At 35.8% G+C, this 72,089-nt stretch overlaps 4 protein-coding genes across 5 annotated transcripts; 2 read left to right on the top strand and 2 right to left on the bottom strand.

The window, feature by feature from the left end:
• The first annotated feature begins 32,216 nt into the window (after positions 1-32,216).
• LOC113294389 lies at positions 32,217-33,991 on the top strand. Its single transcript, XM_026542788.1, has 5 exons — positions 32,217-32,583; positions 32,761-32,938; positions 33,211-33,295; positions 33,572-33,673; positions 33,812-33,991. Exons 1-5 carry the CDS (start codon positions 32,217-32,219, stop codon positions 33,989-33,991), a joined length of 912 nt encoding a protein of 303 aa, XP_026398573.1.
• Positions 33,992-35,146: 1,155 nt separating this feature from the next.
• On the bottom strand, positions 35,147-38,611 carry LOC113300608. Of its 2 annotated transcripts, none has more exons than XM_026549811.1 (8): positions 38,491-38,611; positions 37,404-37,796; positions 37,064-37,238; positions 36,732-36,912; positions 36,569-36,649; positions 36,280-36,387; positions 35,879-36,148; positions 35,147-35,463 (listed from the first exon to the last, which is right to left on the bottom strand). In XM_026549811.1, the coding sequence occupies exons 2-8, from the start codon at positions 37,777-37,779 to the stop codon at positions 35,365-35,367; spliced, it is 1,290 nt and encodes a 429-aa protein (XP_026405596.1). In that variant the 5' UTR covers positions 37,780-37,796; positions 38,491-38,611; the 3' UTR covers positions 35,147-35,364. The 2 variants fall into 2 exon arrangements, with proteins under 2 accessions (XP_026405596.1, XP_026405597.1); XM_026549812.1 differs by having other exon boundaries at positions 37,404-37,791; positions 38,491-38,591.
• A 1,066-nt stretch (positions 38,612-39,677) lies between these two features.
• On the top strand, positions 39,678-41,766 carry LOC113294388. Its single transcript, XM_026542787.1, has 4 exons — positions 39,678-39,719; positions 40,337-40,486; positions 40,593-40,654; positions 40,879-41,766. Exons 2-4 carry the CDS (start codon positions 40,351-40,353, stop codon positions 41,764-41,766), a joined length of 1,086 nt encoding a protein of 361 aa, XP_026398572.1. The 5' UTR covers positions 39,678-39,719; positions 40,337-40,350.
• A 1,096-nt stretch (positions 41,767-42,862) lies between these two features.
• Positions 42,863-43,827, bottom strand: LOC113294387. Its single transcript, XM_026542785.1, has 2 exons — positions 43,570-43,827; positions 42,863-43,477 (listed from the first exon to the last, which is right to left on the bottom strand). The coding sequence occupies exons 1-2, from the start codon at positions 43,825-43,827 to the stop codon at positions 42,863-42,865; spliced, it is 873 nt and encodes a 290-aa protein (XP_026398570.1).
• Between the last annotated feature and the right edge of the window lie 28,262 nt (positions 43,828-72,089).

The following is a 72,089-nucleotide window of genomic DNA, read 5'->3' as shown; positions in this document are numbered from 1 at the left end:
CAGGCTCTAGGTGTTTGTTTTAACCCATATAATGCCTTTTTGAGCTTAAGAACATGATCTGGGAAATCAGGGTTTTCAAAACCCTTAGGTTGAGCGACATAAACTTTCTCCTTTAGAATATCGTTTAGGAATGCGGATTTTATATCCATTTGGAACATCTTAACCTTAAGAAAACAAGCATGAGCTAATAATAGTCGAATAGACTCAACGACAAGTCTGGCTTTATTTCTGACAATTGTGCCAAATTCATCAGACTTATTCTTGAATATCCATTTAGTACCAACAATATTAATATTGGAGGGACAAGGTACAAGTTCCCATACGTCTTGTCTTTGAAATTGATTTAACTCTTCATGCATTGCATTCACCCAAAAGGGATCGCTAAGAGCTTCATCAATATTTTTTGGTTCTACTTGTGAAAGATAACACCCAAAATTGCAAATATGTTGAAGTTGTCCTCTTGTCTTAGCTGTACAATCTCTTCCTCCAATACTACTGTTGGGATCATGATTCCTTTGAACCCAGAGGTGTCGTGGAGGGACACGTTTTTATTCGTCAGGAGTAGCCTGATCAGTGCTCTTTTCCTCGTCACTCGAAATATCAGGATCAATAACATTTGGCATAACTTCAATTAAATCTGGGATTTCTTTGAATTTCTCAATTGTCTCAGTTGGAGGAAATCCAGCAGGAGGATTATCATGATGAAAATTACTAATATCATCGATGATAACATTAGCAGACTCCATCATGACCTAGGTTCTGAGATTAAATACTCGAAAACCACGGCTATCAGAAGCATAGCCAAGGAAGATACCTTTATCACTTTTGGTATCAAATTTCCCTCTATGTTCTCGATCTTTTAGAATGTAGAATTTACTTCCGAACACTTTGAGATAGTTCAAGTTGGGTTTTCTTCCGTACCACAACTCATAAGGAGTGTTTAGGGTTTTAGACCGTAGGTAAACACGGTTGATCAAATAGCATGTTGTAAAGACAGCTTCTCCCCAAAATCTTAATGATAAGTTTTTGTTATGAAGCATTACCCTGGCCATTTCCTGAATGTTCCTATTTTTTCTTTCTGCAACTCTATTAGCTTGAGGAGTGATGGGTGGTGAGTATTGTTGAATAATCCTCAATCACATAATTCAAACACCTTAGTGTCCTTGAATTCAGTTCCACGGTCTCTTCTAATTTTATTTAGTTTGCGACCTTGTTCGTTCTGGATTCTTTTAACAATAATCTTGAATTCATTAAGGGTTTCATTCTTATGAGATAGAAATGCAACCCAAGTGAACCTGGTGTAATAATCTACCATAACTAAAGCATACTTCTTACCAGCAACCGTGGGTTGTTGAATTGGTCTGAAGATATCCATATGAATTAAATCAAGTGGAGCTTTAGTGAGAATATCTCGAGATGATTTATGGTGAACTTTCATTTGTTTACCCTTTTGACAGGGACCACATACACCATCAATCTTTGCATTGATTTTGGGAACGCCTCTAACAAGTTCTTTGTTAATGATCTTAGTTAGAAGACGATAACTGATGTGACCAAAACGCTCATGCCAAAGATGTGTAGATTCCACCATAGTCAAATTGCAGCGGTTGCTAAACTGATTATCAAGAAGATAATAGTTGTTTTTACCACGAGTTCCTTGAAAGATTACCTTCCCGGATTCGTCAAAAATGTCACATCCATTCGCATTGAAGACAACTCGATGGCCCTTGTCGCAAATTTTACTAATAGAAAGAAGATTAGCAGTCATAACTTTAACGTATACCATATCATGGATTTCTGGAACACCGGGTAGTTTGATCGTTCCCTTTTTGCTAATGTAGCAACAACTTCCATCTCCAAATGTCATCGGTCCTCCTTCATAGTCGTTTGAAGAAACAAACCATGTGAGATCACCTGTCATATATCTGCTACATCCACTGTCAAGAAACCATTGAAAGGGTGATGTTGATTTTAAAGCAAAAGCTCCCATACTATCAGTACTTTCCTGTTTAGGGTTTCGTATTAGTTTTGTACATCCTTTTATAGAAGCAACCAGTTGTTTAGTTTTCTTATGAAGATTACTAGCAACTTTCAGGCTCTTTTGGAAAGACATACAAGTATGTTGAAAGTGATTGGAGGAATCACAAAACAAACATGGGCCAACACCTTTAAGCTCGTCTGAGCAGTTCTGAGTCATATCAGTTTTCAAAACATCTGAATGCTGTTTATCATCTGACTTACGACTGTTCTTCATAGAAGAACAACTGGAGTTATTCAGATCCATTGAAGGAATTTTGATAGATTTCAAATCCTTAAGTATTGCGATTTCTGCAACAAGATCAGAGTTGATCCGGATTTGTTCATCCAACTTTTTCTGGAGAATAACCAGTTTATCAGAACTTATTTTACGATTGGTTTTTAATCCTGGTGAATCATTTCTAGAGACTTTATTGTCCATATAGTCAGATCGCTACAAACACAAATTTATCAGGTCTTTAAACGTGTTTGCCTGCTCTGATACCAATTGAAAAAGCGGGGGTATAACAACCACACCCAATATTTCGATTAGCAATCTGTATGGACTAACTCCAATATACTTTCAAGAAAATCAACTAGACTCAATCTTAATAAAGTATATCAAGGAGTTATATCTCTCTTTCTCGATTCAATTCTTACTCAAGCAAATAGAAGTCTGCGAGTCCAATTGAATACAAGAGAAATCACTTGAACGGTATCAAAGACAATGTTCAAGGATCAATCAATTTCAATCAACAACCAAAGGTCGAATTTCCCAATTGATTGATTCAAATGCACAACCTGTGATATTTCAATTGTATAACAAAATATAATGCGGAAAAGAAATAACACAGACAACAGAAGTTTTGTTAACGAGGAAACCGCAAATGCAGAAAAATCCCGGGACCTAGTCCAAATTGAACACACACTGTATTAAGCCGCTACAGACACTAGCCTACTACAAACTAACTTCGGTCTGGACTGTAGTTGAACCCAAATCAATCTCACACTGATCCAAGGTACAGTTGCGCTCCTTACTCTCTGATCCCAACAAGATACTATGCACTTGATTCCCTTAGCTGATCTCACCCTCAAATAAGAGTTGCTACGACCCAAATTCGAAGACTTTAATAAAGAAATAAATATGTATCACACAGAAAAGTCTACGGTAATAGATAAATATGTCTCCCACAAAAATACCTACAAGTTTTTGTTCCGTCTTTCGATAAATCAAGGTGAACAGGAACCAATTGATAACCCGGACTTATATTCCCGAAGAACAGCCTAGTATTATCAATCACCTCACTATAATCTTAATCGACGCGGCGAAAGAAGATATTGTGGAATCACAAACGATGAGACGAAGATGTTTTTGATTACTTTTATATCTTGCCTATCGGAGATATCAATCTCATGCCAATCGTTACGATTGTACTCAACACGATAGAAACAACAATATCAGATCACACAACTACAAGAAGGTAATATCGGTCTGGCTTCACAATCCCAATGAAGTCTTCAAGTTGTTAACCTACAGGGTCTCGGTAGAAACCTAAGGTTAAAGGAGAACCGACTCTAGATTATACAACTAGTATCACACAGGAGGTGTGGGGATTAGGTTTCCCAATTGCTAGAGTTCTCCCTTATATAGTCTTTCAAATCAGGGTTTGCAATCAATGTTAGCTTAGTAACAATGCATTCAATATGCACCGTAAGATGAAAACCTGATTAGATTTAAGCTAATATATTTCAATCGTTAGATCGAAAAATTAACTTGTTACACATAAATGAAATGCACGTTTTAGGTTTGTGTAACCGTACCAAACATGTACATTCGTTGGTTCAACACTAGTTAACCAAATGGTAAGTGATAGACGAATTTATGTGTCTATTTTGTTCTCAATTGTATATATTTTTAGTACCCATTTTTGTACTTATTATGGTATTTTATTTATTTGTAGGTGTTTTTGGAAAAATAAGGTTTTGCGGCGAAAGTGACTGAAAATGTGGCATTTGGACCTATGTAGACAGTGAACCGGAAGTACCCCGAAAGTATGCCGGAAGCGCCCCAGAAATGCACCGGAAACGTCCCAGAAATGTCCCGGAGGAACCCATAAAAATTACTATTTCCCCCCCCCAAAAAAAGGATGTTTCCACCCTAGTTGCTAAAGGGACACCCAACAGTGGTTAGGGGGACACCCTTTCTTCACGATTCAAAAAAAAACAAAAAATGGCGGGAAAATCTTATGCCATGCACACTTCACTGGCAGTTTAGGGTTAGATCTTGTGTGGGCTTTGAGCGAGATTCTATCGCTGGAAATGATTGGGATGGACCTAATATAGACTAACAAGCTTGGTATAATGAATTGGATCGAAAAAATTGGGCTGAACAATCCGTTAGAGAAGATCAAAGCTAAACAGGGACCAAAGCATCCTGGAAAGAATATATGTGGAAGATACTCGAGTAAAGAGGGAAGATATTGTACCTAGAAGGATATATATCGAATCCTAGAAGATAAAAATACCAAATATCTTCTATTAACGCATAATCAGAGTTCACAGGGAAACAAATCTTGGTTATTCCGGTGATAATAAAGAAAAGATATGTGGGATTAAACCAAGAATATTTTGGTTGTTGTCGAGTATAAATAGGCTGTTGAGGTGATAGAAAAAGGGGATGAAGAAGTTTGTGGAAGTTTAGAGACCACAGAGAAGCAGCAGAGAGGATGGAAGACGAAGAACATGAAGCTGCAGGAAAGCTTCCTGCTGCTGCTCGAAGAGGAAGAAGAAGACGAAGAACGGACCCTCCAGGGCCGTCGTTCTTCAAAAGTGCTAGCAGCAGCAGACTTGCGTCGTTATTCAACAACAATGCTAAAGTATCGTTCTTCAGCAGCAGTACGTATCGTTCTTCTCTGGACGCTTATAGAGGGTCGTAGTTTCACTGTTTTATATTTTTTTACTCTTTTAATCATACTTTGAGCATCAATAATGTATTTTGAGAACATGATTAATATGAGTAGCTAAACCCCAAACACTGGGATGATGGAGGAAGCCGTTCTTTACGCATATGATAATTATATTAATTCTTTTTTTGACTACTTGCACTTTTTATTAATCGATTTATGATTTTTCTTAATTGGTTGTGATATCGTATGATGATGTATGCTTGGTCGTAGTGCTTTTGATGCGTCATGCTAGTGATATACAATAAATATTCTAAAAATCTACCTTGGCAAGAATGAGAGTCCTTATGATTTGAGATATAATTGTTTCGAATAAATATATGAATTGTGTGAATGATTAATGGTGGAATCCTGTGTCCTAGTGTCTCTTGATCCTGTGACAAATATTGTGTATATATTTTTGTTTTAAAAATCTTTTCAAGTCCGAGCAACGAACTTTTACTACCATTTTCAAAATTACAACAATAAGCCATATGAGCACTTTCATATCAACCATATTCTTCTTTACCAGAACTAGTTCCAATGACTCAAATGAACTAGTTAGAGAGTTGTTCAATTGCTTAGATCTTATAGAAGTATACAAGACACAATCGAAGCAAAAACGATTTGATTCACTCGAATCGATTCATGCACTTTATAGCCACGGTTTGCAAACCTGCATTCCTTAGTTAATATAAGTATAAGTTCACGAATAATTGTTTTTAGAAAATAACCAACCTAAGTACGCGAACTAGGTATGTAGACTTAAGTACCCAAAATAAGTTTGTAAATAGTTTACAAACTCCAGCAGATTTTCTCGGGAAGAGAACCTCCGATAGTTTGCGGACTGGGTTCGCGGACTCTGTACCTGTTTCCTGAGCAGCAAAGTACGCATACGTATGTTCAAGGAATAAGAACTTATACATGTATGTGTTACCACACAATGCTTATATCCAACAATGGTTATATAATCTAAACTCTCATTTCAATCATTGAAACATTCTTAGAGGGCGTTATATAGTTGTTATTCACAAGCCATTTTTCGTCAAAGCCATTTTCAAGTGATTGAAACATAACATGACTTTCGTTACTAGGTAAAGATGAACTTGGCCAAAACGAAAGCTTACCAACACATATTCCGAGAAATAGATAAGCGAGATAAATTCGGCTCGAAATAACAAATGTGTATAATTAAAGTCTATATAGCAAAACGAATTTTGTTTCAAGATAGGAGATAAACTTTTGAGTGATAGATAAGTTCAAGTCTCCACATACCTTTTAGTCGGTAAAGTTACACCAGTTCCTTGAGTAGTTCTTCATCTTGTATGATGATCGATATAGAGTTCTTGAGCTCAACTACACTTTCTATCCTAGTCAGAGATTTAGTTATAGTAGACTAGAAATCAAGACTTATAGTTTTGATCACTAACATTGACAAACATGCTTGAGATAGCAACGCATGTGAGTTCGACCGAGAAGTGCTCTAATACTTAGCCATTGTCTTTGTCTTAGGGATCGCTGCTTTGGGTTTCAATAGGAAGCAATCTTGAGTTAACAAGCGTTTTATATTGTTTGATTCAGGCAGCCATATGGGTAAACATTATTCTGACTTGCTTTCTGTAATTGAGATATGATAGGGTTTGTGAAAGTAAACGTTCATTCTTATGCTCACCATTAGGCATAATGCATTGATATATTTTCTTGCTCAGAGTGTGAAGTAATTTTGAGTTAACAAATATGTGTTCTATGTTGTTTAATTCGGACAGCCATGTATGTAATTTTGCAAACTATAAATCCAATTGATCCCATTGCGCGGAATTTTTGAATCCAGTTTTTAACTGATATAATAATTGTTGGCCGTGTGAAAATGAAGGTCTGGTTTCTATGAAGTTGTCCACTATAGATGAGTTCTTAATCAGGTTTTGGTTTTGTATGCTTCTGAATGTGTAATGTGCATGAGTACTTGTAACGACAACATCAGGATTTAATATTTACATGACAGAGATATCATCTTCTGAAAAGACAACATGTGAATCATCTATTTGTGCTCTCCATTTGTGTGTGATAATGAAGTACTGTGACTTTCAATTGAATGTGCTGGAATCCTATTTTCATTCACTTGTATATTGTTGGGTTTATCATTGCAGTTTGCTTCTTTTATTTCCTGCAAGTAAGTAATATACTGATTTTTGAGTCTTTGACTTATTCTTTGTGGCTCCATCCAGGATGTAAAGTGTACAAGAACAAGATCATTATAACGATGTTATGAGTAGTGACAGTAAGGATGATGATGTTGAGATCATAGATTCTGTGAATGACTCTGCAACTGTTGGTTGTGCACCTGCATGAGCTTCATGTGGAAAGAAACATAAACTTAGATCCGATGTTTGGGAATATTTTAATCTCGTAGTAGGTGAAGATGGAACAAAGAAGGGATTGCGCAAGGTTTGTGATCAGGGATATAAATATGAAAGCCAGAAAGGTGGAACCTCTATGAAAAGGCATAAGTGCCCTAAGCGTCAGTCTCAAGACATTGGGAATATGATGTTATCTGCAAAGAATGGCCAGCTGTTTACTCGCGTGCGCAAAATTGATCCGATGAAATTTCGTGATTATTTTGCGGTATTAGTCACTGCAAGAAATCTTCCATTTGCTATGCTAGAGTGGCCAGAATTTAGGAGATTATGTGCTTATTTAAGTGAGGATGATAAACCACTATTAAGAAATACTTCGAAAGCCGATGTTGTTAAGAAAATATAAAGCACAAAAAGAAGTTATTCGAAACAGATTGAAACTTGCTCCAGGTATGATTCACAATTTCAAATCCTACTGACCCATCACACATATGTTTTGTTTTATACTTTTATGTCTGATTAATTGATTATGATATGTTGTGTTGATGTGTATGACTTACCCTTACAGGTAGGATGTGTCTAACATCAGACATGTGGACTTCTGTTATGACTGCAGGGTATATAAGCTTAATTGTGCACTTTCTTGATCAAAATTGAGAGTTAAAGAAGTATCTTCTGAATTTTTGTCCCCTTCCACCACCTCATACAGGTGAAGTACTTACTTGAGTCTTGAGATATTTTATTTTATGTGCATGTGATATTGTGATTGATAGATTTAGAATCTTCAATATAAATTCACTTTAACTTTTCCCCTTTCAACTACCCCATACAGGTGAAAACCTTTATGCTAAGCTATTTGCAATGACTGAAGATTGGGGAATTGAAGAAAAGGTATCCAACATCACCTTGGATAATGCCGCAGATAACAGAGCTTGTGCTAGAATTATGAAGAGTAGACTTGTTGCAAAGAAAATCATGTTTAACGAGGGAAAATACTTTCATGTGTGTTGTTGTGCTCACATCTTAGCTCTTATTGTAAAAGATGGACTTGAGATGATTGATCCAGCCGTGCTTAAGATAAGACAGTCAGTGAAGTCCCTTAAAAAGTCTCAAGTAAGAAAACAAAAGTTCTTGGACATTGTTGATACTTTAGGAATGTCTGGAAGAAAAAAGGTTATTCGTCAAGATGTGAAAAGAAGGTGGGTTTCCACATTTAGTTTGTTATAAAGTTAGAGAATTTTATTATTATTTATAATATACTCATTTAATGTTTGTTTTACACAGGTGGAATTCAACTTATCTTATGTTAGACCGTTGTCTTGTGTATAAAAGTGTTTTCGCTCATTTGAAGGAGGTGGATCCAGACGATGAAGATTGTCCAACTGATGAATAATGAGACCAAATTGAAGTAGTCACAAAGTTTCTAAAGACGTTTTATGGTCTCACAACTTTATTTTCTGGTTGTAAGTGTTAGAGCACTGCTCGGTCTAACTCGCAAGCGTTGCTATCTCAAGCTTGTTTGTCAAATTTAGGTGATCAAAACTATAAGTCTTCATTTCTAGTCTACTTATAACTATGTATCGGATTAGGATATAATGTGTAGTTGAGCTTTAGACTTCACGACATTCATCGATTGAAGACGAAGATCTACTAAGGAGAGCTTGGAGGAACTTCATCAACAAAAGCTATGTGGAGACTAAAACTTATCTATCACTCAGAAGTCTATTCTATCTCCTATTGAGACTAAGTCGTATAGCTATATAGACTTTTACATTATACACATTTGATATTTAGAGCTGAGTTTAAATCGCTTATATCTTTCTCGAAATATGTGTTGGAAGCTTTTTGCTTTAGCTACGTTCATCATTATTTTTGACGAGTTTAGTTGGAAACAATTTATTTGTTGGAAATTCGTTGGAAACTAAATAATAAGTCAAAAGATGATCATGTGAAAATTTCCTTGAAACATCTTACATGATTTGTGTGAGACAGTCATTTGATGTCGATTCACAATATTTCGTATTGATCATTCAATCACTTGAAAATTGCTTATAAGCTAATGGTTTGTGTGAGAAAGCCATTGTCGTCTGATAGGAATGTTTCAATGATTGAAATGGGAGTTTAGAACTAAAGCTCATGTCTGGAAAACATCACAGTATGCGTACTTAGTGTACAAACTATGTTGGTATGATTCAGGTCCGGAAACCAAGTTTGCATACCATTATGTGAACGGTTTTAACTGTTAAAGCCCGGGAACCAAGTTTGCATACCAGTATGCGAATGGTTCTACATGAGTTAGGACTGGGACGACTGTTTGCGAATTGTCGGACAAGACCAAAGTCCAGAACTTAAGTTTGCGTACCCGTTTGCAAACTAAGTTGGTTTAAGTTCTAAAATTGGTTAAGTATGATTTCATACTCATGAACAAGTATATTTATAAATTAAGGAATGCAATATTTGCAAACCGTGGCTAAATGTTCATGAAATGATTCTCTGGAATCAAATCCGATTTGGTTTTAGTTGTGTCTTGCATACTTCTATGAGAATATAAACAATTGAACAACTCTATGAGTAACACAATTAGATTCATTTGGTTATCATTTGATACAGAAGTGTTAGATGAATGTGGTTAATACAAAAGTGTTCATATGACTAACTTCGGTTAACTATTGTTGATGCAACTCAATATACACGTTTAGGTACGGTTACCCATATCTAAATGAAGGTATATTTCATTTGTGTGTAACAAGCTAAGACTATCTGGCGGTGGAGAGATATTTCTTTGGTTTTAAGCACATTTAGCTTGAATCTTAAATCAGGATTTCATCTAACGGTGAATATCGATTGATTTGTTTCAACGCTATCAAACCCTGATTTGAAGACTATATAAGAGAGAACTCCAGCAACAGGGAAACCTAATCCCCACACCTCATGTGTGATACTAGTTGCGTACTAGATTCGATTCTCCTTTAACCTAGTTTTTTCCTAGAACCATTATAGGTTAACGACTTGAAGACTTCATTGGGATTTTGAAGCCAGACCCAACTATTTTCTCTGTAGTTGCGTATTCTGATCTTACTTGTTCTATTGTATTGAGTACTATCTTCTCTAAGATTGGCTCGAGATTTATCTCCGATAGGTAAGATATCAAAATTAATCACAAAGCTCTTCGTCTCATTCTTTGTGATTCCACAATAACTTGTTCTACTACCATATAGTTAAGTTATTGTGAGGTGATTTATATTTCTAGGATATTCTTCGGGAATATAAGACCGGATTATCAATTGGTTCCCGTTCACCTTGATTTATCAAAAGACTGAACAAAAACTTCGTAGGTATTTCTGTGGGAGATATATTTATCTATCAGAATAGACTTTTCTGTGGGAGAAAGATTTGTTTATAAAGTCTTCGACTTTGGGTCGTAGAAACTTATAGTAGTGGGTGAGATCATCTAAGGGAATCAAGTGCGTAAAGTCCTGCTGGGATTCAGAGGCGTAAGGAACGCTACTGTACCTTAATCGGTGTGAGACTTGGTTAGGGTTCGACTACATTCCAGTCCGAAGTTAACTTGTAGTAGGATAGTGTCTGTAACGGCTTAATACAATGTGGTGTTCAAAACTGGACTAGGTCCCAAGGTTTTTCTGCATTTGTGGCTTCCTCGTTAACAAAACTTCTGGTGTCTTCGTTATTTCTTTTCCACATTATATTTATGCGTAGTTCATTCAATTAGTAAATCCAACCTTTTGTTGTTAATTGAAATTGATTGACACTTGAACATTGGTTTTTGATATCGTTCTAGTTATTTCTCATATCAATCGGGCTCACAGATTTCTATTTGTTCGATTGCAGATTGTGTTGAGAAATTGAGATACAACTCTTGGATATATTTCCGTGATTTAGTCTTACTTTCTAGTTGATTCTCTTGGAATTATATTGGAGTTAGTCCATACAGATTGCCGAACGAAATATTGGGTGTAGTTGTTAGACCCCTTCTTTTTCAGTAACTATCCTACTTCCAATCTATATTTTGAAGCAATTTGTCAAGTTCAGGTACTAAAGAAAGAAAGCACAAATGGAATTGAATATATTAGAAACATGGTAAAAGAGATATACATTTTTTTTGACAGTTATTGGAAGAACTTGAGTCGTATATTGGCTATGGCAGTTGTGTTAGATCATAGATTGTAAATGAAGTTATTAAAATTTACTTACTCCAAGTTGTATCCTGATGTGAGACAATTATATGGTGAAGTTTATCTTGTGTGTAATGATATGACAACACTTTATAATGAGTATTACACCTTGTCAAATTCAAGAGCTTCCGGTAGTGGAACTCAGAATTTGGGTATTCAAACTGGTGGAAATTCTGCCCATCAAGGAAGTGAGTTTATGCAGATAATTTTAAAGCTTACTTAACTCCAATTCATGTTCATGGTACTTTTTGTAGATTATGTCTGTATTTTTGTAGTTTTAAGTCTTAAATGGTCAGGCAGTGAGTCAGTGACTAATGAATCTTCCTCACAATTCAAATTTTGAATCTAAGTTCATATGTTTGTGCCTTTTTATATTTTTGTTCTCTTACATATATGTCTAGCAACAATACTTTTTGTGATCTAAGGTTATTGTGGCTTATGTTGGCATACATTAGTGAAGTATATGTCATCATGTATCATTGTCTAGTAACAATACATATTGCAGCTATGTTGGCATACTTTGGTGAAGTACATGTGGTCTTGTATTTTGTGTTTTAACCAAGTGTGTTTTGTGAAGTTGTATTGTATATTCTCATTGAAGATAACTAGTACCTTGCGGCATCATATATTCACTCACTTCTTGTTTGTTTCATGCAGGAATATGCTGCAACACAGGAAAATGGTGGTGATCTGCAATCTGACTTATCAGAGTTAGATAAAGATCTTAACGAGATGTACACATGTTATTTAAATCAACCATTAGACATCCTAAAGTATTGGAAAGGACAGAAACAACGATTTCCATTACTTTCAAGAATAGTGGGGGATATTTATTCAATTCATATTTCAACCGTCGCTTCAGAATCTTCATTTAACATTGGTGGAAGGGTAATTGATTGATTTCACAGTTCCTTATTACCTGAAAATGCTGAGGCGTTGATAACAACTCGTGATAGGGACTATGGAGTTGGTAAGTGCCTAAGTGGCGCTGCGTAAGTCGGTAATATTTCATTTAGTTGAATGTCTAAATCTCATATATAACATTGATTGTTTTTATCCATATAGAAAAAGGCGATTTGGATGAGGACAATGGTATTATTGAAGAAGATGTACTAGGATTTGAACTTGGTGTACTAAATATCAATGATGGGGCAATGGAGGATGGGGAAGTAAGTTCTTATGCGTCTAATTAGTATGCGTACTTCTTCAGTATAAAGCGGGATAATTATGCAAATTCAATGTTTTTGACTTGAATCTTTTCTTTGATTTATTTTTGCTTGAAATTACAGATTCATATTGAATTGTTGGACCAACTCAAAGATAAACATGGAAAATGAGAATGTTTTTTGGACAGACAGTTAATAGTGTCTACAAATTTTGTATAAAAAAGATATTTGAGATGTTTCTGGACAGTTATTACTTTTTTTGATTAACCACAATATACATTTTGTGCAGGAAGTGGTATTAATATCCTTATTATTGGACTTGGTGATACAAAGTACAAACAATGGTATTACTACGGTCTCGAAGGTTATTTTTACTTGTTGAAGATATCATGAACTGATGAAGTACTAAACTACTAATGACTAGTGTACTGTGTTCCTTTTATAATGCAAAATTAGTGTCAAATTATTGTTAAGTTTTCAAGTTTGATCCTATAATTAAGCTTTTAGATTTTCATAGTAAGGGTTCGTTGGTATCACTGTTGAATCTGTTAATTGAATTGAATCGAAATATCAAATGAATTAGATGAATGTTAGGTTGTAGGGAAGGAGCTTTAGATGGCTTGAATGTAGCCGCAAATAGACCAGAAATCAGAAGAAACTGTGTCAAAATCAGTTTCTGGCTAGTTGACTCACCAGAAACCAGCTAACCCGTGAGTCCGCAAGCTTTACCCGTTATGGGAGCGGGTTGAAGAAACGACGACCCGTGAGGAATAGAGGATCGCAAGCTTTGTCCCGTGTTAACCCGTAACAAGCCAGCCTCGGCACGCCCGTTTGTGAGCTCTAGTAGCTATTGCTAAATAATCATTAACATCTAAATATAATCATTAATACTAATTAAGTAAGGGCATAATTGCCATTATAAAAAAAAGGGTGCGGAGAAGCGGTGATGTTTTGTTTTACCTAGAGACCATATTTTAGCACCGTTAGGTATGCCTCAAAACTTGATTCAAGCGAAGAGAAGAGAAAACGTCAAATGGGCTTTTGATGGTAGAGTTTCACATACACTATGAGAAACATAGATTGTTGTATTGATCATGTTAGAGCATTGCTCGGTTGAACCCCATAAGTTTAGTTATCTCAAGATTGTTGTCAATGTTAGGTGATCAAAATAATATCTTGATTTCTAGTCTACTAAGTCAAGTCTCAGAATATGTTCGAATTTGTAGTTGAGTATTAGACGACATCACCCTTGAAGACTGAAGATTCACGAAGACATTAGGAGAACTTCTGCACCAGGTATGTGAAGACTTGACCATTCTATTTTTACTCATTATCTCACTAATCTATCTATTGAGACTATGGTGTATCACTTCTAGTAGATTTACAAAGAACAAGTTTCGACTCAAGATTTTCTTATGAAAATCTCGAAATATGATTTTAAGAAAAGATGTTCGACGGTCCTTAAAAATATTAGTTTAATGAATTAATTTATGGATCGATTGAAAATTGCCTATGCAAATGATTTTATCACCTGGAAATATTTCAAACATAATAAGAGTGATATATTGAACTTATTGATAATACTACTCAAGGTAGGTTGGCGAACCATTTCGCAAACCATAGATATCTGAGTTTCAGAAATACAGGAAGGTTAGCGAACCAGTTCGCAAACCGCAAGTTCAGTTGGGTACAGTTCACGAACCCCGTTGGTGAACTGAATTTTCAAAGTTGGTAGAATAGGCTAGCACTTGGAGAACTCGGTTCACGAACTGTTGTCAACTGTATTCGGTAGTCTTGTAAGGTTGGAGAACCCGGTTCACGAACCGTTGACCCCTGACCGTTGTACATACTGTCCCAGTTTATATTTTTAGTGTATACTCAAAGACTTATTTTCATAATATGTTTAGTATTGCTAGAACTCTCTTAAAAACTCTTAAGACTTCATTGATCACTTAAACTCTTATGTGTGTGCATCATGATTAAAATATGATGTGTTTGAATGAATATCAAATTTCTTTTAGTTCTTTGGCTAACTTGCCAAATAGTATGGTCATTATACACGGTACCGTAACCGCACCAAAGTGTATATTCTTCTATTGTATTTTTTCAAGAATAGAGTTTACTTGATTCTCAAGTTATCTTAGCTTGAATTCTAAGCAACCCCTGGTCTTGGAAAAACTATAAATAGAGTTTATCATTCAATTGGGATAATCAATCCCCTGACACTTTGTGTCCTAGTTGATTTTAGAGTCGTCCTATATTGACCTAAGTTTCCCCTGAGAAACATAATTAGGTCGACCAAAAGACTTCGCTTTGGGGATTCGTGAATCCAGGTCCGACTATCTTTACCTTGAGAGTTCGTGTATCCTGATCTTGCTTTTCTGTTATCAAATTTCTCGTAATCTCTTTCATGCAACATAGATAAAAATCGCAAAGTTGTCTTCGTCTCGGACTTTGTGAATCCTTAAGATAAGTATCTGAAAATTGATCTTTTGAAGATTGTTCTTGATAGGTGGTTAAGAATCTAGATTGCTCTTCGAGAGTCGTAAGTTCTGGATTTGTGAAGTTTGCTAGCTTTGTCTATTGCAAACAGATTTCCACACCTTGATCTTTAATCTAACGAAAATCAAATAGCTTATTTGTTAGAAGAAGATTGGTATCAGAAGTCTACACTTTGGCTGAAGCAGTTCTTAGGCTGTAAAGGTCGTCAGCTAAGGGAATCAAGTGCGTAAATCCTTGTGAGGTTCAAGAGATGTAAGGAGTGCGAATGTAACTAAATCGCTTGGAGGGTGGATTCGGTCTCAACTGCATTCCATTCCGAAGTCTGATAGTAGTATAGTGTTTGTAGAGGCCTAATACAGTGTGGTATTCAAATATGGACAAGGTTTCGGGGTTTTTCTGCTATTGCGGTTTCCTCGTCAATAAAATTTCTGATGTCTTGTGTTTTTCCTTTTCCGCATTATATTGTTTATCTTTATAATTGGATTTGCACAGATTTGTACATAATCAATCTAAGTAGATGCGTCCTCTTAATTATAATCGATTGCGAGACTTGTTTCTCTTAGAATTCATATATTGAAGGATAAATAAAAAGTTATCACTTGGAAGAATTATGATTGAATTATCTGGATACGACTAGATTGATCTTGGATATTGAATTTTGGGATCGTCTAAGTACTCTTCTTAACAATCAGGTTGACGGACCCTGTGTCTATATACATACCTATTACTTAGAGGTTAGAGATATAAACTCTGTATACATATTGTCTAGGATCATTTAGTTGGTCTACTTGCCATTGTATTAAGTTTTGTCTATACAGGTTGTCGAACGAAAAAGTTTGGTGTATTTGGTATCCCCTCCGTTTTCAATTGGTATCAGAGCAGGAAAATAATGTTAGACCTAATAAGTGTGTGTTTGGAGCGATCTGTATTATGGACAAGAGTACAATCTGTATTAATGTACCACCAGCTTTCGATGACACAAATTACTTACGGTGGAAAACTTCCATGCTTCCTTCTTACAAACTCGTGACTTTCGAACATGGGTTCTCGTTGTAAGAAGATATCATGCTCCAATGGTTGGAGAAGGAGCTGCTGCTGTTCCTGAAGGAATAAAGGCATGTGACGATGATGAAATCAAATACGCTAAACACAACTCTGATGGATTGAACGACATTATCCACGCTATAAGCTAAGATCTTCAATATCATGTTTCTACATGCACCAGATCAAAAGATGCTTGGGATATCTTAGAAACCATATTTGAAGGGAATTCCGAAGAAAAGGAAGCAAGGCTTCAAAACCCGACTTCTGACTGGGAAAACCTTCGTATGAATGATGATGATTCGTTTGAGGAATTTAATCACAAATTGTCGGAAATAGTGAACGTTTGTCATTCACTAGGAAAGTTTATTTCTGTGAAAATTCTTAGATCTTTACGAGCTCGATGCGAGCCTAAGAAACATTCCATTACTGAAGGAAACGATCTTACTACACTTTTCAGAAGCACGCTTGTTGGAAAGTTGAAGATATTTGACCATGAACATCAAGCAAAAGTTGATAAAGCTATTGCGTACAAAAACATTTAAGAATACTGATGCACTTGTTAAAAGTGAAAGTGTTGGCATCTCTGAGAAAGAGCTGGTTAACGATTTTTCATATGAAGATCTTGAAAATTCGGTTTTTCTCACTACAAGACAGTTTAGAGATCTTCTCAAAAATATGAATAAACGGTTCTCAAGAGAACGTCCGTCATCATCTGCCAAACCACACGATTGTATTCCCCCTAAAAAGGTTGATGACGAAAGTGATGATGAGGATATGCCACAGTGCTTTAAGTGTATAAGTTTCGGTTACTTTGCTAATGAGTGTCCAAATCAGCGGAAATACACTGGAAACAAGGGTTTTGCTGCAACTCTTGATCATTATGATTCAGAAGATAAAGAAAGTTCAAGCGTAGCACTCCTAGATGAAACGACTAATCATGATGAAAGTAGTGATACTTACATCAATCTTGATAAGCTGTTTGAAGATCCCTCACCTATAACTTTTGAGGATATAATGGATTTTTCTCTTTCCGAAAATATCATTAGTGATTCTTCAAAAACTTCTTTGGTATGTCTATCAGCTGAAACTGGATGTGTTCCTTAACCTCTTCTCAACTGATCTTGTCCTTCCTGTATTTCGGAAGGTCATGAGATTCAACCATGTTTCAAGTTCAACCAGAAAGTAAGGTACATCAATAAACTGCAACGAAGAGCTACTCGTTTGACAAATTTGCTTAATCATTATGAGTCAGTACCATCTGGTAGTAGACAAGGATCATCACCGTGAATCTGGTAGTAGACAAGGATCATCACCGTGAATAACAAAATCAATCTGATGAATAAACGACTCATGAATTGCTCAGTAATTTTGTACGGAGCGTTGGCAATGACTTCATCGACCCATTTCAAGCCCTTAACAAGAACCAACCTATGAAAGATTCCTTATATTAGATCACATTACTAGACATCTAGCATACAAATTCAAATAGTTCTCAAATTTATACTAAAGTAACTGAAATAGAAGCCAAAACATCATACCTTTCTTCCATAGACAAAACAAGAGGACCTTTATTTGCAATAATCTCTTCATCACTAAAAAAACCCACAGCCAAAACATCCCCCAAAGGTTTAGCTTGTCTCAACGCGTTTGCATGTCCATAATGCATAAGATCAAAACACACATCCATGTATACTCTCACAGGTTTCTTTCACATATTCTTTCTTATGAAACAATGCGAGTAATCCGATATTTTTATACTTATCTCGCAATTTAATGTTTACACCCTTACGTGTAATTCATTTAATTTCAGTGGGAACGATTCAATGGCCTATGTTGAATTCGTAATGGGGAAAGAAATTTCATGCTCGGTGGTTCATTGACGGTGTATTGATGTGCGAGACTTAAGAATTCACATACTAAATTTCTTATGTAATGCTCTAATTTCCTAAACTATATAATGTCCCAAAACTATGAATGGATATTTTTGTTTATGAAAGTATGAAACAGTCGGCCTATGTGTACATTTTTAATCTCCGTTTCATACCATACAGCTATGTAGTAAGTAATATGCACCAATTCTGGTTGTTCGTCGTGAATTAAAGCTTCAACCCAGAATCTGTATACGAGTGCATGAATATCCACCAATTCCGGGTTAATATTTTTCAAAGAAAATCGTTTTTTCAAGTTTTGATGATGAATTAACGTTAACTGATTTCTAGGTTCACCTGATTAAAAATCTATTAATCACCCGAATTAACACTAATTAATCAGGATAAATTAACCATTAAAAAAAAGTTGGCTAAGGGGTTTTCCATTTTACTTTTGTTTTTGAAGGTTCCATTTTACTTCAAAATGTCTTATTTTGTCTTCTAGAGATAGGTCTCAAACAATTTCTATAGACCCTAAACTAACCGGGATAAATATGAATAAAGCTCGATCAAAAAAATTAAATATCAGAGAGAATAATTAGAAAATAGAGTTATAAAATGTTTTGGATAGAGTTTTGATTCTTGAAATAATATAAAGCGGAAATGTTAAAGAGACGGAGAGATAAATACGGTTTATATCCTGCGTCTCACAGAACTGTGGGACCCACTACATAGAACCTGAGAGTCCCACAATTATGCGAGACGCGGGAGATAAATCGGTATTTATCTCTCGATCGGTATATCATCTCCCGATATAAAGAGACTTTGTTAAAATTCCTATTTTTGTGAGAATTGATGCACCATAGTCTCAATCGTGATATTCAACGGCTGATGTGTGCAAGCTTTTTTTTATTTTTTTGAACTGGGTAACCATTCATTAATCAAACAGTGGATGTTGCAACTCTAGGATAGGTGACGCCAATCCTATCATCACATACAATGTCTTGTAGGAAGGATGTGCACGTGAATTCCCAGTTGGTTGTAGTTGTTGCTTCCGTGCTTTGAGTTTGGTCTTTTACTGCCTAGTCCATCGGCCGCATGGTTTGCCTCCCTCCAAGTATGGGTAATTTTGTAGCTTGGAAAGTCGCGCAAGAGTGAGTTGATTTTTGTTAGCATATTCCTTATGTACCAAGGTTTTGGTTGTTGTGTTTGTATAAGAGATATTAGCGCATGTGGATCAACTTCGAACCAAATCCTCTACCATTGATGTTGAGTAGCTATACTTGTTTCCAACAGTAATCCCCAAGTTTCCGCCTGAATGGATGTGGTTATCCCGAGTGGTGCTGCCATAGCTTTCAGTCGACTACCTTCAGTGTCTCTGCATATGATTTTTGCTCCTGCCGGTCCTGGATTTCGTTTTGCTGCTCCGTCTGTGTTTATTTTGATCCAATTGGGTTCTGGTGCAGTCCATCCATAGTTGAAATAAAAGTCGTTCGTTGTTGGTGCCTTACAATTGTTGGGCCATTGGCCGTTATTGGGACCATGTATTTTTATGCTCGTTGATATTCTTCATACATTACCATTATGAGTTGGAAGGTTCACAATGGTGTTTTTCGTAGTCGCTTGTACATTGTTGCATTTATTGCCAACCATATGTGCTACGCCGCGAAACCAAATAACACCCTTGTAGGTTCAGGATGTAATTTGTTTAGTATGTCGTGAATGTGTGTGGGGCACATTTGGATGTTATTTGTTGGTTGAGGTTGATGTTGTCGTTGCATGTGTTGTGCCTGTCTTCCTAGTTGTAGTTGAATATGGTGATTTTTGATGTTTTCCGAGCTTCTTGCTAGATGAGCGATTATGAGAAGCCAGATTTCCCTTGAGTTGATGCATTCGAAAAGTAGATGATGTTTTGATTCTTCTTGGTTATTGCATTTACGACAAATTTTGTTAGTGGTGATGTGTAGTTGGTGTAGTCGTTGAATAGTTGGTAGACCATGATGTGTGAATTTCCACAAGAAAAGTATGATTTTTGGTGGACATTGTAGTTTCCATATTGAACTATAGTTCACAGTGAAAAGGCGAGGGTACCCAAATATACCTCAAGCTAAAAATTTTCCTACCCATAAGTCCTTTCTCCGAAAGTGATTGTCTATGGACTGAGTCGAGACAATGCAACCAATCGGTTCACACTTCGTGTGATCGTCTATGGATACGAGATCTAAATAATGCAACAACGAAGTATGTTTACTTGATAAAAAGGTTCGGACTTAACCAAACACAATAGGATTGCTTATCAAGTAAATAGAAATTAACGTTTGTGTAATTTATTTTAATTATAATAAAACAATTATAATGCGGAAAATAAAAGTAAATGACACAACAAGATTTTGTTAACGAGGAAACCGCAAATGGAGAAAAACCCCGGGACCTTGTCCAGAATTGAATACTCTCAGGATTAATCCGCTACACAAAATTAAACCAACTTCGTATAGTTGAGACCAAGCAACTAAACCTATAGTTCACCTAGTTCCGTCTATATTCCCACGCCTCCAACTTATGAATAAGTCACATACTTGGAACAATTCCTTTGGTTCGTATTCCAAACAGTAAAGGAACAACAAATATGTTTGGTAGCAACTCTCTTCAACCAAGTGATGTGAGTTCGACAAAGGCTCTTCTGTTTATCTCAATAAACTTCTTCGTCAGGTCTTAGATCTATCTTATGTTCAACTACCAAAGGTAATTGTTAAGATTTTGCAATCAATACTTTTAATCACAAAGAATTGTATTGATGCCGATCTAGACAACTAATCAATCCAATCTACCACAAGGATAAACCGATTATAGTTGGATCCTCTTATACCGAAACAAGTATTGTACACACCAAAGACTATGAACCCCAAATCAGAAATCTTCAATATCTTCTTTGTCTTCAAATCTTCTTAGATCTTCAATAAACACCTGCACACAACAACTTGAATCTCTTGTGATCAATCACGCACATAATGGAGCCTGTTAACAATGGATTATCATAAGATCGTCTTTAGAACTAAAAACAGTCTAAAGATCCCTGTCGAAACTTCGATCTAGTTTGAGTGAATCTTATATCAGAAGAGAAGATTATCAAGCATAAAAAAACTAGGTGCAATCAAAGTTCAACCACCGTTAGTCAATCAAATCAATCGAAAAAACAAGATAAACCGCAATTATCTAGTTTCCAACTGTTACTAATAGAGCTTCTCAATCCCAAAGAAGACTTTAAACTGAGCGGCCGTAAGAGATTCATCTAATTAGGTTATTCTCCTCTCCGAATAGGCGGCTACACCAGTAACAACACAACCGAGGAAGTTTGCTGTCACGAATGATTAGTCTGCTAGAAATGCAAACTTCAAGTATTTATAGACAAGGAAGTTTGGATACCAAGGAATTTCCAAAACTGGAAATATTCTCAAGATATGCAATATATTCCAAATTCGGTTTCCATAATTCCTGGAAATGCTTTGTCCAAAATATTGACCGAAAATCTCTTTGGAAAATGTTCAACTAGTAAATGCACATTACTAATTCTCGTTTTCCTAAAATAAAATTAAAAACCTTAAATAAAAGATTTTTAACTTATTTATCTTTCGATCCTGGGATTTTCTTCCTTTAGCTATTAAGGAATAACTTTGAACAATAAAAGATAAACATTACCGCACATGTTCAAAGTATGTCGACATCCTTACTCTGTAAGTCCTCTTTCATACTTACAACCTTGAAACCGATTTGCCACACTCCCAAACAAGTTTAGAATTGGTTCATCTGACTTTCAAGAACTATGTGATTGATCAAGAACACTCAATCACAAATCATGGGTTTAACGGTTCTACCAAAACAAGTTTCGGTTCTACCTCCATGTGAGTAATGTGCATAGTCACACTAGCTTTCCAAAATTCGGTTGACTAGTTACTAGGATCGGTTCCCAACATATATATATGGTATCTAACTTATATGTGTTGCACATGTCCATAGGATCGGTTCCCCTTTGCCTAAAAACGTGTTGCACATGTCCATAGGATTGGTTCCCCTTTCTGCTAAAAACTTGTTGCACCTCATATAAGAATAGATTCCCCTTTGTGATGTGTTGCACCTCTTACTAGGATCGGTTTCCCTTTACCCAGATTCGGTCATACAAAAATCACAAGCTCGATCACATCATCTCAGGTGATTATTTAAGATCTGTTTCACTAATAAAAGTCATACCAATATATAAGTCAGGCCTTTGTGAATAGTTTTACCAAGAACACAAACAAGTCATGAGCGGTTATACTAAATCACACATATTGGTTGTTCACAAGATATGGAATGAATAACAATACCAATAAGGCCTGGCGACATCCTTTTCGATTCATAAACAAGTTTATGAACTTACTTCCTTAAAGCACATGTAAAACATTGTTTCCTAGGATAAAATCCTCACCTTATACCTATACATAATCACAATAGCATTTAAACGATTATGTCGATGTCTTATCTATAAAGTTTAATGGTTAAGAAATAAACCTCGTATTGTATTCCCTAATACCATGTCTATCTAGAGTGTTCATGCTTCGCAGTTTTGTTTTCAATATGCACGACTTGAAAGATACATTAGGGAATGAAACAGTTCAAGTCAAATATCACTAACCTCACGTGGAAGGATGATGTCGTCGTTGTAGCTTCTCACTTCTTCAAATCTTCAAGTCTTCGCAATACTTGTAATGTCTCATATCCTAATACTTTCAAGCTAAACTATACGAAGTTGACTCTAGTACATAATCAAATGACTGTTAAAATGAGTTTCGATTCACTAAAGTATGACAACCAAACTTGACATTCCAACGCTTGGTGGGTTCAACCGAGCTATGCTCTAACAGTCTCCCCCTTTGTCAATTTTAGTGACAAAACTATTACAATCATATGGATAAACAAATTACAAGAATTCATTACACATACGCTTGATTTCCGAATTCAACAGCACAATAACATGTATACATTCAATCCTTAAATTCCGATGTTGACATTATATTAACAAAGTTAATACTCCCCCTAAAGGTAAGGTAGGTAGATTTTATCAATCCGCACGTCTTTGTTATTCTCTTGGTAATGATATGTTACTCCCCCTTAGTCTATCCTTTCACTCTTTCGTTAGATAAAAGTTTAAGTACCAATGTTCTTTTCCTTAGTGATACCAATCAATATAAAATCAATGCCAGTATCACTTGTTTACTCCATATATTTCTCCCCCTTTTTTTCACAAAATGACAAAGAAACGAAAAAATAATGGACAAACCGAAAAGAATCTTACAAATCTCAAATTAGACTTGCAACCTATAGAGTTAAGCACGAGGGTTCCACACACCATTTATGTAAACAATATCAAAACCGAAACTACAAAGTAATTTTTTTTGATATGTTATCAAGGAAATAATTGCCCGAAGCAATTTTCCTAATAGTTTAGCAAACCAAAAATCAACTAACCACCTTAGTTCTTTTGCTAAACCGATTGTACAAATACAACCGCTTCGTTCGATAAGACCAAAATAAAGATAACTCTATTTTTCTCATCAGACTCTAATTATCCATATAACTTATACCTTTCACTTTTAAACAAGACAAGTACTAGTTAGTTAACTAGAATTTCTTGTTAAGGCATTCGATTAGACTTGAATAACCGAAACCTCCACTTTGACAAGTCTAACTAAGATAAACTTAGTTTCTCTTATCAGGAATCGAATTGGACTAAACAATCCATCCCGTAATATTTTTTTCGTTAAGCCATAAACAATTGATACAAACCAAATAAATCAACTTGCATAATTACTCACCTCAACCGGAAGCAATTGAAACAACATAGACATTATAGCACCACAATTGCACCGAAATTTTGTAAGCCTAAACAATAGATACCACACAATAAAGCAAGATAACAATAGTTTTTCTTAACCGGAACCAATTGAATCACACACACATCCATACACACATCATGGAATAAAACATCAGTTGTACCGAAATTTTGTTAAGAAAAAGCAATAAATATATGAAATAAAAATCTGGCTTTTCTTAAAAAAGAAAACAATTAACTAACAAGATTATTACCTCAAATTTCGGATCCACTTCTCCAATATGTTTGCATCTTCTTCCAGAGAGAATTGATATCAAAATATCATTATGTTGTCATCCTTATGCAAAACAAAAGAATAACAACAACCAACCTTTACCAGAGAGGTTGAAAACCGGTTTTTAACTATTGCAAGAAAAAATTGAAAACCACCGAAAAACATATGCTTTTATGCTAAACCAAAACTGATTCAACATATTGTGACTTTTTCACATATTGTTTCTATCAGAACCCTTCATGATCCTTTGATAAAGCCTACCAACTTGGGCTAGAACTTAATCCTTCCAAATCAAAAAGTCACCCAAACCATAAGGGTTCACAACATTATGAGATCGAATATCATGGTAATAAAACCGAAATCAAACATCCCATAAACATGCATAGCAATAATAAAGCATTCAAGCACAGGCTATGTAAATCAAAAACCATCACAAGAATAATTATAAATCAAATAATTTTATTCATAATAGTTTTATTCATAATAAACTTAATACAATCATTGAAAGAAATAAAAAATTGATGTCTATTTTCCTTTGAAACTCAGTCCTTCATACCAGTGCTAAATGAAGGTGGATTATTACTTTCAGACTTCAGCTTGTGAAATTCTTCAAGTAGAAAACCTTGTTGCTTGACCAGAATTTCTTGCAGGTGAGAAATTTTCGTGAAGGATTCTACAAGAGCATGTAATTCTGTCTTTGATTGAACACAAAAGTGTGTCAATGCTTCAATACACTGATATTTCTTCAGAGTATTCTCTATTTCCTTCTTGCTAAGCCAATCTCCTTTTCTAATTTTAATTTTAATATCAATAGAAAATCCAGACTTAATCTTAAGTTGATCTTTCTGATCTAGCATCTTGCCAAAAGAAGATGTTGGATCCATACTCATGGTTCAGACAAGGAATGACCAAAGAAGGAGAATGATCTTTTTATAATTTCCATACTTCCAAAAATATAATATTCCTAAAAATATCAATATATCAAATATTTTCAAATACTATATTTTATTTCCATAATCTACACATAAGTGCCTTGATTTTTCTTCTTCCTCACTCAAAAATCGGCACACATGGTGAGGAAAGAATTCTAATACCGATCAAGTGGTATTAGTATGAGATTTTCTCTCATTATGAAAATTTGAACAAAAATATTGTCCTTGATCTAGTATCGTATGAGATATTCTGTTCTTGTTACCTCGAACTAGTGAAGTATCTTGAGATTGACTTGGGTTGCCTATGCAACTTTTAACAATTCTGTTTTTGAGACAGTTTTTGCATCTTGTCTTATTTTTTCCTTTACCATTAGATGATTTAATAACATCGGAAGACAAGTCCTTTTTTCAAAATGGGTAAATCACTAATGGAAGAGGAAGAAATAAGATTGACAACTAATGCAATATTAGTTGTTTCCTCTTCTTCAGAATCGTATGAATCAGAGGTCTCATCTAGAGTTACAGCCAACGCCTTGCTTCCAGTGTATTTCTTAAGATTGGGATAATATTTAGCAATATGACCAAACCCTTTACACTAAAAGCATTGCGGATGATATTCGTCATCTTCTTCATGATCCTTTTTGACAGGAACTCGATCATGTGGACGAGAAGATCGATGAGTATCCTTTATGAATCTCTTATTTCTTTTCTTCAAGAGATCTCAAAACTTTCTGGTAATCAATGATAATGATTGTTCAATTTTATCATCAGAATTTTATGCAATCTGTTCATCTGGAGCGTCCATCTGTATATTCCTCTGCATTGGAGCTTTCAGAATTTTTGCAGCTTTAAAAGAAATTCCTTTATTTTGAATAGACTGTGTTTCATGATCAAATATCTTTAACTTTCCAACGAGTGTGCTTCGTGAGAGAGTTGAGAGATCATTTGTTTCTATGATTGCATGATTCTTAGAATCGTATCTTGATGGCAACGATCTGAGAATTTTGCACACTATATCCTTTTCAGAGATAGTCTTTCCAAGAGAGAAAGAGGCATTAATTATCTCAGAGAGTTTAAGATGAAACTCTTCAAAAGTGTCGTTGTCATCCATTCGAAGGTTTTCCCAATCAGACGTAAGAGTTTGAAGTCTAGCTTCTTTCTCTGAAGTATTTCCTTCGAATACGATCTGAAGATTATCCCAAGCTTCTTTCGAAGTTTGACATGTTGATACATGATGTTGTAGATCACGACTTACAAGATGTATTATAGCATTTAAACCATCTGAATTCTGCTTTCCAAGCGCCTTTTCTTCGTTTGAAAAATCTACTAAGTGTTTAAACTCAGTTTCTGAGTTTTCTATCTTTGGACGAATATAACCATCGACGACTAATAACCAAGTATTAAAGTCTCGTGATTTAAGAAAAGATCTCATAGCATATTTCCACCATCGATAGTTTGTTCCGTCAAATCTTGGCGGTACGTTAATTGAAGTTGATTCATGAGAAATCGAGTTCATTCTTATAGGTTGGATCGCACCAAACACATATTGTTAGATCTTTTCGTGTTTGCCTGCTCTAATACCATTTGAAAAGGCGAGGGTACCCAAATATACCTCAAAATAAAACTTTTCCTACCCATAAGTCCTTTCTCCGAAAGTGATTGTCTATGGACTGAGTCGAGACAATGCAACTAATCGGTTCACACTTCGTGTGATCGTCTATGGATATGAGATCGAGACAATAAAACAACGAAGTATGTTTACTTGATAAAATGGTTTGGACTTAACCAAACACAATAGGATTGCTTATCAAGTAAATAGGAATTAACGTTTGGGTAATTTATTTAATTATAATAAAATAATTATAATGCGGAAAATAAAAGTAAATGACACATCACGATTTTGTTAACGAGAAAACCGTAAATGCAGACCTTGTCCAGAATTGAATACTCTCAGGATTAAGCCGCTACACAAAATGAAACCAACTTCGTATAATTGAGACCAAGCAACTAAACCTATAGTTCACCTAGTTCCGTCTGTATTCCCACGCCTCCAACTTATGAATAAGTCACGTACTTGGAACAATTCCTTTGGTTTGTATTCCAAACAGTAAAGGAACAACAAATCTGTTTGGTAGCAACTCTGTTCAACCAAGTGATGTGAGTTCGACAAAGGCTCTTCTGTTTATCTCAATAAACTCCTTCGTCGGGTTCTTAGATCTATCTTATGTTCAACTACCAAAGGTAATTGTTAAGATTTTGCATTCAATATTTTTAATCACAAAGAATTGTATTGATGTCGATCTACACAACTAATCAATCCAATATACCACAAGGATAAACCGATTATAGTTGGATCCTCTTATACCGAAACAAGTATTGTGCACACCAAAGATTATGAACCCCAAATCAGAAATATTCAATATCTTCTTTGTCTTCAAATCTTCTTAGATCTTCAATAAACACCTGCACACAAAAACTTGAATCTCTTGTGATCAATCACGCACAGAACGGAGTCTGTTAACAATGGATTATCACAAGATCATCTTTAGAACTAAAAACAGTCTAAAGGTCCCTGTCGAAACTTCGATCTAGTTTGAGTGAATCTTATATCATAAGAGAAGATTCTCAAGCATAAACAAACTAGGTGCAATCAAAGTTCAACCACCGTTAATCAATCAAATCAATCAAAAACACAAGATAAACCGCAATTGTCTAGTTTCCCACCAACGGTACTAATAGAGCTTCTCAATCCCAAAGAAGACTTTAAACTGAGTGGCCGTAAGAGATTTCGCCTAATTAGGTTACTCTCCTCTCCGAATAGGCGGCTACACCAGTAACAACACAACCGAGGAAGTTTGCTGTCACGAAGGATTAGTTTGCTAGAAATGTAAAATTCAAGTATTTATAGACAAGGAATTTTGGACACCAAGGACTTTCCAAAACCGAAAATATTCTCAAGATATGCAATATATTCCAAATTCGGTTTCCATAATTCCTGGAAATGCTCTGTCCAAAATATTGACCGAAAATCTCTTTGGAAAATCTTCAACTAGTAAATGCATACTAATTCTCGTTATCCTAAAATAAAATTAAAAACCTTAAATAAAAGATTCTTAACTTATTTATCTTTCGATCCTGGGATTTTCTTCCTTTAGCTATTAAGGAATAACTTTGAACAATAAAAGATAAACATTACTGCACATGTTCAAAGTATGTCGACATCCTTACTTTGTAAGTCCTCTTTCATACTTACAACCTTGAAACCGATTTGCCACACTTCCAAACAAGTTTAGAATTGGTTCATCTGACTTTCAAGAACTATGTGATTGATCAAGAACACTCAATCACAAATCATGGGTTTAACGGTTCTACCAAAACAAGTTTCGGTTCTACCTCCATGTGAGTAATGTGCATAGTCACACTACCTTTCCAAAATTCGGTTGACTAGGTACTAGGATCGGTTCCCCACATATATATGGCATCTAACTTATATGTGTTGCACATGTCCATAGGATTGGTTCCCCTTTGCCTAAAAACGTGTTGCACATGTCCATAGGATGGGTTCCCCTTTCTGCTAAAAACTTGTTGCACCTCATACAAGGATCGATTCCCCTTTGTGATGTGTTGCACCTCTTACTATGATCGGTTCCCCTTTACCCAGATTCGGTCATACAAAAATCACAAACTCGATCATAGCATCTCAGGTGATTACTTAAGATCGGTTTCACTAATAAAAGTCATACCAATACATAAGTTAGGCCTTTGTGAATAGTTTTACCAAGAACACAAACAAGTCATGAGCGGTTATACTAAATCACACATATTGGTTGTTCACAAGATATGCAATGAATAACAATACCAATAACGCCTGAAGATTTCCTTTTCGATTCATAAACAAGTTTATGAACTTACTTCCTTAAAACACATGTAAAACATTGTTTCCTAGGATGAAATCCTCACCTCATACTTATACATAATCACAATAGCATTTAAACGATTATGTCGATGTCTTATCTACAAAGTTTAATGGTTAAGCAATAAACCTTGTATTGTATTCCTTAATACTATGTCTATCTAGAGTGTTCATGCTTCGCAGTTTTGTTTTCAATATACACGACTTGAAAGATACGTTAGGGAATGAAACAGTTCAAGTCAAATATCACTAACCTCGAGTGGAAGGATGATGTTATCGTTGTAGCTTCTTACTTCTTCACTTCTTCAAGTCTTCGCAATACTTGTAACGTCTCATATTCTAATACTTTCAAGCTAACCTATACGAAGTTGACTCTAGTACATAATCAAGCGACTCTTAAAATGATTTTTGATTCACTAAAATATGACAACCAAACTTGACATACCAACGCTTGGTGGGTTCAACCGAGCTATGCTCTAACACACAGGGTGTTGATGATGGGTTTGGTTTGTTTGGGGGTTGGTTGTCTGGGAGATGAGTTGGTTATAGCCGGACTTGGATGTATAGTTGCCTGTGTGTGTGTGTATAGACAGATAATTTGGTCAGATTTCGGTTGTTTTTGTAGGTGGATACTAATGATTTTACGAGCCATGTCTGCTGGGTAGGTCGAAAAAAATTTGGTTATGAATCCAAGTGTTGGATGATTGGTCGATGAAGTGAGCTACTGGTGTATCTGGTGGAAAGCTTTGGTTCAAGGTTTGTAGTGGAAAAGGTGGTGAGTTTGGAATCCATTTATGGATGATCATTGTATTTTTTCCATCTCCAATTTGTGAAGCTACTAAATCCTGCAAAACAACAGATATGTTAGCTAAACTTTTCCATAGAGGACTGGTTGATGAGTAAGGCTTTGGGATTGAGACTGAGTTGGTGAATGGTTCAAAGTACTTCGGTGTGCATATGGACGTCCAGACCAATGAATTTGGTTGTTGTAGTTGTCAGACCCTTTTGAGCAGTAGAGCCTGGTTCTATTCTTTGTTTTTTCTAATACCTAGTCCTCCCTCTGAGATAACTTTGGTGATTGTGTCCCATCCAATTGGGTGTAACTTCCTGGTTTGGCTGTCATGTCCCCCAAAAAAAGTTCTAATGATTCGATTGATTTTGGTGTGCAGCTCAGCTGGAAGTTGTTGTGCTTGCATGACATGGTTGACAGTCGGTGTTAGGCTGTTTTGATCGGTGTCAGCCTCCCCGCTTGGTTTACACACTTTGTGATCCCACCTTTTGCCTTGCGCTCCAATCTATTTAACAGTTCAACAAATAGCTGTGCAGAGTTTCTACCTTTCATGAATTGAATACCTAGGTAGGTAGGTGGATTCGTAGTTGTTTTTATGTTGAAACATTGTTGGAGTTGGTGTACTATTGCAAGCTCATAGTATTGCCGTAAACTGTCGTGCGAGATATAAACCCAAAATTATCAATCTAGCTTTGGCCCGAACTATGCTCCAATCACGAGCCAAAAATCCGTCTCTTGCCTTTTTCTGAGATTGCTAGGGCAGTTGTAATCTTGCACTCTTCGGCTCCGCATTGGCTTGCTTATATTTTTTTAATATAAAAACAATGGTTCTTTATGAACCGCATAGTTGAACTAGGTAAAAACCGTCCCCTCACATGAAAATGGACTCCTCCCACATGAAGTTAGAAAGGAGATCACATTTAATAGGATCTATTGAAAATTTTGTGAGGATGCGGTTTTGGGCGTAGTAGTTTATGGAGACGGTTGATCAAGAGTTTTTGAAAGAAAAGTAGGAGTGACGAGTGGCAATCATCATCGTGTACCAAACGGCTACCATTAGACTATTCATCTCCGTAATATAAAAATACAAAAAAGAAAGATCTAATGATTCTAGTCTGGACTCTAGAGGAGACACTAGACACGCCCGTCTTTATGTATTTTCTTGTCAAAGAAAATCAATCTGTGGTCACTGTCGCACTCATTATTCTGATGGTACCTCAAAAGTAGAGCATAGATATTTTAAGGGCCAATTACATAATGGTCATATTTTTTTGTAATTCGGTCATAAAATAATCGTACTTTTGTAATCCATTTATAAAATGATCTTTTTTCATCCGATTTAACACTTTTGAATAAAACGGTGTTATCTTTTCAAATATACCCTCCCTCAAAATACCCTTCCTAGTTAACTAATTGGTTGAAGTGGTGGTGATGAAGCGGTGGTGGTGGTGGAAGCTTAAGAATACCTGCTAAATCCCGAAGGGGAAGCGGTGAACCCTTTGGGTGAATGCGGTGTAACGAACCTGAATGTGGTTTACGATCCTGAATGCGATGTAACGATATGTAAGCGGCACCACCACCACCAACAAATAGCACTACCGTCAAAAAAATTTATAATGAAGGCAAAAGTTAAAAATGTGTGTGGAAGGATAATACGAAGGACATATAGATAATTTCATTAATATATTTAACTGTGAGTCACCACTTAACTCCATTTTTAACGGAAATATGATCATTTTGTTAATAGTTTGTAACAGTAAAATAAAAGTTGCATGTATGCCATGTACTCTTTATAGAAACTCTTCATTTCCCTTTGGTGTGAATATTTTACTTCCAACTTTTGAATCTTTGCAGCAGGTTGGTTTCTTAAATTCTTCCCCAACTCCATCTCTATGGATCTCCACTTATTTTTCTTCTCCTCATAATTTGGGTTTTCTCACTACATTTTGTTATAAGATTCACATGTTTTTAGCTTAAAATTAAAGTAAAATTAACCCTCCTCCCTTGCACCATTTACCATTACATAAATTGGTGGGCTATTAGACTTGAATGGGAACCCCCATCCACTGTTAGTTTTTTTGCTTGGAAACACTCAAGCATTTAGTTTCCCTTGATGTAAATTGGAATAAATTCCAGTAGTTTGTATAAGAACAACAATTGCATAATAGCCTGATTAAAATTACTCACCGATGATGATCATCGTTTCGTTAAACTTGTTGCTAGGGTGCTTGCTAATTACTAGTTAGTTACTCCTAAGTTATTAAAGTTAAGGTGGCAAGTGATCTGTGGTCCATCTAGTAATCTTTTGTCATGAGTCTTAAGTTCTCCCGATTTTGCAGAGAAGAACTTCGAAGTTATGAAGAAATATGTCCCACCCCATAAGAGACATTTGAAGGATGGTGCCAAGGCTCTCGAGGGGTCGTCGCTCAATTTCCATTCACTTGCTCGTAAGTTTCAGCAAAAGTTGAACCTGTCAGGAAGTTTTAGTTCTGAGTCGTATCCATCAGAGAAGGCCACGAGGAAAGACAAGGATGCTTCATTTGGTGGAAGGTATGCCTACGCAAAGAATTGCCTTTCTAGATTGTGCATAGTTGATTCTACGGAAAAAGAAGACCATCAATACTCTGGTTCAATTACACTGGAGCACATTTCGCTGGAATCCATTTTGTACAAAAAACATGGAAGAACCCCATATATTTTAATTTCTTCCCATAAGAAAACAGGTACGTATATGTTTTTCTTCAATCAAATTTGAGAAACAACGTAAGGGCATTGGTGACTACGCAAAACCATCCTCAGCCACTTGCTAATTGCTAATGGTTCTGGGTTGGTTAAACTTCCACAACTTATTTTATACATTATGCATTGTTTGTAATTGATCCATTTTGTTTCATTAAAAGGAACAAATGAGCTAAACAAGAACAGCTCTGTCGTAGAGAATCCATTGATATCTGTCGCTGAACAGATATTGCCTAACCTTCTGGCTTTTCAAAATAAGAGTGTTGAAGGGAATTCCAAAGAGTTTGAGGAAGGAAAGATCTGTTTTGTGGCCAGATTTGGTAAAGTGTTGTTTCATGGGTAAGATTGGGACCTCGATTCTTTTGTCAAAACGGTATGCATATTGTTCACGTGACAGGTTTTAGAAAATTAAAGTTATTCTTGTCGCGCATATTCTGTAGCTTTAATAACTGAACATATGATTTGTTTTGCTTCAAAACTGACCTTGCTTGCATGTGACATGACGATTGATGAAGGATACCTTCCCTCACCGTGGATACACTTCTCCACAAATCAAGATATGAAGCTTCTTTGAGTCGAATTTTTAGGTCATTTAATACGAATGTTCCTAGGTCGTTTACAGAATCAGTACTTAATGTGGTTGTTCCTGGAATTGGAGTTGATTTCGACGAAGAAAAAGAGTATTACTATGTCAGGGTAAATTTTCTTTTTCAATGCCTCTGTTTGTTCTTTTGTGGTAACCATATGATATGAATACATATGAAAGTAGTATTTCCTTTAGGTCGCCGATAAATCCTGTCCAGATGTTCTTTCTTGCAAGTGGCATCGAGCTTCAAAAGGCAAGACTTATAGACATACTTTATATATGAATTATTTATGTTCGAAATGGTGGTTAAAATTTGCCTTTCTGAACGAAGTTTATCTCTATTCTCTCATTTTTTATTAAACTTATGTGATTCTTCGTATTATTAGATCGAAACAAACAATGTGCGTCATGTGATCGTAGATGCAGCATGCGTTGAAGGGGATCTGGACTTTAGATTGATGCTGTTTACTAGGAAGATCGTCACCAAAGTAAGAGTGTTCCTTAATCACTTGAAGTCCTGATTTCTCTTTCCTAGATATTCACATGTTCCTAGTGGCTGGAATAATTTAGGCAACAATCTATAGTTTCTATTCATACCATCTTTTTTTTTTTTAATCATTTTGTAGGATGAAGCGAAGCATGACTTGGAAAAACTCATGAAGTCTGCAGTTGTAGATCGAAATGAAAAAGGGGGTTTGAGATTTCCCCTTGGAAATGAGTCTTCCACAGGTAGATATGAGTCTGTCATTATGCGATTGCATAGAGAAGTGAAATGCGCTTGGAGAAATATGAGAGTTTTGTTTTAATGGATGAATTATACCTAGGCGGCAATAAGCCTTGAATTATAACAGTGAGCTGAAGCCAAAAGAAGAAGAAAAAGACATACTCAACCCACCTATGTCTCTGAAACTAAAAGATGCCTCGACCGTGTCATGACCATGAAAGCAATGTAGTACTGAAAGATAGATATGTTGTTGGGCAGAGCACAATTTGGAAATCTGTTTTTAATACGCCCGTATCAGTGTCATATCTGATAAGTATTCTATCGTGTGATTTTTACTTATATATATTAATGTGAATCTTTCAACATTCTTTCAGGCCAACAATTTGGAAAGCGACCAACTAGAAAAGATGCTTGAAGACAACATGAAATTAATTTGGAATCACTTCTTGAGCCTGGAGTGTTGTTTCACTTGAACAACTGATGGGTGGTGGACTGCATGTTTTGCTGAACTTACGAGTGACGAGTATAGTTTTCTTAGGAAAAGAAACCATATCTATGTTTTATAATTTATCCTGTCTTGTGCATGGATTCTATTGGGATGACAGCTGATCTCCCCTCACCCCTTCTTGATCAGCTTGTTCTATTAGTAAATGTGTGTCCTATGGAGTGTCTCTAGTAAATGTAATTTTCTTATTGTGTATATGGTCAATATATTTCTGAATGCTAACTTTGTTAAAGAAGGTGTTAGCTAACTTTGCTGGTTGTTAGTGACACCATGAAAGGTTTAGTAGGTCAAACACAACTTATCGGGTTATCCCTTAATAACTTTTATAGGCTGGCCAAGAACTGGTCTCTCCCCTTGAACAAATTATTCCCATCTAGTAGCGGCTTCAATCAAAATTGGCTTTGTTTGGAGAGCTCACGTCTAGTCTTTCAAATTGGTTCCAAAATTTGGTTTGAAGTTGCAGCAGGTTAATTAGTTTATACGGATTTAAATTATGTTTGATGTTTTTAAACACCAGCAGATAATCGATCAATGTGAAGGTTCATATTGATCATTTAATGTGATACCACAATGGTTGCGGTCTTTTCTACCATGCCTTTTGTTCCCTGCTGAACTTCCAAGCCAACTAGAGAGGTGTTAGTTTTTGTTGCTCTCAAATTTTAACATCCTGGGTGACTTTGGCTTACAAGTCCTGTTACCATGGGAGACGCTTTAAGATGAATGAAAAGAGTATTTAGAAAACCGTGACACATGGAATTAGTAATCAAAGGATTGTCTACACTCCATCCGATAATACCGAGTCTGGTTATATTTACGATTTCCCATTCCAGCTAATAGAACAAGCTAAGGATCCCATAAGACAAGATGCAAAACATAGATATGGTTTGGTTCTTGAGCAAAATGATATTCATCAGTTCAGCAAAACATGCAGTCCACCGCCAATTAGTTGTTCAAGTGAAACAACACTCCAGGCTCAAGAAGTGATTCCATATTATTTTCATGTTGACTTCAAGCACCTCTGCGAGTTGGTCTCTTTCCAAAATGTTAGCCTGGAACAAACATTGAAAATTCACATTACTATTTGTATGTAATTCTAACAACACTGTTTTCAGAAACATAACTGAATTTCATTTGTACTATGGTGACTAGACATGACAGTACTACTAGCTTAACAGTTATTACATAAAATTCCAAATCGTGCTCTGCTCAGCAAGTTCAGGCATGCTGTTCTTTAAAGCTAACCCGTAGACCACAGCCTAGTTTTAATCATCCTGCGGATACGAATAACTTCCTATCCTTTGAAGCACACTCCTGTTATCTATGTATTTACATAATGACAGACTCATAATTACATTATATGAGGCCTCAAATCATATTCATTTGGCTGACAGTCGATGTTAATTAGGAGTAAGACCAAATCAAACCATTGACCTAATAAAAAAAAAATATTACGCTAATACTGACCTTCAATTTTTCAGATACGCCGGTCATCTTCAGAACTACATGGTTTGTTACTTCTGCAGTTGAAGTGATGAAATCATATCGATCCGCTTCGTTTAATTTGACCCTGATGGATGAATTTTTGTAAGCTGTGGATGTCGTGTGTCCCGTCCCCACGACGCGGTATCTACCTTCAAAAGACTCATTTCCAAGGGGAAACCTCAAACCCCCCTTTTCATGTTGATCTACAACTGCAGACTTTATAAGTTTTTCCAAGTCATGCTTCTCTTCTTCCTACAAAATACAACAAAAAAAGAAGAAGGTAGTATGAAGTAGATAGAATGCTGCTTATAAAACTCCGGACACAGAATATGTAAATATAGAGAAATAAGAATTTCAAGTTATCAAGGAAGGACGACTCTTACGGTGGGTTCAGTTACAATCTTCCTAGTAGAAAGCATCAATCTCAGGTCCAGATCCTTCTCGACGCATGCTATGTCCACCATCATGTGGCGCACATTGTTTGTTTCGATCTAAAAACACAAAGAATCTCACAAGCTTAATCAAAATTGTTCCAGCATGCTTTCCTTGTGTTCTAACTAGTCCAAGTGACATTACAAGTTAATTTAGGAATTGAAAATATACGTGGGACTGTTATTGACCATCAATTCGACCATATACAATTCACATATAAAGCATGTTTACAAGTCTTGCCTTTCGAAGCTCGAGTCCCCCGACTCCAGTTGCAGTGCACTTGCAGGAAAGCGATACATCTGGGCAGGATTTATCAGCAACCTAAATGAAATAGAATCTGCATAAGTATTCATATGAATGCCAAGCACAGCTGAAACAAAGAGCTGGTGAAAAATTTATTTACCCTGACATAGTAATACTCTTTTTCTCCTTCCAAATCAACTCCAATTTCAGTAACAACCGCGTTAAGTACTGATTCGGTAAACGACTTAGGAACACTTGCATTAAATACTCTCTTCATTTGACCCAGAGAAGCTTCATATTCTGATCTGTCTCGAGGTTTATCCACGCCGAACCAAGGTTTCCTTCATCAATCGTCATTGTCACATACAAGAAAGGCAAGTTTAGAAGCATAAGATATGATATGTTCAGTTGATTTCTCGAATTAAAAGCTCCAGAATATTAAAGCCATAGACAACTTCAACTTTTCAAAAAAATCTGTCACATGAAACTTACGTATGAAACAAAATTTTGCCAAATCGAGCCACAAAACTTATCTTTCCTTCCTCAAACTCTTTGGAGCTCCCTTCAACCCTCTCATTTTGAAAAGCAAGAAGGTTGGGCAATATCTGTTCAGCCACAGATATCAACGGATTCTCTATGGAGCAGTTCTTGTTTAGCTCATTCATTCCTATATTAATGAAACAAAATGGATCAATTGCATGTCAATAAACATAAACAAAAATTGAAATGATAACCATCTAGCAATGAGTAAGCGGGTGAGGATGGTTCATTAAACTTATGATGCCTACTAAAATCACGTGATTATCAAAGTAGACCAAAATCTTATGCACACCTGTTTTCTTATGGGAAGAAACTAGAACATATGGGATACTTCCGTGACTTCCAGGTTCTTTATATAAACTGGATTTGGATGTAATGTGCTCCAGTCTAATTGCACCAGGGTACTGGTGCTCTTCTTCTTCGGTGGAATCAATGATGCACAATCTAGAATGGCAACTCTTAGCATAAGCATACCTTCCACCTAATGAAGCAACCTTACCTTTCCCCATAACCTTCTCTGACAAACATGACTCAGATTTATAACTTCCTGACAGGTTCAAATTTTGCTGAAACTTATGAACAAGTGACCGTGAATTGAGTGATGACCCCTCAAGGGCCTTGACACCATCCTTCAACTGTCTCTTGTGCGGAGGGATGTAATTCGCCATAACCTCAAATTTCTTCTCTGTGAATTCGAAGAAATTAAGTCTCATAACAAAAGATCGGAAATATAACTAAGTAGAGACTAGTCTAAAGTTGGTGCATGTATAGATACACGGATCAATTTATGGTTTTGAAGCTAGACGTAAATCTGCTTTGCAATTAGAACCGATTTTCCATACAAATACATCTGTAAATAGAATTACAGCACTATGTGAAACAGATAGTAGATGTTGAAAATTGTAACAAAATTAGCTAGTCCAAAACTTAGGCGGCAATTAAGAGACATCGCGCCTTATTCATATCATAGTATCTACGCCAAAAAAGGGTTCCCCATCCCAAGAATTAAGTACTCTAGATAGATGATGGACGACCATCATTTGTCACCTTGACTTGGGTGTAACTAGTTAGTAATTAGCAAGCACCCTAGCACTGTTTAACGAATGATCATGGTTAAGCAATATGAATCAAGTTTTATGCAATTGATTTTCTTACTGAAAAAACACATCTACAGAAAACAATCTGCATGTGTGTTTCCAAAGAAACTATAACTGTGGATGAAGTTTCCTTTCAAGTCTTTCTATCAAATTTATCATCAGAAATCTGCTAAACCATGTGAACTACATAAAAAAATTGCTAGGAAAATAAAATTTACCGCGAGGACACAAAAATAGTGAAGATCTATATACAGTTGAGGAAGAATTTAAGAAACTACCAACCTGTAAATTCTTAGACTCAGAGAGTGGGAAACTGGAACCAAGAAATATTCACAAAACACTTCATGCAAGTTGCGAAAAAGGGGAAACGAAGAGTTTCTTAAGTAAACGATACTAGTCTCCCTCTCTCTCTCTCTCTCTCTCTGACTCTCAGCAGTATTCGAGGCAAAGAAACTCGAATATTTTACCAAAGATTAAAAATCATGGATACTAAATGGGGTACCAATTTTATTGTGGGCTCACCAATTCCTTTGAATACATTTTTTGTCTTATTTGAAATTTGATATACCCCGGGAAAACTTGGGTACTCCAATCAGCAGTATTGTTAAAATCTTAAATAACCTTGCTCTACTTTTGATCTACCCATCACGCCAGAAAGTGCTAGAGTAATGCGAGTGACAGTGTAAATATGACCTCACCCTTGAATGACCTGACCTTGAAACATGAGTCCGACGGTTGTCTTCATCATATTGCTACACCTTGGCTAGTCCGGGAATAAAATCCGTGAACCAACCACAGGCGGTTGTGAAATTGGCCACACTGCCAACAGAACACCACATTTCCAGAATTAAGAAAGAGCACTTGGGTATAGAATAGATTCGTAGAGATGAGATGGAGAGCATTTTACCACTCATACATTCATAGTCGGCTCAGGGACAAAGGTCAGATAAAAATGCCTCCTCGTTCAAGGGGAAAAAAAGTTTATTGACGAACCTTTTTATTAAGTTGACGAACCTTTTGACTTGTAGTTGATAAAGTCAGTTCTCCTTCTCACTTTTCTATGCATCTCCATCTCCATTTGATTCGATTTATTGATTTTGTAGATAACTGACTTAAAAGAGAACCACTTGGGTTTTCAAAAAAAAAATTGTTTGTTTTTTTTGCTAAGAGCATCTCCAATGTTAGGGTTGGAGGTCTTAAATAGACATGACACATAGGATTTAATACTTTTTCAACCAAAAATTTGTCTCCAATGCTAGATGGAGGTTAATAAATGACAATGACATGGCTGCCATCTCACAGTCAAGGGTAAACCAGAAAGTCATGTTTTCACCCTCTCATTGACCCCAAACCCAGTGACACGTCATCATTTTTATTCCAAAAAAAAAAAAAAATTTCTTAAATTAGACGATTCGGCGACAATCTCAAAGATTGCATCTTCTTCTTCCTTTCATATCGAAATATTTTTCTTCACTGTGAACAATCATCTTCGATTGAAGCTTCTGGCTAAGGTAAAATCTTGATCATATTTTTCTTCTTTTCTATACCTGATTTATTTGTTAACCTCCATGTTTAATCTAATAGCTTGCTTGAACATATATCTATATGATAAGAAATTGTTTTCATGTCCTTCACAACGAACTATCAGTTCAAAATTTCTTCAAATGGTCCGCCAAATCTATTGGAATTGATCAATTAAGCATTCATATTCATTCAAATTACACAAAAAGATAATTTAAAATATAAACCCAAGTACAATTCCTATTTCGATTTTTTCTAACTGATGGTTAAATCATTCTTAGTTGCTTGATTTAGGATGTAACTTTTGTCAAATCGAAATAAAATGATTTCTAATCAGATTTGGGTTACTGCAGTAACAAATACAGAATAAGCAAATTACACATCCAATTGACATTTGTGGGTAAAACCAATTTGGGTTATTTAACTGAAGTATGATCTTGATTAGGTTTGTTTAGTTGGTATTTATAACTGAAGTATGCTCTTGATTCCAAGTGAAGAAAATAAAATTTAGATGGGAAATTTTTGGTTTTTTGTTCGTTTACCAATTCAGAATGCTTTTTTTGTTTCTTTGACAACACATTGAACTCTTTTTTTTGCCTGTTAACAGGTGCACTTTAAATTATGGTTTTGTCAGGTTCAATGTCCGACTCCGACAACTCAATCTGGGACTCTGATGAAAGTTTAACGTCTGATTGTGATAGCGAAAATTCGTCCACTTACACCAAACGATTGTTAGACATGGATGAGGTGGTCGAAGGTGAGTTACAATCTTCTAGAAGTTCCATTGAAACAATTACTCCTATAATTTTCACAGCTGCGACAATGGATAACAAGCGACCTCATGGTGGATCTACTTTTGGTAGACGCACAATTGTTCGCGATAGGAGACGACGTCACAATCTTATTGTTCGTGATTACTTTAGAGGTGAAGACTCGAAATACCCTCCACAACATTTCCGTCGTCGTTTTCGTATGGATATTAGCCTTTTCATTCGCATATTACATGATATTACAAATTATGATAAGTACTTTACACAAAGGTATGATGCTGTTAAAAGGGAAGGTTTAAGTCCTTTGCAGAAAATGATTGCAGCTGTACGGATGCTTGCCTATGGTTTGCCAGCTGATATTCTTGATGAATATATACAGATTGGTGAAAGTACTGCAGTTGAATGTCTCAAGCGTTTTTGCGATGCCATAATCGGAATATCTGAGAAAGAGTATCTAAGAAAACCAAATGAAAATGACATAGCTAGGTTGCTTAAGGAAGCAGAGATTCGTGGTTTTCCAGGCATGATTGGGAGTCTTGACTGTATGCATTGGCACTGGGAAAACTGCCCAACGGCTTGGCATGGTACACACACTAATGGTTTCAAAAGGGTCCCTACCCTCATTTTAGAAGCTGTAGCATCTCAAAACTTATGGATTTGGCACGCTTTCTTCGGCATGGAAGGTACGAACAACGACATCAACGTTTTGGATAGATCTCCTCTGTTTGATGACATTATTAATGGAGTTGCTCCACCTTGTGAATTTGCAATACAAGGTAAAAAGTATAATATGGGGTATTACATGTCGGACGGAATTTATCCCAAATATGCCACACTAATTCAAACTATCTCTAACCCAAGTAATGATAGAGAGGAATTATTTTCTAAGCGACAAGAAGCTGTGAGGAAAGATGTGGAACGAGCTTTTGGAGTTTTACAGAGTAGGTGGAGAATTGTAAAGGGCCCAGCGCGTAATTGGAAGGCAAAAGACCTTGGTAAAATAATGAAGACGTGTATTATCTTGCACAATATGATTATCGAGAATGAAGAACCTCAAGGAATTGATCCGGAACGATGGGAGCCTCATGTAGAAGAAAGAGTTAGGCTTGTTAATTTAGAGCATGATCATCGCTTTCTTGTTTGCAGGATGATGTATAGAATGAAACAAGTTCGAAGCACCGAAGCACATGACACACTGAAAACTGATCTTATCAACCACCTGTGGGATACACATACGAACCAAAGCAACGTCTCTACTAGAAATTAATGATATCCACTTCTGGATTCACCGGGAGAATTTTTTTAGGGGTGGTAGCTGGTGTTGTTGCACGAGGAATTGGCTGTGTTACTAATTGGACTGCAGAAATCCTTGCAATTCTTTTTCTGTTTGTGTTGGGTTGGTCAGACAAGATTTAGTGACATCTGATTCAAGTGCTGCAATTTCTGCGACAAAATTTAGTGACATCTGATTCAAGTGCTGCAATTTCTGCTTTCAAATCAACACCTCCTTTCCTGCCAGATTTAGAATGGCATGATATGTTATATTTTCATTTTCTGTAACTTTATCACCTTTCAGTTCTCAGTTCATTTTCTGTAACTTTATCGCCTGATATGTTAAATTAAAACGATTTATGATCAGGTAAAAATTCCAGTACCCCTTTGTTGTTTTAACATTTGCGCAATTCGTTAGAAAAATCCAACAGTTTTATCTCGTAACTACTTTTTACAATCGGGGCGAGGCTCTAATTGTTCTCTAAAAAACGAGGTAGCTAATGCAACCGCTTCTCTTACAGACTGCGAGCGAGACCCAATATCAAAGACCTGGTATTCGAAGTAGTTCCCACTTTGGCAATTGTAGTAGAGGTGTGCTCCTGATTCATTCAAAAGACTGACACTACCTGCAAATAGTAATATACTGCACTTGTACAAATACTGTAGAAAATACAGGGAATCTATGGAGCCACACACAACTGCAGGTAATCCAGGGAGCTAAAATGAGTCTGCAGTTGATAAAACAGACGTCTGTAGAGACTGCAGAAAGTATATGAGCATAAAGACTGTTTAAAATCCTTGCTAAGGCTGAATACTATTAACATTAAATTCAATTGACTAGTGCCAAACAACACATACGACTAACCGAAACTCGCTGAAAAAGGATTTTCAAAACAAAGAAGGTAACATAAAAGGCTAAAGAAAAAACACAAACCAAACAGAATTGAAGTACCAAAGTAAAAGACACCAACAACTAGAGTTGAGTTGCATCACACTACAGAGTGGAAGCAACTGTAACCAAGACAAAAGGTAAAAGAACCACAGTGCAAATATTCAAATTAACCTACTTCAAGTTAAAACTTGATACTTGTTCAAATAGATGAGATATCCGCACCGCCGTTCATGACCTCATCACCAAACAAGCCTTCATTCTCCCATTCTTTCAATATTTGAGCTTGCATTTTTTCATATGCTATTCGCAGTACAGGTTGGAGTTTTTCAAGGTTAGTGTTCAAAATTCTTTCTTGCTCCTTTCGCTTATAGGCCTTTTGCTTACTCTTTTGAGTCTCTTCTTTCAATTTCTGAGATTTTTCTCGCAATTCAAAATCTTTTTTAAACATTTGTTCCCTCCATTCCATATTTTGTTGATTGATGGCATGTTGTTTTTCAAGAGTACTTTTATAACTACTCAGCATATCAACTACAGCTTTTTGATCATGCATTTTCTGGACATTCTCTTTAGCTTTCTTCCTTCCAGGACCTCGATCAACCCCATCAACATCTAGATATTCTTCTTCATTGTTAGGTACAGATGAAGTTCCGGTGTCAACTGAGTCACCATCAAGTACCTTCAATTTCTTTGAAGAATTAGCTAAGGTGAGTTGTTGAGAACACCATTTTGGGTTGGCTTTCATTATTTCCCAACAATGTCCATACTTGAATGGTCCTTTATCATTTCCCTCAAACAAAAAATTAGCTTCCATTACCTACACATTACATAAAATACAATGGGAAACGATGACGAAATGAAACTAATAAAAACATATTGAATAAAAAAATTATTATACGCAAATCTTACTATGTCCTGCAATTTGTTTCCACTTGGGGGATGCCTCTCCAACATTTCGTAGATACCATGGAACTTGCACACTTGTGTTTGTATCCCTTTCCAGTGACATTTTAAGGCGTTCCACCCTCGCCCATCGGGATTCACCATGTTGTCTCTCCAAACACCCCAAATGCGATTCCACATTCTATCAGAGGGCTGATCTCTTCCGGTTATTGCATCTTGGGTTACATACAACCACGCCTTTGTTAGAGCAACATCCTCCTCCATTGTCCAAGTAACACGGGAATTGGAATGTTGGTTTGGTTGAGGAGCTTTAGTGTTTTTTGTAACTTTCTTTCTGGGTTTCTTTTGAGAATTAGGAGTTTCAGTATTCACCGTAGTTACCGAAGCATCAGAATTTTGAGAATCATAAGGAAAAAATGGAGAAGTTCTCATAAAACCCTGATAAGGTAATCTAGTTCCATAAAATTGCTGAGCAGGGTAAGGAGCATCAACTCTATGCAAAGCGAAGTTCGGATGTGTTGGTGGACATAGGCTAAAGTGGTTTGATTGTAAAAACCCATGATAATTTTGAGCTTTTACACTGGGTGTTGAAGAGGAGTTATGGTTTTCGGTAACACCATTATTGTTCACTCCATTAGTTTGAGTGCTGGATAGGTCAGAGTGTCTGGCATCATCATCAGATGTTGAATCCATGAACAACCGTGTTTATCACCTATCCATACAAGCAAGCCAAATATTAATGAGTTTAGCACAAGTAAATACATCATACAAGTTAATGAACATTGATCAAACAACTAGTATGCATTCTTTGAACCTAAATAGTGTGATGGAAGTACAATAATCATTATGTATACCAAATGGATATAAATCTCTGAATCTTCCTAAATATTGAAGATTGGGCTCAACAAGATAAAATTTAACTAAGCAGGAATCAAAAGAAGAAACTAAAATCAAAAGATTTTACCGTAATAGTTGATAACAGTGATGATCAATCCTCTATCTGAACCAATATTTTTGCTCCAATCTATCTCAATCTCAAACACCTAAAGGATTTGGAAAAGTGAGAATAGGAAGAGGTACCGATCTGTAGATTTATATCAATCTAATTTTCTCTGGAGGGAAATTTCTTGGAGGGAAATCTGTTGGAGGGAAATTTCCCCCTGGTTTTTATCTAACCTAAAAATTGTTCATATTTCGAGGGGAATTTGTCTCCAATTCTTTTTTTTTTTTGATAATGAAATTTTATTTAACACGTATGAAAAATCAGAGTAGCAAGACATTGGCATTGGAGATGAAACTTTTGGTAAAAAAGTCTTATTATTGTTTTTCTTAGCCACATAGGAATGACCCATAAAAAAAAGTCTTAATATCACCTCCACATAGGATGACCTCCACCCCTAGCATTGGAGATGCTCTAAGAAAAAACTCTAGCTATTGTATTAACTTCAAAGAGAATTAATAAAAAAACGTTCAACAAAGGTTCTCTCCTCACTAAATTGTTCAAAAAAGAAGGAAAAAAGACCCAGACTTCCTTAATACAGTACTTCCTAGTTCGGCGTGCAAGCTGATCTGCTAATTTGTTTTAGTACGCTTAATATATACTATAACCTTAAAGTTATTACTACATAACATGCAATCCACCAAAATATCCTTGCATCTCCACTCGACACTATATATCACTGTCTTCATTAACAAAGTTCACTACTTAGAAGACAGTCACTAATGAATATGACTTTGGACAGGTTGATCTCCTTTGCCCAGGAGATAGCCAAAAAAAGTGCAGTCGCCTCAGCACCAACTGCATCAGAAACCAGTCTAAAGTCTGCACGCGAATGAACTATTGTTCCTGCATTATCACACAAAATCATACCAACTCCCAGGTTAAAATCCTTGAAAGAACCATCAATAAACAAACAGTGATCCACCAGATTAATAGAAATTTTAACTTCCTGAGAAGCCTTCAGAACCTTCAAAGGAGGAGCTATATAAGTGTGTATCATTCTTTTCGAATCTAGGATGATTTTATCTAGATTAATAACTTTACTGAAAACCACATCACATCTAAATTTCCAAATACACCACATAACTATTGCACCTATACTTGGCCAATCAACAACAAAAGGGGACTGCCTAAACCTATCATCAAACCATCTAAGGAAAAAATCTTCAATCCGGTCCAGATCAAAGTTAATTAAATGTGGAAGCGACAAACCAAACCAAACATGTTCAACAACAAGACATTGGAATGACAAGTGTGTAACAGTTTCAATATCATTATTTCATAAAGGACAAGAATCATCAAAAGCATGATTATAATTCTTTAGCTTCTAACTCAAAAGTCAAAACCAATTGACAATCACTGGAGTGGCCCTCATACTTATATTGAGGACTCATACTTGCGGGACTATTTTATCTACAACATGTCCCCTCCACGTATAGGGCTTTTTGAATCCTCTACATCGTGGACCGTTGTATAGTTGTCCTGCTCCACGTGTAGGGCTCTTTGAGTCATCCACATCGTGGACCGCTGTATGATTACCCCGCCTTCTTGGGTATCGGTTCTTGGGTCTCGGTCTTATGTTTCATACATGACCTAGCTCTGATATCATATTAGCACTTGGGTTCCAACTCAAAACCAATTAGCAATGAGTGGAGTGTCCCTTACGCTTATATCGAAGAGTCATGCTTTGGAAGTAGTCTACGTGCGACTATTTTATCTCCAACAAATTAACTTGGATAGTCCCCGCAATGTTTGATCTATTTTGATTACTCTAGCCGGTTATTTATGATTACTTTCAAGAGTTCTCTATGGACGGCTGTTCGGAACCATATAAAAACTGTGGGAGCCGTTCCTCTTGGAATTAACAGGGAGCCATTTATGGGTTTGTGAGTCCAATATATGTGAGGGAACGACTTTCAGATGATGTAAATCCATGGACTTTTGATATACTCTACTAATTAGGTTAACTTTATTTATTTAGTTTTCATAAGCAAAAAAAACAAACAATACAACTGCAAGTTTTCAGCTCTTTTCTTCCTGTAATCATCCCACATAGTAGGAAGGAGCCAAACGGGTGGAACAGCCCAAGCCATATGGCTAACATTTTCCTTGCCCCATTGAGCTAGATCGTGGCAGCCCCATTACATATGTGATTAACTGTCTTAAAAGAGCTAATTAGGATTCGGGAAATCCCGATATAAATAACCGCAATCGCACGGTGTCTAACTAATAGACAGAGACAAGTACGGGTAGAACCCACAGAGAGCTGTGGAAAATACTGTAACCAATATTCTCGATCAACAAGTCAAGAACAATATTTTTGGATTTTAATTAGAAATAGAAATGAAGCAATAAAATTAATCAAACTAAAAATATAGAAATCAGGAGTCGGTAACCAGGGGATTCGGTTTCCACCAATCTAATCACGCAAACTCAATAATCTCTAAAATATTTTTTATATAACTCAAGACAAATATTGGAGTCAACCTCGTGTCTAGGAAAATATTATAATAAAATCCTAATATTTTGTTTCATCGATGTAATTTTCTTCGCTTCAAATGTAGTAATTCTAAAATATTGTCTATCAGTTAAAAGCATATGTCGTCCAAGAAATTAACCCCCAAGCACGACACATCAATCGGAAAGTATAAATAATCGATGAATTTAAGTGAACTAAGCAATCTTCACCAAGAAAATTACTAATCATTGAATTATTATTAAAAAGATCATCATAGAAAAATATAGGTCTACATAATTAAAATTGGTTTCAACCTAAAACCCTATTCACAAATTAAAGGCACATGATTATGATTTCTTAAAAACCATGAAATAGATTACAAGAAGAAAAAAATTAACCAAATATGATTGTGTCTTCTCTTATCCCGTTGCCGCTTCTCCCTAAAAATAATTCTCAATGTCACATATATACTCATGTACTCAAATGATATAAGATCAAAAATATACCCGCCATAAAATCTTCTTATCTCACATAAAAAGAAAATATCCTTATCAATAAAGTCCGGTGTAAAAGGAAATAAAATCATATGCTACCAATTATCCTCTTCCACAATGGTAAGATTATCAAGTCATTTATTTATCTTTGATGTCGACATTTCTCATTTTTTCAATGGGTGTTCCTTTATACACCCCCATAAAATACTAATGATACCCAATTAATTAGTTATGTTAGTTATAATTCGATTATAATGAAAATCATGATTTTTTTTTGAAATTTTTGATACCGATAGCCCACTTTTTATCTTGCCATATATAAACCCTTCATAAACAATAAATCTGTATACATACCTTGGGGGATTCCAAGACAAACTACTAATATCCCATAGGGGATTACAAGACGTACTACTAGAATAAGAAACAGTTCTGCATGATCATTGAAGATTGTGATGGAAAAGATTACTTTTATCAATTAAGCATCATTCAAGTTGAGGATGTTTGAAATACAAAGACGAGGTGTGAACTCGTCCCACCATCCATTTACATTGCTCTGTCTAGCAAATTGGCTTAAAGCATCTGCTAAGTGATTAACATTCTTTGGAACAGCTTTGAACTAAATGTCCAGAAATTGAGTTCTTGCTTCTTGATGGCCCCAATAGTTGATCTGATACTCCATAGAAAGCCTCTTATGTCTCCTGTTATTGCATTGGTAACGTTAACATCATCACCGTCAACTATTATCCCCAAGTGCAGATTTTCGCAAGCATGATTCCAAGATTTATAGGCCTTAGCTTCTGCCAACAAAGGAGACATTGCAATAAAAGTGGTCGTTTGGGAGACCAAGAATTTTCCATTTTTATCTTTCACAATGGCGCCAGCAGCTCCATTGGAAAATTATAGTTATATTCTGTCCTTCCCAAAAATCCAGTCTAGCTTTTGTAATGCAAATATCAACAGAGAATCTCCCGTTTGAGAACACCATCTTATTCATCATCATTTTCCATCAATTCCATAAAACGCAAGAACCCAAAGTAAATTTCTTACCTTCTGGAGTATGCATTCATTGTGTAAAAATTGGGCTTGGATCCATGTATGTAGATCTTTGATTGAAGTCTATAATTGTACACGCTCTTTTCCATTGGACATGAGAATAGTAATGTAAGATTGTTTCTTCTTTATTCTTGCAAAAGGTACTGCTTGAATCAAAAGTAGATTTGACATTCAGGATATTGATGTAATCGATCATTAAAGAAAACAGAAGGGTTTTGTGAGGAATCAGAGTTTTAGATTTTGATAGGGTTTCAGTGAAGCTAGATTTGGTGTGGTTGATGACGGTATATTTGTCAGTAATGCTCCAAGAACCTTAGCCGCGCAGTTAAGAAGATGGTGGATAGAAAGTTTTGTGGTTCTGTTTCTCGGTGATTTTCGAGGGTACAGCAAAATAAATGTTTTGATGGGGTAGGAAGACTAGATGAGAGGGTATATAGATAAAGAGGTAGCATTAGTATTTTCTGGGGTATATACGGGAACACCCTTCTCAATACCACTCACTTTCCATTAAAACTCCATATCACATAAAATATACTTTGCATGTGAGATAAACAAAGTATCTTGGCGATTAATTTGTTGAGAGAGAAAATAACGATGTCGTCATTTGGAATATTAGATAAAATTTAATTTAACTCTTGTAGCACAAATAATCTTCCACCTTATATAGCCTCCAGTCTAGTTTTTTTACTCCAGTTGATCAAATTTTCTCGTACTTTATACAAAAACACTAAAATAGTATTATTAGTCAAAATATGGAGTCCTAACTAATATAAATATGGATATAAAATGTAGCATTTACGTGTTTATCAAAGTTAACAACTAAAAATTTGAGATTAAGATTTTAATATCTTGAAATAGACAATGAGTTAGAAGATCTCCCAAGAAGAGCTTCTTGTTAATCTTTTCAATGACAACGGAGACATTGGCTTCAATTATGATATGATCCAACTTTCTTCCCTTCGCAACTCTTAACGCGTCTCTAATTCCACGAACTTCTGCCGAAAGACAAATCAAATTGGTCGGTTCCGCGATAAAGCTGTGGATTGAATCTCTAATTAAGAACCATGATCCCCCAATTTCTGAATTCGGGTACCAAGTACCAGCGGTGTTAATTTTTAACCGATTCTTAGATGGAGCCACCCAAGAAGATAAGACTAACTTGTGTAATTGCAGAGATGTGGCTGATTATAGGGATTTTCAATATATTTATCATCATGGATTTGGCTCTCGACATAATAACAATTGGTTTTTCCCGCCTAACATTGTGTACAATATCATTTCGATTTTTCCAAATGATCCATATCACACAGGCAATAAAAGAATTTTTCAACTCTTGAGCAAAGGTCTTGATAAAGATACAACTGCAACCAAAATTTGGCCCATTGTATAGACGTAAAGTCCTGGAACTGATCACTTTGGATGTTTAATAATTTCCAAACACTTGCAAGATTTTTACATCGTTGGGATATATGTTTTAAAATAATTCTTTTGTACATTTATATCAACAATTCGAGCTTGGCCCAGTGGTTAAGTATTTTGGGCCCGGAGGGTTAGGTTTCAGGATCGAATCCCTCACCCTACTTGTTGAATATATATTTATATATATTATATTATTCCGGGAGCGGCCTTGGGGTCTTGGGAGGTCTCTTGAATTTGGAAAGTATTTTTTGCTGTTTTTAAAAGATTTTTTCAAACCGTTTTTACTGCACTTAATTATGTTTCTAATTGCGCGAATTATGACATGATTTATTTGCCCGTTTTTTACTATTTCGAATGGAATTTTAACTGCAACAATTAATCCAATTTATTCTCCATTAATTTGCATTGACTGCCTGGTTATAAAAACAGTTTTGAGAACAGAAAGAAAATATAAGTTTTACACGATTGTTTTCTAAGAATAAAGAGACCAAAAATACTGAGCAAGAATAGAGAGTAGAAGTGATCGATTTCTCATTGTGTGCATGAGAGATCGAAAGAGAGTTTTTCTCGATTGTTTTATCCTGGAGGCGTTGTGACGGAGAAAGAACTGCTTGCATAAAATTCAATGCAGAGCCACGAAACGTCCTAAAGAGAGCGACCTGGTCGTAACTCAGCCGTCACTTTATTTTGTGTTATAACCTTTATTTTGTAGGTGTGAAATCAGCAACTGTTCCAACAAGTGACTAATGCATGCATGATTGTTTCAGACTTTATCTTGCACTTGGGGCAGTAATAATCAGAGATATGGATCCTTTTATCTTGCTCTAGGACAAATTTTTACGCTTAACAAAATCGTACCATCTCAAATGATCATACAAAGTGCTAAAGGTTTGTGGAGTCTACCGATTGTACCATGTTACTATGTTGGTAAAAGCTGCCCAGGCTAACCAGCGGCGGCAATGCTCAAAGAGCTATTTAAAAAAGAAAAAAAAATGGGATTAAAGTAATTTTCATAGGAGGGAATCTTTCCTCTAAATCAATGAAGTGGGGCAGCAAGTATTATGATGCATTTATTTTGATTAACGATAGATATAGCTAAAGTAGTATAAAATAAAAATAAATATATAACTAAACCAAGAGAAAACAAGATGTCAGATGGGTATAGCTAAAGTAGGAGTATAAAGTATCCGTGGTTATATTCATCTTTCTATTATCCACCTCCTTACTCTGCTCCCTCCAATCTACACCACACATTTAGATTGAAGGATCAGAGTAGGGAGGTGAATAGTATTACTGGTAAAATAAAAATAAATATATAACTAAACCAAGAGAAAACAAGATGTCAACAAGCTGTAGATACGACAATTTATATGGTGAGGAAAGTAGATTTTTATATTGATCAATCGTGTATGAAACAGACATTACGAATTATTTATAGGAAAACAAGATATGGAAATGATCAATCGTGCAGGGGTGTCTTATAGTCCATGTAAGCCACCACAAAACCAGTAAAAGCCTATTTGAGTCATTGTAATTGTTATAATTTTTTTTAACCCGGATAAAATTTGGATCAGCTCGATTGGTACTCAATACTCGTGTTCTCCAATCCCTACTGCATCCAATACTTGTATAATTTTTGTTAGAGCATTGCTCGGTCGAACTCGCAAGCGTTGCTATCTCAAGCTTGTTTGTCAAGTTTAGTTGATCAAAACTATATACTTGATTTCTAATTTACTTATAGATATGTCTAGGATTATGATAGAAGTGTGTAGTTGAGCTTTGGACTTCACGACGTTCATCAATTGAAGAAGAAGATCTACTGACCAACTTGGAGGAACTTCATCAACAAAAGGTATGTGGAGACTAAAACTTATCTATCACTCAGAAGTCTATTCTATTTTATCTTATAAAGAGAGTAAGTCGTATAGCTATATAGACTTTTACATTATACACATTTGAAATCTGGAGCCGAGTTTATCTCGTCTATATATTTCTCTAAATACGTGTTGGAAGCTTTTTAGCTTTAGCTAAGTTCATCATCTACTTGATGAGTTTAGTTGGAGACAATTTATTTGTTGGAAACTGAATATTAAGTCCAGATGATCATGTGAAAATTACCTTGAACATCTTACATGATTTGTCTGAGGCAATCATTTGATGTTAACTTGGGAAGTTTCGTATTGATCGATTAATCACTTGAAAATTACTTGAAGCTAGTGGTATTGTAAGATTACCATTGTTGTCTTATAAGGATGTTTCAATGATTAAATGAGAGTTTTAGAACTACTACCATGTCTGGATATATCACAGTATGTATACTTTGTATGCGAACTGTATTGTTATAATTCAGGTCCGAAACTTAGAACTGTGATTCGCGTACCCTGTTTGCAAACCGAAAGACTAGGCCAAAGTCCAGAACTGTGGTTCGCGTACTCAATTTGCGAACACAGTGGTTAGGTTTTAAAATCGGTAAGTATGAATTTCATACTCATGAACTCAGGTTAATTTGTGAACTCAGTTTCCGAACTAAAGTCCCTGGAACTTTAATGAAATAAGGTATGCGAACTTATTTAGAAAACCGTGGCATTATGTTCATGAATTGGTGCTTGTATAGTACTTTGTACAACTACAAACCAAGCCGAATATGTTTCAAATTTTTCATGGATATTTCTATGAGATAATGAACATTTGAAAAACTTTCTTAAAGCACATTTAGATTCATTTGATTATCTATCATGATTGATTGATCATCATATTTGATCTAGAAGTGTTAGATGAATGTGGCTAAACTATAAGTGTTCATGTGGCTAACTTCGGTTAATTATTATTGAGCCAACAATTATACACGTTTAGGCGTTCATCCATATCTGAATATATGTATATTTTATTTGTGTGTATCAATCTAATACCATCTAACGGTGGAGATTGATTTCTTAGTTTCTAAGCAGACTTAGCTTGAATCTTAAATCAGGAGTTCATCTAACGGTGAATATCAATTACTTTGTTACTAAGTTATCTTAGCTTTGATTGTAAGCAACCCTGATTTGAAAGACTATATAAGGAAGAACTCTAGCATCTTGGAAACCTAATTCCGACACTCCTGTGTGACCTAGTTGCAGACTAGAGTCGATTCTCCATTAACCTAGGGTTTTTCAAAACCATTATTAGGTTAACGACTTAAGACTTCATTTGGGATTCGTGAAGCCATATCCAACTATTTTCTCTATAGTTGCATATTCTGATCTTACTTTTTCCATCATATTAAGTTTAATCTTCTCTAAGGTTTTCTCGAGATTTATCTCCGATAGGTAAGATATAAAAAATAATCACAACAGTTCTTAGTCTCAGACTCTAGTGATTCCGCAATAACTTTTTTGTTAATCAATTAGGTTATTGTGAGGTCTAATATTTCTAGGCTGCTCTTCGGGAGTATAAGACCGAATTATTAGTTGAGTTTCATGTTCACCTTGATTTATCTTAATACGGAAACAACAACCAGAATATACTTATTTGTGAGAGACAGATTTGTTTATAAGTCTTCGACTTTGGGTCGTATCAACTCATAGTTGTGGGTGAGATCAACTAAGGGAATCACGTGCCAGAGTCCTGCTGGGATTAAAGAGGCATAAGGAACGTGACTGTACCTTAATCAGTGTGAGACTTGGTTAGGGCTCAACTACATTCAAGTCCGAAGTTAACTTGTAATAAGATAGAGTCTGTAGCATCTTAATACAGTATGGTGTTCAAATCTGGACTAGGTCCCAGGGTTTTTCTGCATTTGCGGTTTTCTCGTTAACAAATTTTCTGGTATCTGTGCTATTTCTTTTCTGCATTGTATTTGTTTAATTGATTGAAATATCACATGTTGTGCATAGTTCAATCATAGTTGATAAATCCGACCTTGTTTGTTGGATAGAACTTGATTGAGATTGGTCTTCGGTACCATCCGAGTTATTCTCATATCAATCAGTCTCACGGATTTCTATCCAGTTGATTTACTGATTTTATTGAGAAAGAGATAAATCTCTTTGATATCTTTCTTGATTGAATCTTACTTTTAAGTTGGTGCTCTCGGAATTATATTGAAGTTTAGTCCATACAGATTGCCAAACAAAATATTGGGTGTGGTTGTTATATCCCTGCGTTTTCAATTGTGTTCTTTTATCCAAGTTGGAACCTCTATTAATCCCCTGAAATGCTTAATTTTTGAAGTATATTATATTTATTTTTTATGAATTTCAGTAGGTTAATTGTTTGATAATTTGTGTTATTGAACCCAAAGTTGTTTCAATCAACTTTCATTAATTTCAGGATGACTCTAGTGGAGAATGGAAGTGGTGAGTTCAAAAGTGTCGCCATGAAAAAGTATTTCACACCAGCGAGAATTTAAGACTCACTTTTATTTCCCAACGAGGATCATGACCTCGCTGAAACCATAAAAGATCCTCGGTTTTTTACTTTTTTGGCGAGGATTATTTCATCGCCTATGTCAAAGTTCCCTCCAATGTTTCATGCTTTCGAGCGAAGAGAAATGGAATGAAACCTTTAACCACGGTTTTCGAGAACAGTTACATGATTCGTCACAGGAAAAACTCGTTACATGACTTCCATCAGTTTTTGGTATCTCAAACAGACAACAAACATCACAACAAAAATAAACCATGAACTTAACAAACCAGTAAAAGACTCTAATCTGATGGGGGAAAGTTAGTTTCATAAGTAACAGTAATAGAACAAGTCTAAACGGTCATGTTTGGATGAAAAGTAAATTATCCAAACCAATTAACAAATCCACAATCAATAGAGATGTTAGGATCCAAAGATCCAACCATTTCTCAAGGGTTTTTCATAAACAAAGTTACAAAGATAACATGAATCGATTAACTTGAATCAAAATTGGTAGAAGTCAATCCACATCTTCGTAATCGGTCTTCTGTAACAATTTGTTGGTGTCTTTGAAGTAAATGTTATTGCTGGTGTTTTTGGTAAAAAGCTTGATATTGTAAACTTAATTCACTTTTTCAAACTGACTGTAAAACAAGTTTATATAAACCTATCAGAACCCCAAGTCAATACATTAAGAAAGAAACTAAAAAACATCTAATATTCTAGATAATAGAAGAAGTAATAAAAAAATTAGAGTTTAGTCTGGATAACTCAGATTCAGAACCAAAACTTAAGCAAAAAGTTGAAATCAAATAGAAGAAGAAGCATAGATTAAAGATGGGATGAAGTTGTCTTGCTCAGATCTGCCCCCGAAGGAGTAGATCTGAGCAAAAAAAAAAAATCAGGACGGAGAGGTTTGTCGTTACGAGTCTTTAGAAGAAAGAGAAAAAATTTCCACTTTTTATGAATGAACTCGGATCAACTATGGAGTTATGATTGGTAAGGTAAAATTTAAACTTAAATGACACAATAAACTTTTATGGTTCAATATATGAGCCAAAAGCATTCGTATGGTAATATCTACTTGATGGGATGTCCATATTGTTAAAAGTTTCGACACTCTTACCTATATAACCAGCCGTTCAACGTACCAACACTGTAATAATATATTTTCAAAAGGTTTGATCCATTGAAAATAATGATTTCTAGAGTAGTAATGATTTCTAGAATAGTAATGATTTGTTTATTGTGGAGAAAATTTTTTTAGATCAACAACATAAATTTTTGGTTCCGTCGCTGGACACAACTCTAAGGTATCATTTGACCACATCTTAGGGAATTGACTAAGCATATTTTAATCTACTATAAATAATAATGTAAGGGTAAGAAACTTTACTTAGGCCGGTTCATATGCACCTTACAAATGCAAGGATTTTCCACTTTCGCACTCACTATGGGTGCGACAATGTGACAAACATAATTGGCTAAGTGACATATTGGTATAATCTTTATCGAGTGTTAGATACTCCACCGCTCAGTGGTCACTATACCACTCGATTTCTAGTACAATGCCAACGACTTCCATCTCTCAATGAGCTACCATGCAACGATCACATAAATACCCAATTAAAACCTCATTTCAACTCACACGTTTTCCATGCTTCTCGTAATTTCTTTTTAAATTAGTGTATCAACACCTCTCAAAAAAAAAATCACCTTTTTCGCAACATAACTTATGGTTTTAACATGGTTGAGTTCATAAAAAACCAACATGCCGCCAAAAATCAAAGATATCTTAACCGAGATAGTATGGTAACACATATTTCAGATACTCCAAGAAGAAAACATAATACCAATTTATTGTTGCCGAGGATCAATGCATTAGCAAGAATTATTTTTTTTCTTCTTGAGATTCTATCGATGGTGCACAACAACAAGGCAGGACAATGTGAAAAAGCATATTTCAGAAATTTCAAGAAGAGATAATGAACCTTGGTTAAGATATCGTAACTTTGTATGTTGTTGCGGTAATGCAAGTCGATCAAAGGCAAATGAGTGGTGAAAATAATATTGAGATAGTAACAATTTTACAGATATCAAATTTAAAAAATTAATATTAAAATTTATTTGTGATCCTTAATAAAAAAAATTTGGTAAATAACATGAACAAAGATGTCGAGCGGATTGACTCCATATAAACGGATATTTTCAGTATGGAAGTTGTTATGATATCTTAAAAGTATTCCCCAAATACAATTGATAGACGCATTTATGTGTCTAATTTGTCCTCAATGTTTCGTATTGTTAGTACTCGTTTTCGTCCTTATTATGGTGTTTTGTGTGTTTGTAGGCATTTTTGGGAAATAAACATTTTTGGAAAAATCAGCTTGAAAAGTTGATTTTGGCACCTAGAGGACATTTGCTAAACGGACCCCTGCTTTGGATAAGGGGCACCTCAATTTATAAGGGGCACCTCAGTTGGACACCTGCTACTTGCACTCCACAGATGGATAGGGGTCAACCACCTTCTTCCCAAATTCAAAATCAGTTTTGGCGGGAATGTAAGTTGCAGCACAGTTCAATTAGGGTTCGAAATTTGGAAGTGATTTGATGAGATTCAATTGCTGGAATCAGTTGGATTGGGATTGACTTAGTGAAACAGACGTAGTCTGGTGGTTTAATTCAATGGAGATGGGCCAGATAATCAGTTTTTGATAACACAAGAAAGTTATAAATACTCGATATTCTGTGGGATATTTTTGTTGTGGAGGTGTTTCAGCGAGATTAAATCACTGGAATTCGTTGGTCCGGCTTGTTTTGCCTTAACAGGCATCATATGGGTTTGTGGTTCGACTAAGTTTGGCTGGGTAGCTCGAGTGAAAGAAAACAGGGAAGAGGAAGTAAACTCGGCGTTGACCAGAGAATATCACGGGAAATAATGTGTAGATAGCGTTCTTGGACGAGTTTTATTTCACCAGAGACTCATTCTCAGCGTGTTTGGAGGATTCAGGCGTGTGGAAGAGATAAAAAAAGAGAGAAAATCGAAATTATTCTTGTGCTGCTACAAGTAAGAAAAGAGAATTGATGATAGTTATTACGCGTGATTTCTTTGTCCTGTTGGGTATAAAAGCGAAATATGAGAGGCGTACAAGATGATGGAGAGTTGCGGAAGAGAATATAGAGCTACAGAGAAGAGTTTGATCGAGTTGCAGAGTTGGTTCTGCTGCTGCAGAAACCCTAGAAGACGAAGAACATTGACCCGCACAAGCAGTCGTTTATGCTACAGTGAATACGACAGCCGCGGGACAGTCTTATATGCTACAGTGGTAACGACCCACAGTCGAGGGTCGTAGTTCTCTGGTTTGTAACAAATATAATTGTTACAAACCCGGTTTTGAATTATTTCTCCCTTTTTATCATTTGTAAACACCCTTTGAGCAATAATAATGATTTTTGAGCGTGTTTCCAACAACATGATGAGCTAGACCCCATCACTGGGACAATGGAGGAAGCAACTTTTCATGATTGTGGTAAATGAATTAATTCTTTTATTGACTTTTTGCATAGATTTAATTGTTTTATGATTTCTATTAATTATTTGTTATTTTGTTAGATGTCGCATGCTTAGTTCTAAATACTTCAGATGCGTCATGCTTTTAACTTACAAATAATATTTTATGAAATTTATTTTTGGCAAAGAACTAGAGTCGCAACTTCTTTTGTTTGAGCTATATTGTCTAGAGTTAATGACTGAACCATAACAATATGAAAAGTAGTGGAATCCCGCGTCTCAGCGTCTCTTCATCTTGTGACATAATTTGTATATTTTTAGTGTTTTTCCTTTATTAATCCTAAAAACAATTTCAACAAGTCTGAGTGAACGAATCATCTTACTACAACTCAATTGAAAAAACACATCAATTTTTGGCGCCGCCGACGCGGATTTGTTTATAAATTTGTTTTTTTTATTTGTTCTTTTTTACGCCTTTTGGTATTTCTTGTTTTCTTTCAGATTTGGAACTGAGCTAAAGAAAAGGGGAGAAAGTGCTGAAAACAAAAGCGAAGCCAAAGAAAAAAAGAAGGAGGAATCCAAAAGGAGTGAAAAAGAAATTTTTTGTATATAGATATTCTATTTTTTTATTTTTATTTTTTTAGAAACTGTAATTAAGTTTTTTTATTTATTTTTGTAAAGTTTTATTTTTGGATATTTTTATTTTTGGACATTGGACATTTTTTTTAAACCCTACGGAAGGGTACTTTTAAATAAGCTGTTTGCAGAGAAGGACGGCGATTACGATATCGCCTCGGCCCCTCGGGTTCGTACATGACATAGGAGTCGTGGCCCGAGTCGACTTCAACGGTTCATCCCCCGTCTGGAACGGGAGGTAAGAATTCTAAACACCCGCGAATCCCCTGTCAGCGGGTTTACTGGATGATTTTGTATGCTTATATGTTGAGGACCTGAAATCGTATTTAATTTTCTAGTAAAGGGAAAGGCCTGGCCAAATCAAGATAAGGACTCGGATTTCATCACCGTTTCTTTCTTGCCCGCCTTAGGAACACGTAACCTACGCGAACCTAAGCCTTAAAATTTGGACTAGAACGAGACCGATAGGGTAACGAGCTTAATAGGAAAGTCATTCGAAAAATATTGGTTACTCTTTTAAGCATACTTCGAAGTTCATGATGGTTTCTATGAGTTGAATGCGTGACTGCGCTGCCTTATAATGCGGTGAGGCCTTGGCCTTGGGCATCAAAGCTCCACGCAGCTTCCCTCGCCTCTATTCAACTTACTTTGACTCGGATTGATTCCAGAGGGGTTTGCTCAAATTGTAACGAATTCCCTTTCGAAGGATTAGAAGCTGGTCTAGAAACAATCTAAGTGGAACCATCATGCTTTTTGTTTGCTAGATAAAATAGGCTTGTTGTGGTCGAGTCAGCCTTATTTGTGTTTGTTTAGAATTCCCTTGCAGTTAGGATGTCGAACTGGTATTATAATATCCAGTACAATGAGTATCCGACTGAGCATCTTAGACATTATCCTTTTTATGACCATAGTGTGAATAGTGATTGGGAACGCGAAACCTTTGAAGGTTATGGTCCATACCATTTTGAGACCAATTACTATCCACATACCCAAAGGTTATACGAGCAAATCAATCCTTCTATTTCTCTACAAGAGTCTCTCAAGAGTTTGAATGAGTCAGCACGGAAGTTATTTATGAAAGATACTTATAATATTCTTCTCCCAGAAGAGTCCGTATAGCGGTCAACTAAGTTACCTCTAGAAGAGACCCTCAAGCAATTTACTGAGAATACAAATAGGATTGTGGAAAAACTTGCTCAGGATAGTCTTAATTTCCAGTGTAGTTTTCCCAATACCACCCTCGAAAATAAGGATAGGTTTTATTCACATAATCAAGATAACGAGGTTAGAATTGGTAACACTACTTGTTTTGATAAGGTTCGATCATTTTCATGTTATTATAGTGATGATTATGATGAGGATAGTATTGATGAAGAACATGAAATATGTAGGCATAGTGATCAAAAATTTGTTACTCCGATTGAGCTTTATAATGATAGTGTTGTTTCTAGTACAAATCCAAATAATTTTAATAATTATTCACCTATTCAAAAGGATGAGGATTTGACTAGAGATACCACCGTTTTAGACGATGTAGTTCATGATCCTTTAGCCTGTAGTATGTTGGATAATCCATTATTTGATGTGCCTATCAGTGAATCGGAGGAGGTAACTATGATTAAAACCTTAGTTGATGAGCCTTTATATGAAACTTTCTCTGATAATACTTTATATGATTGTGATGATGGTTTAGAGGAAAGAGTTTACCCTGAGAATACTGTTTTAGAATCTAGCGATTTAGAAACACTAGTCTTAGAAGATGATAAACTCGTAGAAATGAGTGAGGATGAACCCAACTTAGAAGAATCTATTGACCATTTCCAGGAATCTGATGACCTAGAAATTAGGGAAGTTGTGACTAGTCTTTCTAGAGACACATAAAACTCTAAGTTTGGGGGTGATTATCATTCTCCGTGTGCTTTAACTCTTAGAAAGTACCCTCCTGTAGGACTTGACATTTGTGCCTCAACCATCTTACAAAATTATCTGCATACACGTTTTCCCGAACCTAATGATGTCCAGAAAGAAGCTCAGTTGTTAGAAACCCATCATCTGGTTGATGTGGTTAACCCAGGCTATGATACCAAGATTGACTTTGTTTTCCCACCAAAAACTTTTCAACCAATTGTGGGAACATATGATTTTCAGATGTGTCGGTTATTAATTTTTGAGATTAAACCTAATTATTTTAGGATATTAGGGTCGACATATTTTCTTAAGGAAGACCACCTCTTTCATTGTGGTCAGCTGTGTGGGTCAAATATGATTGACTTAGAGGATCCCCAGTTATTCAGGATTTTGTTATGCGCTTCTAATTTCTTACTTGAGTACTTCCAGACTCTTCATCCTGATCTTCAGAATGCCTTTGAGGAAATCCATTCCAGGAAAACTTCTTATTTAGACCCTTTTATAGAGCCTGAACCTGAACCACAACTAGATGTAGTTGTCTTAAGCAAGGGTATGTTCGGTATTTTCTTGGTCTGTTGCACTTTCCTCTTCTTGTGGGTGACACTTTTTGATCCAGATGACCCACAGTTATTCCGGCTACTTCTATATGATTCTATGAGGTGACTAATTCTTCCAATGTCTGACTGAAGACTTTAAACTTAGCACTTCTTGGGAGGTAAACCAATATTCTTGCGACACGGTAATATGTTTCCTTATCTCTTTTGCTTCAAGTGGTAACAATTTCTCATTGTTCATGCTTTTAATTTTATCTTTAGAACATTGAGGACAATGTTAGATTTAAGTTTGGGGGTATTTTAGTCGCATTTTTTAAACTTCTAGCGTCACATGTTATCCGGTTAGCTAAGTTTACATATTTTTTCTCACCGAAAAGATAGAAACTAGAATGCTAGAGATAACAATCTATTGAGACATTAGAGAAAAAGACATTGAGATCCTTGAAATTCAGGAGAGAACTTGTTCCTTTTAGAGGGTAACCGTGATGGTCCTAACCATCCATGATGGAATGGCAAGTAGGTCAGAAAATGCCAGAAAGACAAAGCAACCTCACAGTGTAGTCTTAGTTACTGGATTACGACTCTCTCTCAGTAGAAACTTATCATCATCAACAAGCAGAGCGACATCAAAATTTATGAAGAAAGTTGAAGACGTTTAAGGTTTAGAAGCAACAATAGAAAAGAACAATTCAAAAAAAAAAAGTTATAAGAGCAAATGATATAAGTTGTTGAAGTTCATGATACCAAGACATCACAAGTTGCGAAGATCCAAGTTCTAAAGTCCTTCTATCATGGCCATTTAAATTTTTGTCTTGTTAGTTTTGTGTTGAAAAAAATGAAAAAATGAAAAAAAAAATCATCGTTACGTTTTGTTCAATAAGGCCAAAGGGAAGTAGAAATTTATAAGTCAAGCAAGAAATCGAAGAGAAGAGTTAATTGTCAAGGTTCTATGAGGTCCAATAGTTTATCATCAACAGTTGAAGACCGAAGAAGACGTTGTTTCTACTGAGCACTATGAGAGAGTCGAAGAAAGATACATTTGGTTGCTTTGTTAGTCCGCTTTCAATCTGGAACAAGATCTTTTTGGCACTGGTTTAACTCATCACACGTAATTAGTCCAGCTGTGTAGCAGATGTCCCTCTCATCTTTATCTCTCTCCTAATCTTATCCAATTGTAAATCAGCGGAGGCATCTTACAATGTTTATCTAGCTGTGTAGCGGATATCTCTTTATCTAGCAGTGTTGCGTATGTGTCTCCCCTTTTCTTTAGTTAGCTTTAGAGCTGACACCTTTAATTTCCCTAGCATTCTAGTTACTTGGAGATAGGTTGAGAATATGTATGTCCTCATAGCTCTTTGGATACTTGTGACCAAGTAGGAGTAATGGTTTTGTGGGTACACCTCTGATAAACCCTCCCGAGATTAACTCGGTTTCATTTTATTATTATTAGTTTTGCTCGAGGACTAGTAAATAATAAGTTTGGGGGTATTTGATAGACGCATTTATGTGTCTAATTTGTCCTCAATGTTTCGTATTGTTAGTACTCGTTTTCGTCCTTATTATGGTGTTTTGTGTGTTTGTAGGCATTTTTGGGAAATAAACATTTTTGGAAAATTCGGCTTGAAAAGTTGATTTTGGCACCTGGAGGACATTTGCTAAATGGACCCCTGCTTTGGATAAGGGGCACCTCAGTTGGACACCTACTACTTGCACTCCACAGATGGATAGGGGTCAACCACCTTCTTCCCAAATTCAAAATCAGTTTTGGCGGGAATGTAAGTTGCAGCACAGTTCAATTAGGGTTCGAAATTTGGAAGTGATTTGATGAGATTCAATTGCTGGAATCGGTTGGATTGGGCTTGACTTAGTGAAACAGGCGTAGTCTGGTGGTTTAATTCAATGGAGATGGGCCAGATAATCAGTTTTTGATAAAACAAGAAAGTGATAAATACTCGATATTCTGTGGGATATTTTTGTTGTGGAGGTGTTTCAGAGAGATTAAATCGCTGGAATTCGTTGGTACGGCTTGTTTTGCCTTAACAGGCATCATATGGGTTTGTGGTTCGACTAAATTTGGATGGGTAGCTCGAGTGAAAGAAAACAGGGAAGAGGAAGTAAACTCGGCGTTGACCAGAGAATATCACGGGAAATAATGTGTAGATAGCGTTCTTGGACGAGTTTTATTTCACCAGAGACTCATTCTCAGCGTGTTTGGAGGATTCAGGCGTGTGGAAGAGATAAAAAAAGAGAGAAAATCGAAATCATTCTCGTGCTGCTACAAGTAAGGAAAGAGAATTGATGATAGTTATTACGCGTGATTTCTTTGTCCTGTTGGGTATAAAAGCGAAATATGAGAGGCGTACAAGATGATGGAGAGTTGCGGAAGAGAATATAGAGCTACAAAGAAGAGTTTGATCGAGTTGCAGAGTTGGTTCTGCTGCTGCAGAAACCCTAGAAGACGAAGAACATTGACCCGCACAAGCAGTCGTTTATGCTACAGTGAATACGACAGTCACAGGACAGTCTTATATGCTACAGTGGTAACGACCCACAGCCGAGGGTCGTAGTTCTCTGGTTTGTAACAAATATAATTGTTACAAACCCGGTTTTGAATTATTTCTCCCTTTTCATCATTTGTAAATACCCTTTGAGCAATAATAATGATTTTTGAGTGTGTTTCCAACAACATGATGAGCTAGACCCCATCACTGGGACAACGGAGGAAGCAACTTTTCATGATTGTGGTAAATGAATTAATTCTTTTATTGACTTTTTGCATAGATTTAATTGTTTTATGATTTCTATTAATTATTTGTTATTTTGTTAGATGCCGCATGCTTAGTTCTAAATACTTCAGATGCGTCATGCTTTTAACTTACAAATAATATTTTATGAAATATATTTTTGGCAAAGAACTAGAGTCACAAAATCTTTTGTTTGAGCTATATTGTCTAGAGTTAATGATTGAACCAGAACAATATGAAAAGTAGTGGAATCCCGCGTCTCAGCGTCTCTTCATCTTGTGACATAATTTGTATATTTTTAGTGTTTTTCCTTTATTAATCCTAAAAACAATTTCAACAAGTCTGAGTGAACGAATCATCTTACTACAACTCAATTGAAAAAACACATCAATTTTTGGCGCCGCCGACGCGGATTTGTTTATAAATTTGTTTTTTTTATTTGTTCTTTTTTACGCCTTTTGGTATTTCTTGTTTTCTTTCAGATTTGGAACTGAGCTAAAGAAAAGGGGAGAAAGTGCTGAAAACAAAAGCGAAGCCAAAGAAAAAAAGAAGGAGGAATCCAAAAGGAGTGAAAAAGAAATTTTTTGTATATAGATATTCTATTTTTTTATTTTTATTTTTTTAGAAACTGTAATTAAGTTTTTTTATTTATTTTTGTAAAGTTTTATTTTTGGATATTTTTATTTTTGGACATTGGACATTTTTTTTAAACCCTACGGAAGGGTACTTTTAAATAAGCTGTTTGCAGAGAAGGACGGCGATTACGATATCGCCTCGGCCCCTCGGGTTCGTACATGACATAGGAGTCGTGGCCCGAGTCGACTTCAACGGTTCATCCCCCGTCTGGAACGGGAGGTAAGAATTCTAAACACCCGCGAATCCCCTGTAAGCGGGTTTACTGGATGATTTTGTATGCTTATATGTTGAGGACCTGAAATCGTATTTAATTTTCTAGTAAAGGGAAAGGCCTGGCCAAATCAAGATAAGGACTCGGATTTCATCACCGTTTCTTTCTTGCCCGCCTTAGGAACACGTAACCTACGCGAACCTAAGCCTTAAAATTTGGACTAGAACGAGACCGATAGGGTAACGAGCTTAATAGGAAAGTCATTCGAAAAATATTGGTTACTCTTTTAAGCATACTTCGAAGTTCATGATGGTTTCTATGAGTTGAATGCGTGACTGCGCTGCCTTATAATGCGGTGAGGCCTTGGCCTTGGGTATCAAAGCTCCACGCAGCTTCCCTCGCCTCTATTCAACTTACTTTGACTCGGATTGATTCCAGAGGGGTTTGCTCAAATTGTAACGAATTCCCTTTCGAAGGATTAGAAGCTGGTCTAGAAACAATCTAAGTGGAGCCATCATGCTTTTTGTTTGCTAGATAAAATAGGCTTGTTGTGGTCGAGTCAGCCTTCTTTGTGTTTGTTTAGAATTCCCTTGCAGTTAGGATGTCGAACTGGTATTATAATAGCCAATACAATGAGTATCCGACTGAGCAGCTTAGACATTATCCTTTTTATGACCATAGTGTGAATAGTGATTGGGAACGCGAAACCTTTGAAGGTTATGGTCCATACCATTTTGAGCCCAATTACTATCCACATACCCACAGGTCATACGAGCAAAACAATCCTTCTATTTCTCTAGAAGAGTCTCTCAAGAGTTTCAATGAGTCAGCACGGAAGTTATTTATGAAAGATACTTATAATATTCTTCTCCCAGAAGAGTCCGTAGAGCGGTCAACTAAGTTATCTCTAGAAGAGACCCTCAAGCAATTTACTGAGAATACAAATAGGATTGTGGAAAAACTTGCTCAGGATAGTCTTAATTTCCAGTGTAGTTTTCCCAATACCACCCTCGAAAATAAGGATAGTTTTTATTCACATAATCAAGATGACGAGGTTAGAATTGGTAACACTACTTGTTTTGATAAGGTTCGATCATTTTCATGTTATTATAGTGATGATTATGATGAGGATAGTATTGATGAAGAACATGAAATATGTAGGCATAGTGATCAGGAATTTGTTACTCCGATTGAGCTTTATAATGATAGTGTTGTTTCTAGTACAAATCCAAATAATTTTAATAATTATTCACCTATTCAAAAGGATGAGGATTTGACTAGAGATACCACCGTTTTAGACGATGTAGTTCATGATCCTTTAGCCTGTAGTATGTTGGATAATCCATTATTTGATGTGCCTATCAGTGAATCGGAGGAGGTAACTATGATTAAAACCTTAGTTGATGAGCCTTTATATGAAACTTTCTCTGATAATCCTTTATATGATTGTGATGATGGTTTAGAGGAAAGAGTTTACCCTGAGAATACTGTTTTAGAATCTAGCGATTTAGAAACACTAGTCTTAGAAGATGATAAACTCGTAGAAATGAGTGAGGATGAACCCAACTTAGAAGAATCTATTGACCATTTCCAGGAATCTGATGACCTAGAAATTAGGGAAGTTGTGACTAGTCTTTCTAGAGACACAAAACTCTAAGTTTGGGGGTGATTATCATTCTCCGTGTGCTTTAACTCTTAGAAAGTACCCTCCTGTAGGACTTGACATTTGTGCCTCAACCATCTTACAAGATTATCATACACGTTTTCCCGAACCTAATGATGTCCAGAAAGAAGCTCAGTTGTTAGAAACCCATCCTCTGGTTGATGTGGTTAACCCAGGCTATGATACCAAGATTGACTTTGTTTTCCCACCAAAAACTTTTCCCAATTGTGGGAACTTTTGATTTTAAGATGTGTCGGTTATTAAGTTTTGAGACTAAACCTAATCACTTTAGGATATTAGGGTCGACACATTTTCTTAAGGAAGACCACCTCTTTCATTGTGGTCAGCTGTGTGAGTCAAATCTGATTGACTTAGAGGATCCCCATTATTCAGGTTTTGTTATGTGCTTCTAAGTTCTTAGTTGATTTTCCAGACTCTAATACCTGATCTTCAGAGCTTTGAGGAAATCCAACCGGAAAACCTTTATCTAGACCCAGTTATAGAACCTGAACCTGACCACAACTAGATGTAGTTGTCTTAAACAAGGGTATGTTCGGTATTTTTGGTCTGTTGCAGTTTCCTCTTCTTGTGGGTACTTTTTGATCCAGATGACCCACAGTTATTCCGGCTACTTCTATATGATTCTATGAGGTGACTAATTCTTCCAATGTCTGGCTGAAGACTTTAAACTTAGCACTTCTTGGGAGGTAACCCAATATTCTTGCGACACGGTAATATTTCCTTATCTCTTTTGCTTCAAGTGGTAACAGTTTCTCCTTGTTCATGCTTTTAATTTTATCTTTAGAACATTGAGGACAATGTTAGATTTAAGTTTGGGGGTATTTTAGTCGCATTTTTGAAACTTCTAGCGTCACATGTATCCGGTTAGCTAAGTTTACATATTGTTTCTCACCGAAAAGATAGAAATTGGAATGCTAGAGATAACAATCTATTGAGACATTAGAGAAAAAGACATTGAGATCCTTGAAATTCAGGAGAGAACTTGTTCCTTTTAGAGGGTAACCGTGATGGACCTAACCATCCATGATGGAAAGGCAAGTAGGTCAGGAAATGCCAGAAAGACAAAGCAACCTCACAATGTAGTCTTAGTTACTGGATTACGACTCTCTCTCAGTAGAAACTTATCATCATCAACAAGCAGAGCGACATCAAAATTATGAAGAAAGTTGAAGACGTTTAAGGTTTAGAAGCAACAATAGAAAAGAAATTCAAAAAAAAAAAGTTATAAGAGCAAATGATATAAGTTGTTGAAGTTCATGATACCAAGACATCACAAGTTGCGAAGATCCAAGTTCTAAAGTCCTTCTATCATGGCCATTTAAATTTTTGTCTTGTTATTTTGTGTTGAAAAAAATGAAAAAATGAAAAAAAAAAATCATCGTTACGTTTTGTTCAATAAGGCCAAAGGGAAGTAGAAATTTATAAGTCAAGCAAGAAATCGAAGAGAAGAGTTAATTGTCAAGGTTCTATGAGGTTCGATAGTTTATCATCAACAGTTGAAGACCGAAGAAGACGTTGTTTCTACTGAGCACTATGAGAGAGTCGAAGAAAGATACATTTGGTTGCTTTGTTAGTCCGCTTTCAATCTGGCACAAGATCTTTCTAGCACTGGTTTAACTCATCACACGTAATTAGTCCAGCTGTGTAGCAGATGTCCCTCTCATCTTTATCTCTCTCCTAATCTTATCCAGCTGTAAATCAGCGGACGCATCTTACAATGTTTATCTAGCTGTGTAGCGGATATCTCTTTATCTAGCAGTGTTGCGGATGTGTCTCCCCTTTTCTTTAGTCAGCTTTAGAGCTGGCACCTTTAATTTCTCTAGCATTCTAGTTACTTGGAGATAGGTTGAGAATATGTATGTCCTCATAGCTCTTTGGATACTTGTGACCAAGTAGAGTCATGGTTTTGTGGGTACACCTCTGGTAAACCCTCCCGAGATTAACTCGGTTTTTTTTTTATTAGTTTTGCTCGAGGACTAGCAAATAATAAGTTTGGGGGTATTTGATAGACGCATTTATGTGTCTAATTTGTCCTCAATGTTTCGTATTGTTAGTACTCGTTTTCGTCCTTATTATGGTGTTTTGTGTGTTTGTAGGCATTTTTGGAAAATTCGGCTTGAAAAGTTGATTTTGGCACCTGGAGGACATTTGCTAAATGGACCCCTGCTTTGGATAAGGGGCACCTCAGTTGGACACCTACTACTTGCACTCCACAGATGGATAGGGGTCAACCACCTTCTTCCCAAATTCAAAATCAGTTTTGGCGGGAATGTAAGTTGCAGCACAGTTCAATTAGGGTTCGAAATTTGGAAGTGATTTGATGAGATTCAATTGCTGGAATCGGTTGGATTGGGCTTGACTTAGTGAAACAGGCGTAGTCTGGTGGTTTAATTCAATGGAGATGGGCCAGATAATCAGTTTTTGATAAAACAAGAAAGTGATAAATACTCGATATTCTGTGGGATATTTTTGATGTGGAGGTGTTTCAGAGAGATTAAATCGCTGGAATTCGTTGGTCCGGCTTGTTTTGCCTTAACATGCATCATATGGGTTTGTGGTTCGACTAATTTGGCTGGGTAGCTCGAGTGAAAGAAAACAGGGAAGAGGAAGTAAACTCGGCGTTGACCAGAGAATATCACGGGAAATAATGTGTAGATAGCGTTCTTGGACGAGTTTTATTTCACCAGAGACTCATTCTCAGCGTGTTTGGAGGATTCAGGCGTGTGGAAGAGATAAAAAAAGAGAGAAAATCGAAATCATTCTCGTGCTGCTACAAGTAAGGAAAGAGAATTGATGATAGTTATTACGCGTGATTTCTTTGTCCTGTTGGGTATAAAAGCGAAATATGAGAGGCGTACAAGATGATGGAGAGTTGCGGAAGAGAATATAGAGCTACAAAGAAGAGTTTGATCGAGTTGCAGAGTTGGTTCTGCTGCTGCAGAAACCCTAGAAGACGAAGAACATTGACCCGCACAAGCAGTCGTTTATGCTACAGTGAATACGACAGTCACAGGACAGTCTTATATGCTACAGTGGTAACGACCCACAGCCGAGGGTCGTAGTTCTCTGGTTTGTAACAAATATAATTGTTACAAACCCGGTTTTGAATTATTTCTCCCTTTTCATCATTTGTAAATACCCTTTGAGCAATAATAATGATTTTTGAGTGTGTTTCCAACAACATGATGAGCTAGACCCCATCACTGGGACAACGGAGGAAGCAACTTTTCATGATTGTGGTAAATGAATTAATTCTTTTATTTACTTTTTGCATAGATTTAATTGTTTTATGATTTCTATTAATTTATTTGTTATTTTGTTAGATGCCGCATGCTTAGTTCTAAATACTTCAGATGCGTCATGCTTTTAACTTACAAATAATATTTTATGAAATATATTTTTGGCAAAGAACTAGAGTCACAAAATCTTTTGTTTGATCTATATTGTCTAGAGTTAATGATTGAACCAGAACAATATGAAAAGTAGTGGAATCCCGCGTCTCAGCGTCTCTTCATCTTGTGACATAATTTGTATATTTTTAGTGTTTTTCCTTTATTAATCCTAAAAACAATTGCAACAAGTCTGAGTGAAAGAATCATCTTACTACAACTCAATTGAAAAAACACATCAACAATCCCCTACCGTTTTAATTAAGTAAGGTTTTAACTTCTCAATTCTTAACTTTAATTAAAAAAATTTATAGAAAAAGTAAATATATTAACTAAGCAATATAATACAATATAATACATAAGGTTTACAATTTCATTTTTATCAAAAACATTAGAAATAATGCCTTCTTTTTGCACTTGTTGTTGCAAATGCTTTTACATGTGTTGTAGTCTTTTGATCCTTGCTTCTTTAGCTAATGAATCTGCTGCCGCATTGTGAACTCTGTTATAATCTTACCTTAGCTTGTGGTAATTTTCCTAGATAAGATAAAATTTCTTCTATAGTATTCTCTGCTGTCCAAGAAACATCTGATCCTTTTTTTTTGATGGAATCCGCTAGCACTTTACAATCTGTAACAATAAAAACGCTAGAGAGAAGATTGTGTTTAAGTTAAATGCATAAAAGCTTCTTGGTATACTGAATACAGGATGCAAAATAACGCTTTTAGTAGATCTTTTGCTTCTGCGTGAAAAGCCGAAGAAGCGCAATCTGAACTTGCGTATAAATGCATAAAAGCTTTTTGGTCTACTGAATACAGGATGAAAACATATCCCATGGATAAGTTCTTTTTATTGAAAGACGCATATGTGAATATTATCCAATCCGTATTTAAGTTATTCCAATAATGTTTAGAAGTATAAGCCTAAAAGTGTTGCTGAACTAAAAATTTAAGTTTAATTTTCGACTAAACTTTTGGTTTTAAGTCCGATTTTGAATTAGTAACAATATTACAGTTTTACAAGATATAAACTTGGACAGTAAAAACCTAAATAAAGACTTTAGTAAAAGTCCCGGACAATCTTTGGTCTTACAGTTTTATTTATTTGAAGAAACTTCCATACGATGCGCTCTTGAGGAGATTGTATTTTATCCTTATAACTAATATGGTAAATTTTACTCCTATAATTTTATTTGTCTTTGCCTTGATTTTCATTGCCTTGAAGTCTTCTTTGTCGTTTTATAGATTTGACTTGATTAATAAAAAGAGCAGCGATAGAGTTGTATCTCATTTCCTAAAATGACCTCCCCTTGCATAGACCTACAAGACAGTCCCCTGGTTTATTTGTTAGAAAAAAGGTATTGTGCATGTAAGAGTATAAATGTAAATGTTAGTATGCCCTTTTAATTAGGGAGTGCCTCTACTAAATGAGCCATATTGCAAATGTTGTATTCTTATAGTTAGGGTTGTTGTAGGTCCGGTGAATTCCTCACTGGAACCGCTGGAGTCGAAACCTGACCCGATAATAGAAGGCAAGTGTGGATCTTAATTTAGTGGACTCGGAATCAGAACAATTAAAAATACTGAATACCTGTGGGGTTCGAATGTTTATTGGATTTTTGAAAATTAATTATATATTTTGTTTTATATTTTTATATTCGCCATGTTGGCTTGTATTTAATAATTTTTTATATAAAGTAATAACTATACAAATACTCTAATCAAGATTAAATCTAAAAAAAAATGAAAATGATTTTTTTTTACAAAATTAGAAGGAAAATTAAATAACAAAATGAGAAGTTTTTTATGGGTACCCGCAAGTACCTCGAATGGTAAAAACCGTTAGAATGAGTCCAATTTTAGGACCCGTTACCAAACTTGATTCGCCGTTTCCTGCTCGGTTCCAAATAATCGGGTACTCATTGACAAGCCTACTTATAGTGCATGGCCATCGAATTTCCTAATTCCTGTTATTGAAAAATTTCGGATTCTTATGTACATCTCGATTTAATATGAATGTAATTATCTATTCCGTCAATGCTGAGGTAAATTCATGTGCATTTCAAAAAATAATATCGTCACAAATTCAGGGATCGATGCTATCAAAGTCCCTTTATGTTCGACAGGCGACAATAATACACCATGTGTTGGATGAATCTTTACGGTTTGATTTACAAATGGTATATTACAGTCCTTTGATTCTTTATTATTAACAAAAGCAAAGTTGTTAGATACACAACATTTTATAACATCTAAACCTTCGATCTGGGAATGGTGAATTATTTTGTTCCCACATTTAATCCTACAATTCCTACCTAAACAACTATGGCCTAGTATGACCGGTCGGTAAAGAGTGAAAATGCGGGGGTACGAAAATACACCATAAATATTTTCTTAGGCAACCTGTATGGACTAAACTCAAATACAATTCCGAGAGTTACAAC

This window comes from Papaver somniferum, chromosome 7 (genome assembly GCF_003573695.1).
Source record: "Papaver somniferum cultivar HN1 chromosome 7, ASM357369v1, whole genome shotgun sequence".
Classification (NCBI taxonomy): domain Eukaryota; kingdom Viridiplantae; phylum Streptophyta; class Magnoliopsida; order Ranunculales; family Papaveraceae; genus Papaver; species Papaver somniferum.
The sequence above is the reverse complement of the archived record's forward strand: the minus strand, read 5'-3'. Positions and strand labels throughout refer to the sequence as shown.

What these genes read in the sequence shown, in the direction of transcription:
- LOC113294389 (XM_026542788.1), top strand. Translation starts at nt 32,217, where the DNA reads ATGAAGAAATATGTCCCACCCCATAAGAGACATTTGAAGGATGGTGCC. An exon ending in TTCTTCCCATAAGAAAACAG is followed by an intron (nt 32,584 to 32,760) that starts GTACGTATATGT and finishes TTTCATTAAAAG; the next exon opens with GAACAAATGAGCTAAACAAG. An exon ending in GGTAAAGTGTTGTTTCATGG is followed by an intron (nt 32,939 to 33,210) that starts GTAAGATTGGGA and finishes GAATGTTCCTAG; the next exon opens with GTCGTTTACAGAATCAGTAC.
- LOC113300608 (XM_026549811.1), bottom strand. Translation starts at nt 37,779, where the DNA reads ATGGCGAATTACATCCCTCCGCACAAGAGACAGTTGAAGGATGGTGTC. An exon ending in TTCTTCCCATAAGAAAACAG is followed by an intron (nt 37,239 to 37,403) that starts GTGTGCATAAGA and finishes TCATTAATATAG; the next exon opens with GAATGAATGAGCTAAACAAG. An exon ending in GGCAAAATTTTGTTTCATAC is followed by an intron (nt 36,913 to 37,063) that starts GTAAGTTTCATG and finishes CGATTGATGAAG; the next exon opens with GAAACCTTGGTTCGGCGTGG.
- LOC113294388 (XM_026542787.1), top strand. Translation starts at nt 40,351, where the DNA reads ATGGTTTTGTCAGGTTCAATGTCCGACTCCGACAACTCAATCTGGGAC. An exon ending in CATGGATGAGGTGGTCGAAG is followed by an intron (nt 40,487 to 40,592) that starts GTGAGTTACAAT and finishes TACTTTTGGTAG; the next exon opens with ACGCACAATTGTTCGCGATA. An exon ending in TGTTCGTGATTACTTTAGAG is followed by an intron (nt 40,655 to 40,878) that starts GTGAAGACTCGA and finishes GAATATATACAG; the next exon opens with ATTGGTGAAAGTACTGCAGT.
- LOC113294387 (XM_026542785.1), bottom strand. Translation starts at nt 43,827, where the DNA reads ATGGAGGAGGATGTTGCTCTAACAAAGGCGTGGTTGTATGTAACCCAA. An exon ending in GAAACAAATTGCAGGACATA is followed by an intron (nt 43,478 to 43,569) that starts GTAAGATTTGCG and finishes TGTAATGTGTAG; the next exon opens with GTAATGGAAGCTAATTTTTT.